We start from the raw sequence: 72089 nt of genomic DNA, 5'->3' as shown, positions 1-72089 counted from the left end.
CTGGTCGAGGTCGTCCTCTGCAGGTGTCACGGGTGGAGGAAGGAGGCGAGCCATCGAGATGGCTCCGGACCATGAAGGCATCCGTTGGTGGAGGTTGCTGCTGATTAACTTCAGTGTTTTTTTTTTTTTGCCTTGGTGGATGTTCGAGAGACCCCAAAACACCCGATTGCGCAAGGATACACTTTCTGATGATGTGCCCTAAATAAGCTTCAGAAAATGTGGGCTATCTATAGCTAAAGATATAACAAAACCGTCCTTCAACAAATATGGTAAATACACAGCAGCGGAAGAAATATGAAGTTCCTTTACTTAAGCAATAGTATTAATTCTACACCGTAAAAAATAAAAAAAATAAAAATCCACTACGAGTTAAAGTCTGACATTCAAAACCTCACTTAAGCAAGTATTGTCAGCAAAATGTTGGTATCAGAAGTATGCTGCAGTAATGGATATTTTTTTCCCCCCCACTGCTATAGATGTTTACTTTGTGCTTATTTGAACTTGTTTATATAGGCTACTGTTAGGTTTTTTTTATTATCTACATTAATGCATCATATTCTATAATATCATCACGTGTTTTCTGTGTTTTGAGAACCACATATCTCTCAAGAGTCAACAAACTTGGAAAAACACTTCTGTTTTCCAGCTGATCCAAGTGTGTGTGTGTGTGGGGGGGGGTTATTTAGTCCTATCTCAAGAAATTGCATTTAAGTTTCACACATAAAGGGACATTTAATCAATTCAAAGTCACCAAATCTGGAGATCCGTGGATTTCACGAGAGAGAAAGGATGTGAAGTTTTGCCATCTTAAAAGTAAGGAAAGCTTTTTGACGAATGTATAATGGAGTAGAAAGTGCAATATTAAAATCTGAGCTACAGTGGAGTGGAAGTACTTCAGTACAAGTACCAGAGCAGTCCAACTCCTATTTGGCACATTGTAGACAAATAAGTCTTTATGAACATCAGACAGGAAGGATTTTTTATTTATTTATTTATTTATTTATTTATTTATTTTACCGCAAATGAAAGGTGAGGTCACGGGATTAGTCGACAGAAATGCGGTTCGGCCATGTTTGTCCCTTCGCGGTCGCCGTAGAGGGAATTTTGTTTGTCTGCAGGCGACCCATGCGATGTTTACAGCAACGGAAATACTCAGTATCCCGAGTTGTTGTGTGCAGTGACAGTTGTTTTCTACTTGGCCCCCTTCGTCACTTAAATCCTCTGCAAAAAAAAAAAAAAAAAAAAAAAAGGTAGGTTTTCACGTCTGTTTTCACGATGTTTAATCGCTCTTAAAGCCAGTCGGCGGGATCAAACTCGCTCACGGTGAGCTAGCCGCTCTCCTAGCTGATTCAAAGCACATGGATTTTTTTTTTTTTATATGTTTATCATTCGTGTATTTACGCATAATGAAAGCTAATATGGAGTTTAAATGATTGTCATTACAGTTATTTTGTTTTGCTAAAAAAAAAAACAACAACAAAGCCCTAATGTAATCAGCTTTTCTATTTATGACAATAATAGTAACATCACATCAGAAGTGTCTCCTCCCACTTAAGAATATAAGTTACAGTGTATTTGATTATCTTGACGGCAACATTTTATAACTGCACGACAAAATTAATAAAAAAAAAAAAAACAAGCAGTTTTAGAAGTCGCAAATTATTTCTTTATTGTCAAAATATAATTTAACTGTTTTAATTGGTTGAGCAAATGCGAACTGCTTCACTGCGGTTAGTTAAATCCATCATCATATTTTAAAGCTTGCGATATGTTTTTTTTTTTTTTTTTTTTTGTATGTCAAATATTCAGTCGAGAAGTAACAGCTGTCAAGATGAATGATGTCCAGTATTTTCCTGAGCTCGAGTACCTCAACATTTTACTGAAGCGCAGCATTTCAATAAAAGTTCTCAGTACATACACTTAAGTACTGTCTTTAAATTCACTTTTAAAGTACTTTACTTCCATCCGATGTTGCTTTTTAAATTCCCACAACATTTTTGAATGGAAATAGCGTACATCGAAATGAATACGAAAGCTTCAGGTACTTTTAAGATGAAGATTTTGACACAATGGATAATATAACAAGCTTTTGAAATAGAGCACATTATTAAACAGCGTTATCTGCTGTCTCTTTATACAACTGGACATAATGGAGTTCAAACCGGCTCCGCCTGCAGCTGCTTCAACAGTAACATGCTGTTTACGCACTGATGCTTCAGTATCATTAATCTGATGTCATGTATGATATTATATCAGTAAAGGAGATCAGACAAGGGATTTTACTTTAGTACTTTAACTTTGCTAATAAATTTGAGACTGTTGAAATTTTAATACATTTGCGGGGGGTAAAAAAAAAATCTAAATGTGTTTCTTCTTTAGTGCCTCGATATGGTTTATTGTGTGTAGACACTTACAGTAAGCTGCTATTTATAAACAAGTGTTTGAGAAAAGCTCTTTCCAACCTGCGGTTGTACAGCAAAATAAGTCTCAGGCTAGAAAAACTGAATGTTCATGGCAGCGTTAGAGTAGGGTTGGGCGATGTCTACCAAACTGGCATATGATCAAAGACAGTTACATTGGCAGGGTGGGTGTGGTGCTTTTTTTTTTTCTTCCTTAAATTCCAGGCGCTATCTTTTCTGTCAGTTCCCATTCACAGTGGTAATTTAACACGTCGTGTTAATGATTCAAACAGAGTCGTGCTTCATTCCTCCATGGCTGAATAGCTCTGAGACACTCCCGGCTCCTACAAATAAATTACAGCTCCGTTCCGTCAATACAGCCAGAAAAAATATTTATCTAAACTGAATTTAGGGTCTCTGATTTGCTTGGAGGGACTGCATCGTTTATTTATATCGTAAAATATGGACCATAATATACATGCGCAGCTACATTCACAGACACACTGCTCACCCAGCTTGGCACCGATAAACACAACAGGTCTCTTGTCGGCCACTCTGCTACTCGCTCGCCCAACCAGCTCTGTGTGTGTGTGTGTGTTTAACCGCGCTGAAGTAAACTAATGATGCTTAAATACCTCAAAACTATGAACTGCCAGGTGATTCACATCAAATCATTCTGCGCTCAAAATATTTTCCAAGCGTTTGTTCGTAGGCCTGGGAGCTTTGCCGTGTGCTTTAGCCCTCAGTGATGGAGTCTACATTCAAGTTTTGTATAATTATATAATTTAGTCATGAAATATGCTAAAATCATAGGAAAAACACAGTTGCCTCGTCACTGTCAGTAAGAGCAGGACTGTTGCCGGGCACAGAAAACTGAAGGGATACCCATTGTTGCTTGATCAAGGCTCGACTGGGCATCCCTAATATGTTCCTTTTTTTTTTTTTTTTTTTTGCAGAAAAGATGGCGGACCACGCCCCTTCGGTTGCCATGGAGGCCGTCCTGAAGCCCAGCTGCGACATCCCCGAAGACATGCCGAAAATCAAAGGCTACGACTTCAACCAGGGGGTCGATCTCCAGGCAGTCCTGAAGTCCTACCTCACCACGGGCTTCCAGGCCAGCAGCTTCGGCCTGGCCGTCCAGGAAATCAACCGCATGGTGAGTTGAATGGCTTTTTTTAAAAAAATTTTATTATCACACAAATGAAACATAGTTTCAGATAATACAACCAATCTGTTCAAACCAGGACACTAAAACCAAAAAAAAAAAAAAAAACCGGTTAAAACGGTGCAGATTTCGTGTCCTGCGGTCGGTCTTGTCGGGGCACGTTCGTAACGTTAACTCCGCGCCCCTCAGATAGAGAAGCGTCTGGAGCCGGTCGAGGCGGATGAGGGAAACGAGTGCGAGGATTCCGGCGAATCCTCCCGCAAGTCCGGCTGCACCATCTTCCTGGGATACACCTCCAACCTCATCAGCTCCGGAGTCAGGGAGAGCATCCGCTACCTGGCGGAGCACGGGATGGTACGACGCCCGTCGCACACGCATTCACGTCCATCCGCTCGAGCGCTGCAAAAAAACCGATCGGTTCCTGCGGCGGCGAGGGTTTGTTGTTGTTGTTGTTGTTGTCAGAGTTGCGTTACTTTTGTCTCAGGTGGACGTGATTGTAACCACGGCCGGAGGCATCGAGGAGGACTTGATCAAGTGTCTGGGTCACACCTACTTGGGAGACTTCAACCTGCTCGGCAAGGAGCTCCGGCAGCGGGGCATCAACAGGTCGGTGACTGCCGGTGCGGTTCAAAATCAGATGGGACGTAAAGCAGACGCAGGCTTTTAATCCTCCGTGGCACCGTACGCCGCAGGACGGGGCGTCGGGGGTTTGTCTTAGACGTCCCTCCTCGTTTATATGTCTTAATTCGTTTACGTATGTGTTCTTGTCCCCCGTTTAAATGTCGTCTCCCTCACTCGTCCCCCCCGCTGGCTGCAGAATAGGGAATCTGCTGGTGCCCAATGACAACTACTGTAAGTTTGAAGACTGGCTGATGCCCATCCTGGACCAGATGCTGTTGGAGCAAAACACAGAGGTCGGTTTCTCCGTGTGGAAAAAAAAAAAAAAAGCAGACGTTTTGAGAAAAAAAAACAGGAAATGTTTGGATTTTGCAAATTTGGCAGTTATATTATTATTATTTGAGCTTTCTTATTTCAGGGCACTCGCTGGACTCCCTCTAAAATGATCCATCGGCTGGGCAAGGAGATAAATAATACTGACTCTGTCTGCTACTGGGCATACAAGGTGAGTCCTGGATGTTATCGATCACGTATTATACAGTGACGGAACAGCTGTCAGGATCAATAGCTTATAGCAAGTCAGTTTATCGGCAAACATGGCCTAAAGTTCACAGTTTGTTATTATAACGTACGCGGTTCATTCATCAGTTGTTCATCAGCAACTTCGTGTACTTTTCGAGGGCTGGGTCAAAAAGTTCAGAAACTGCTCCCGCGGCGGGAGCGCGTCTTATTCAGAGACGAGGTGTGCCGTGTGTCTCTTGTCGTTAAATGCGCCATTAAATTCCCTCTCAGAACAACATCCCAGTGTTCAGTCCTGCTCTGACCGACGGCTCTCTGGGCGACATGATCTACTTCCACTCATACAAGAAGCCCGGCTTGGTGTTGGACATTGTAGAAGGTAAACGCAGCATCCCCGTCAGAGCACGCGGTCGCCACAGCGGCGTTTGTTCGGTCGTGTCATCCGTGTGCGGTCCTTGTTTCAGATATTCGCAGGATGAACAGCCAGGCGGTTTTTGCCAAGAGGACAGGAATGATCATCCTGGGAGGAGGGCTGGTCAAACACCATATAGCCAACGCCAATCTTATGGTAACCACGTGTGATCTTTCGGCGCTCAAAGTCCACCGGGGACGTCAGTGTTGAACGTTAAATAGACAAACCTGATGAAAAGAAGAAAAAAAAAAAGAGTCTCCCGTCTTGACCCCACTGTCCCGCTTCGGTTTCCTTTCCAGAGGAACGGAGCCGACTACGTGGTGTACGTGAACACTGGCCAGGAGTTTGATGGCTCCGACTCCGGGGCCAGACCCGATGAGGCCGTATCCTGGGGCAAGATCAGAATGGACGCCAAGCCTGTCAAGGTACTGATATTCTCACTAATGCAAATGCCAACAATATGGTCTCTTTCTTATAGTTACACCCTCACATAACCTTTTATTATTAATTACAGTTTCAGATGTCTCCCCCCTCCCCGCTTTCATTCGCTTCAGCCTCATGTGTTTATCAGATGACTTCGCCTGACCTGTTTTCAGACGTGTGTTTTTCTGAGTGCCGTTGCAACCAAAAATGTCACCCCGCATCTTAAACAACAACCAGGCATAGAAGAGATGTAATATGTTGCCGTACGCACGAAGCAGGAGAGAAATGAGGTTTTTAGCAGGAGCCGGGAGCTGCGGGCGCCTGCTCTGGCCTCAAGGCGGCAGCGTCTGCACAGCGTTTGTCCTTGAAGCGCAGCGTGGCATCGGAGCGCCTGAACAGAGCCGGGTGGGTGCTGGCCTGGGTTTAGTGCGGCGAGCGTCTGACATCGCAGTCACGTTAATGATGTCAGGGAAGAGTGTTGGACTCTCTGTTCTTGGTTCTCAGGTGTATGCAGACGCCTCCTTGGTCTTCCCTCTGATGGTGGCGGAGACCTTCGCTCTCCACGCCGACAAGCTGACCGCCGGCAAGAAAACAGATTAACTGGTTGCCGTCATCGATGCTCCGATAGAATCAGCGAGCGGCTTTGTACCTCCGGTTGTTCCCCTGTTTGTCTCCTTGAACATTATTATTCTGATCTTCTGAACCCTCCTGTTTGAAAGTACATGTTTAAGTTCAGTCAGTTTGTTGGACCTACAATGCTGTAACTGAATGGCTTATTGAATGGGAAACAATGGTGAGGGTTTCCTGCTTTAATGCTTTCCATACCAATATTTACTTGTTTAAACAAGTGCCGTTTCCCACCCCCTGTTCAGACAGCTGAAACAGCAGGAGTATTATGCTATTGCATGCACCAAAGAGACCGTATAGAATGCATCACGTTTTAGCTGTAGTGTGTGTGCGTGTGCGTGTGCGTGCGTGTGCGTGTGTGTGCGTGTGTGTGTGTGTGTGTGTGTGTGTGAGAGAGCAAGAGTCTAGATACACACTCAGAGGGCAGTGTTATGTAGCCGAGAGTTTTTTTTTTTAAATTTATACGAGTTTACCTGTGGCCTGATATACAGTGCATCACTTTTACCGTACCGCCTCTCTCTTTATGATACCAAGCCTTTATCTTACTTTCTGGGTGGATGTACACCTTACTAAACGATGAGGTAATCATTTTGGTCTGTGTTTAATAGGGCATTCATAGACTCTTACAAATGCCCTTTGTGTAGTAGGTCTGCGTGAGAAGGCCGCAGGTGGTGCGTCACATGACACGTTAACGTCACATGATGATGTTGGGGATAATTTGTTGTATAAAAAGATATAAAAGTTTATATCTAAAAAAAACAAAACGCTGGACGACTAGTAGCCGCAGAAAGAGTTATGATAGAGAGACACACTCAGTGGTCACTTTATTAGGTACCTATACGATAGATAAATACAACAGGTCTTACATAAATTGTACTTTGTAAAGTTTGTAATGTTCAGCTGAGTCAATCAACTATGTTTGAACTACTGAGCTCACGTTTGAAGATGGTGTCGTATTTTCAATTGAAAGGTGTTTCTATTTTTGTTGTTGCCCTGTACTACTCTACACTATAATGCATACTATATAATAGAAATTACAACCTCGTTAGTGTTAAAAACTGTTCATAAATGTAGACTTTATGGCAAAACAGTTGGAATGCGTCAGACTGCACTGGTGTACCTGCTAAAATAAACCTTCAATTCCATAACCTGTTTTTTTTGTAATTGCGGAGCCTCCAACATCCTTCTGTAAACTCTGATTCAGCCTCCAAACAATTGAAATTTCCGTTCCAAATAAACAAGTCCACTGTTTATCCACTCCATTGCGCCAGCCAGTTTTTCCAAGTTTTTGAAAAAGAAGAAGTTGCAAGCATCTCACTCACATGTTACGAGCGGCGGCAAACTTGCGCAGCTGAAAGCCACCGAGTGACGAGCGCCGCTACAGAGCCTGAATCACGTCTGTTCGGCGCCCATTTAACCGCCTTGATGCCTTCGTGAGATTCTTACCTCAAATCCCCGGAGGGGCTCAGAAGGGCATCGCAAACTGCGGTTATTGTGTGGTTATTGGACACATGCATTCGGTTTTCATCCGCCCGGGCTGCAGACGCGCTTGTGTAGGTGGGACCCGCTGCTCCTTCCCTTTTGTGCTGTCAGCAGAATCAACCACATAATCGAGTAACAATGATAAAGACGTTTCCCGTTGCAATACATCAGTCTGCTATTGTGGGCCTGGATATTTCCTGCGGCTAATCAGTTCCTTCAAATCCTTTATTCACAGTTCAGTTGTATTCTGGTGGAAATGTGGAGAGTTAATGGATCAAATGTGTGTGAAGCCCGAGTGTCTTGTTTTTAATGGTGACCTTTTCTTCTTTGGAAACGGAGATGGAGAAGGGAAGTTGGATCTGGGAGAAGGTCAGCTTTCCCAAAAAAAACCTCAGCCCCATGTGCTCACCCACCCACACCCACACACACACACACACACACACACACACTCACAAAAGTTGGGTGTTCCTGTCCTGGTAGAAAACCCTTCTTTTCCATTCAGTCCTTCTATCATTTCCTACGTGTGGCGGCACTGTGTGAGTGTGTGTTTCAGCCCTATAGAAGCGCATGTTTGCTCTGTGCTTAACTGTAAGATTACAGAGAGACAGACGGCTGAAAAAAAAAAAAAAAAAGTGAGGTAGAGACCGACTGTGTGTGTGTGTGGGGGTGGTGGAGGGATGTGGATGAGCTGTAGTCACGCTATGATAATATTGTGTGGCGTCTGCACAGAGCAGACAGTGTGTGTGTGTGTCCCCCCCCCCCCCCCCCCACCACCACCCCACACTCCCTCCTCTGCGGAACAATCAGTACACTGTGATGTGCAGGGCCGCAGCAGTCATAATGGCAATTATGTCTTCTCCAGAATGGCAGCTTTTTTTTTTTTTTGGTGAGAACCAAAGAGGCAGACAGGGAGGGAGAAAGAAGAAGTAAGAGGCAGAGGGAGGGAGGGAGGGAGCGCTGACCTGCTGCACAGCTGCAGGGTGGGGTGGATCTGCGACCAGTGGAGGGAAGAGGAAACACGTACAGATTAATTTCTGCACATTTGCATATTTCTACTGGTTTTATGTGGACCACACATTTCAAATTCCTACTTTTTTCTTCTTTTTTTTTTTTTTTTCACTCCCTTTTACTGTTTCAGGTCATTTATTATCTCGCAACAGTGTCCTCATAATGTCCAGCCTCCCTATTACAGACAATATAGGTGCAGATAAAACGACATACGTGTTCGCCTTACACAGTTTGCCCTGAGTTTTGCCTCTCAGGCAACATACAGCCTTGCTCAACGTCAGGGGTGAATGGCAGCGTCCTAAAAAAAAAAAAAAAAAAAATCCTTACTTCATTCATTGGTCCTTTTAGATGGGTGTCCGGATTAATTAGTCACCATCAACGCAACGGGAAAAGTCAAGTCCTTTTCTTATAGGATAGATTTTAAACGTGCAAAAAGTATTAAAAAAAAAAAAAAAAGTGTGCGTTTCTAATGCTGTGACGGCGCGAAATGATCAAGATGAGTAAGAAGTCCAAAATCTCAATTTGCTGCTCACTACTGCGTGAAACCATAAACTGTATACAACAGTGAATGAGTGAAAAGAGCTTGTTCAGACGTAGCTGCGATTATTGGGTTGATTTAGGAATAGGGGCTCTGCAAACTTGGTAATGCAGACATTGTTTTCAGATAAAGAGGAGTGTCATCCATAGTTCTGTTTATTCCGAGACGCGTAAATGAACATCTGTTGCAGATAAGATAGAAAACCACAGAGCTCCGTCTGGTTAAGACGTAAAAAAAAAAAAAAATAAAAATAAAACCCAGCGTGATTGATTTCACATCGAATTAATATGATCTATTTCGAAATATTGTAGAGAATTAAAAATACATTTGGATTATTTTTACTTTGGTTGTGGGCCCCCCCCCCCCCCTCCTCTCCCCAATTTCTGAAACCAAACAACGCCCTTTTGTGCGCGCGTCCCATTACCTCCACCCTTATTTACCTGTTGTGTTGCCATGGGAACTCTCACCTCTCGGCAGCCTATTGGCCCAACCGGGGAGAGGTAGCGGCAGGTGAGACGGGTGAAGGAGTGCGGGTGCGTGGGCGTAACGAGGGAGGAGGGGAGACAGACATTTGCAGGATGAGGAGTCCCCCCCCCCCCCCCCCGGACTGGGACGGAAAGATAAACACTGCGATATAGGAGGAAAACAATGGCGGAGGGAGGGGGGGGGGGGGCAATAAATGTAGATTTAGATAAATGGTGGACAGTTGGTGACAAAGCAAGGTGGGGTGGTGACGGGGAGGAGGGGCGGTGGCTTTTTTTATTTTTTTTTTTTTTAACCTCCACACCTCACGCGGCTTTCTCAGAAGCAGGAGCGCGTCTGTTGAACCGCCGTCTCCTCTGACGCAGCTGGCTGACACTGACGACGGCCATGTTTGCCTCCGTTACTATAGCAACCACCCGGCCAGGACAAACATCCGGGTGACAGCCGTCACTGTCACCGTTATTATTATTATTATTATTATTTTTTTTTTAAGATCAAATTTGTTGTATCCCAGCAAAATCACTGGTCACAGAATAATGAATAGACTGGCTTCATTTCAATAGTCAATCTTTCCAGACACCAGGTGGCACGAAATCAAAACCTTTACTTATAAATAAAAGCGATACCACAAAAAAAAAAAAAGGTTTACTCCTAGTGTAAAAGGCCTACATTAAAAATAGAATATGTAATTGTCAAAGTAATAGTGTGGAGTACATTTTTAGCCATTGTATCATTAAATTATCATTACCTATTGCATTAATGAATGAGTAATTTACTTCTGTAGCTGGTGGATTGCCTGTCACATTTATATCGACACCTAAACCAACAGTTCCAACTTATTACAGATAATTGGCTAATATATAAATATTTTTCTCAAATTTGTCATATTTGAGAAGATGCAACCATGAAATGTTTTGATGCATATACATATCGAAAACGAATTTGTTACAAATGAATTGACAGTTGACTAATTGCTTCACCTTTCCGGCACACACTGTTGGGTAGTTAATTTATAACAAAGCATTTCATCTTTTGTCTGGTAAAATATTAATTTCTTAGGTAATTAGAATCCAAAGCTGTCAGATGACTGTACAGTGCAGTAAAAAGTTCAATATTTACCTCAGAAATGTTGTGAAATAAAATGAACAAACAAGTAACTCAAATTTGTCCTTAAGCAAGGTACTTGAGTTAATGTACTTTAAAAACCCTCTAAATGGTGTGTTTATGTGTTTTTTTTTCATGTGTACATATATATATTACATATGTGTGAATCTCGTTGTATCTATACGAATATGTAGTTTGGTAAGTCTCGCGAGAGCTTGTGAGGGGTCAGGGGTTGCATTGTCAGGTGGTGAATTTAAATAACACAACTAGCACTGCTTCAGGTATGGGACATCAGCCAGTTCACCAGTTGATGGAGCAAGGCGCCCCATGTTGAAAAAGTACCCGGACACGAACTGCGGACATTAAACGCCTCATGCCATCGCCCATCGTATACGTTTTGCAGAAGTTTTGCTCAGGGAGGCCGACAGGTCCATTTTAAATAACCCGCGCTCAGTGTTCACAGGTTTATGACCTGAATTAAAGCCGCACAGTCCTTCCGTGCACATGATGTGCATGCTGGACACAAATGCGACGTGGGTGAGTGGTAGGAATACAGGTTTAGTAGAAAGTGGCTCAAAAATGAAGCGTGCATTCAAGCGTGGGACGTTCATGGACTATATGTAAATCAGGGAATCTATGTCCTCCTCATCGCGTCGTAGATGCGTTTGCTGTGAAACGAAAACAGCAGACTCATCATCCTGCTTTTGAATGGGACTATTGGTGAGTAGACTCCCTCCTTCACTCTGGCGTGTGTCTGTGTGTGCTGTGTGTGCTGCGCTGTTACGAAATTAAATGTCACAACATAACTGGTTGAGAAATGCAGACAATCGTCATTGTGTTCGTGTAGAGTGGGCTGTATTTAGGCTAGATGTGTTGTGTTTGTGACTGCAGCTACTACTGCAGTGGAAACAATCCTGGCCTCTCTGTCAGTGCATCATAAAGACTCTCAGCTCTGCAAGTTGGAAAGAGTGACTGAACATGCAAGCGCTTAAAGGAAGTAAGAGGTTGATGTTGTGCAAGCAAGCTTGTTAGATTTTGGCTCTATAATTTTAATGTGACTCAACAGTAGAAACACATTGTAAAAATGGAGTTTACCACAATAAACCCAGTATGGAGGCTTTTATTACAGTGTGAAGGAAAGTCATCTTATTTCACTGGTGAACTCACACTGAGGGGAATAACTATTGAAGTAAAATCATTTTTACATTTTTACCTGAAGATTGTGTGGTATCTTTATTTTCTGTTTTTCACCTCAACACAGATAAATTGACATAGAAGGTGTTTGAGAGAGAGAGAGAGAGTTAAAAGGTAAACATTGTATATGTGAGATTTCTTCTATAAGTGAATGAATGATTGACAGAACACATGACACATTGATGTTTTTTTAAAGAAATGTATTTTTAATTCAAATCTTCCTGAAATCACATTCGATTATTCAATCTGACAGAAAATAGAATCAACCAGCCGAATTCATACATTTTACTTTGAAAAAATGTATGATGAAGCTGCAACTCTGTCTCTCTTGGGTTTCAGTTTTTACAAACAAGATGCCAGAAAAGACACAGAGCATACAAACAAACAAACATGAATATATCAATGAATAAATTGCTTTAAACAAAATAACTAAACTAACTAACTAAAAAAAAATACAAATACATTTATTAAATACATATTTTATACCAGGTGTGTATTTGAAAATATTTTTTCCATTTTCACATTTATTTATAGCTTACATGGTTTTATAAAATGGGTAGATTTGAATTTAAAAAAAAAAAAAATGCAATAAAAGAGCATTCACAAAAAAAACAAAAAAAACACATTCATCCACACATCTCGGCTCCAACATAATGCTGTCATGATGTTGGTATTAAAGTGTGCGAGTGTGTTTGTGTGGAGACGGGAACAGTCCCCTGTTCCTGCTGAACTGAGCCAGCTGACGTCACACACTGATTATCAGCACAGCAGGCACAGGAGACCGACCCAGCAGGAGGGGAGGAGGAGTTGGTGGTGGACAGAGGTGATTACACATGTGTACGTACACACACACACACACACACACACACACACACACACACACACACACACACACACACACACACACACACACACACACACCAGTCAAACAAATAGACACGGATGCTCATGCAGAAATCAACAGGTGGAGATGTAAACAAAATATGAATATGAACACAGAATTACAAACACACACACACACACACACACACACACACACACACACACACACACACACACACACACACACACACACACACACACACACACACACACACACACACACACACACACACACACACACACACACACACACACACACTACCCCGGAGAGGCTCTGGCAGCCAACGACACGACTGACGACATAAGATGACATATTGCTCGCCCTACAGGAACACGGGCAGTCGGGGACGCTAATGAGACGGCTGACATTTAGCAGACACACCGAAGCTGCACAATTTCAGCTAATTCAACAGATTAGCAGTTATTATCAGAACTGTGATACCTGTTCATGTGCACCGCCCTCAGTCACAGTACGACTCTGTAGTGAGTCATCCGTGAACCGCACATGCACTCAATCACACATGTCGTCAACCTCCAACACATGCTGTGGATTTAGAAGTGATTCAGTGTGAATCTAAGTTCAGTACACCCATAAAATGACACTCAAACAATCTATCCAGCAACTGAGAGACAGCACTATTTTTTTTCTCCTCTTTATTGACAACTTTACTGTTTTATTGGATAAATTCCATCCTGACACATCGTTTTTACGTGTTGACTGGTGGTGAGCTACACTACAAGTTTTTTTTTCCCCCCAAATTTCCAGAAAATCCGCAACAATTTTTTTTTTTTTTAAGTAATTTGCGTTTCCATCCAGTACTTTTCAGCAAAAATATTAGGCACATTAAAATAATCAACACTTTCAGTCAAACACCTTTAAACCACTGCCAGAAAGAAAAGATGCAGCTATTTCACAGTATTAGTAAAACCTCACAGCAATGCTGATAATTTGTTGATTTTGTGCATTTCTATTTGTTTCATGTATTTAAGGAAGGCCAGATCTCCTCGCGGATAAAACCAGGTGGACACAAATGCATTTTATGTTGTGGAAAAAAAAATTTTTATATATTTTGGAGGATACAAAATGGCAGCTGTTTGCAGTAGATGCGGCCCTGCTTGTCTGAGGTCTGGTGTTGATGTGAGGAGCAATGATTTGATGCGGTGCGGCCCCTCCCTGACCTTTACTCTCCCCTCGGCGGGCTGCAGCCCTGTGGCGGCAGAACTTAACCACTGTGAACACGGCAAACACTCACTGTTCACATGTGGGTTAAGTCCTGCTGCCGCACAGCCAGGCTTTATACCAGCATCTGTTGGTGACACCGAGTGAGATGGGTGTGTTTGTGAATATGCAAACGAGAGACGCACAAGGTGTAGCTGCGGCTGACTTAGCAAATTAGTGTTTTGTTGAGAAAAGGGCTGCTTTCTTCATGTGAGCCATTGGAAATCCCTGGCAATGTGATTCAGTCCTGTAGTCTCAAAAATCACTCTGCCAGGAATTCCCCTGGCCGACAGACACAACCTCGTGGTGAAAGGAAGACTTCAAAGCACGCCAAAATACTAACACCAAAGTAGACCTCCATAGATTGGCTCCTTTCTTGTTGTCGCCAGATTACCTTTATATCCCCCCCCCACCCTCTGACTGTACATCCGAGTGAACTATCACAGCAGCCTGATGTGCTACATGTTTGTCATTCACAGGTCACAGCCACATAGTCTCGTCCCTGTGTGTACTGTACGTGTGTGTGTGTGGTTCTCGTCCACTCCCAGACTTCCCGTGGCCTCTTATAAAAATAGCTTTTCAATGACAGAATGGAGAATTGGTTTAGAAGGAAGTGGCCAGTCAAGTGGCACTCCCTTTAAAGTTTGCCCTGTTCTTGTTCTGCCCCTTCATCTGTGCCCCTTGTGTGGAAAGAAAGAAAGAAAAAAAAAAAGAGAGGCCGGAGAGCAGTGGGCCGTGTTTCCTCCGCTGCTAAGCTACTGCTAAATCTCTTAAGATATTGTCAGGAATTCTCGTGTTGTGTAAAGAAACTGATGCTTTGTTTATGCGTTTGTTATTACTCCTTGTTAGTGCATGTAAAATGATAATCTGATCCAAAAACTCTTTAGTCTATTCCTAAAAGGGACAAGCACTTACACTCATTACCCTTGGAGCACAAAATATTACTCTGAATTCCTTTTTGTTGACATTTACTTGTCTGGACAGGACACATTTGAACATTTGAATGCCGTTCAAAGCTCCATATCCACACCGAATGCTATTTAGCCGTTGCCTTCAAGTCATTTTTATTTTCGGCAGCATGAATATTCCACCGCGTACAAAGGTATGAGTCAGTGGGACACATTTGGGGAACTCCGGGCTCTAAATATGTTTTCGACGGCTGTCTGTTGTCACCGTGGGCCCGCTGGAGGAGCCGTGCCAGGCACTATCGCTAACGCTGCACCATTGTCGTCACTAATCTGCTGCGGCGAGGTCTGAGAGACTTCTTAAAACCCAGTTCTGAACATCATCTGGAGTAAAAGCTGCATCCCGTACAGATGCCTTCCAGTTTTCTCCAGGCCAATGTTCTTTCTCTCAGACTGCGGTCCAATCAACCAATAGCACCAAATTATAAGTGTTCAGAACACACTGTGATTCTGGCGTGTCTGGGGAGAAATTAGAAAATCACTGTTTCTTTCTCTTTATACCTTGTGAGTGTTTCTGTTTACAGTTTAACGCGGATCAAAGGACGAAAAGCATTTTTTTTTTCTTTCCGGGCCGTGCTTCGGGCCTTGGTACGGCGCAAACGATTCTTTTTGCCACTCGCTTCGTGCGAAACTAAAATATCTACATTAAAATGAACTTCAAACATGATCGCGTTGAACGTGGGCCCTCCTCCACATGGTCGCAATCAGACTTGCCGTCTCAAGAACCGAGGTCATTTAAGGTCCGCGCAACCATCAAAGACAGCACGCTAACTCTCCTTAAACTCCTCCTCCATCAACCTAAAACCCTCCATCCCGCCATCCTTTCATCTGGCAGTGGCTCATCTCGTGTTATTTTCTCTGCTTTTTCATCTTTTCCATCGGTTTCTCTCTACCCCTTTGCGTTCCCCCCGTCGAACCCGCAGCCGTTAATGTCTATGAGCTCATTCCTTCCCTTCCCCTGTAATGACGGCATTCTGGTTGACGCACACTGTCCAACACCTCAAACACTCGCTGTGGGGAACTCGACGCTTGTGTCTCTGGGAGACAGGCAATCCTGTTGTTACACTCTTCTCAAAGTGGATGTTTATTATGGTTAGAAATAATCATAAGGTTCTGGCATGTGGGCCGCGACTCATTGGTAGCTCACGACTCTGCCAACATGTTGCATCCTGACGGAGGCGTAGAGTAGGAAAATTATTCTCTCCGAGTGAAGATCACAGCAGATGTAGTCTAGTAAAGTCAAAGTGTTTTCAGAGAGTCTTTTCATGGGCTGTGGCCTTGTGTGTGTGTGTGTCTGTTCTTTGATGTTTTTTGTTTTAGGGTGTGTACAGTAGTTTACACTATGTGTGTGTTCTGCTACGTATATGCTCATAAACGTGACGTATGGAGGTCCGAGTGTAGACGTGGCCAACGGCTTTTTTTTTTTTTTCCCGCAGACCGTCTCTCCCCTTCAGCTCGAGTTCAGAATTGACATTGCCATTTATACAAGGGCACACAGTTAAGTGGAAAAGCCTCTGTTGAGACAGCTGGATCTCAACCTCTTGTTGTTTCAACACATATCTGCTCCCCTCCTATGGCACTGTGTGCACACGCACGCGCACACGCGCACGCACACACACACACACACACACGAAATGCACGCGCACTCGCGGGCGAGACGCGGTGTAGCTCTCCACACACACACAACGCTCTCACTATCAATAAACAAACACATTGATGTCAGCAGCTGCCGGAAAAACACGGCATGCGAGTTAGCTGGGTTTTCACTCTGTGTCATAAAACAGAAATAGTACAAATACAGTACATACCAATCTGACATCATTCGCAACTCCGGGCTGTGGGCCGCTTCACCCGGCGAACAGCGAGCGAGACGATTCACGGCTGCTGTTGTGCGTTTTGGTAAGAATTCGGATCGAAGTGAAACCCGTGTCCATTTCGGTATCTTTCCCCTGCATCACAGATCACTTTGTCTCCAACCTCCCCACCCCCCCGGCCTCGCCGATGTGGCTCGGTCTCAGTTCAAGACGTTATGTCAACACCGGAGCGGCGGGGTTACAACAATGTCTGAATTCCCTTCTTAAAGTGTAAATATGCCACGTTTGCTTTTCATAATTGCTGTCGTATCCATTACGGCCCTTAAACACGCTCGCCCTGTGTGGGCTCACACAGGACAAAAATGTGATAATGTAACCGTAGTAACCAGATCACCAGAGACCAAAAGGGTTCGGTGATGAGCGTTCAGAGGAAGCACACCTGACGGAGCAGGAAATGTGGGTTTTCACTGCGTTGAATGAACATTTTCTAGAACGAGGACCATATCTCTGGTATTCACTCTGACCAATTATAAACTCCGAAGTGACAACCTCCTTAAAAAAAAAAGGCGTAGCTCTCCAAAATGTATTGGATGATTGCTAATTCAGCCTTTTTCAACCTCCAACCGCAGAATCAACAAAACGGCTGAGAAACTGCAGTGAAATGACAAAAACACGCTCCCGCCGACTTAAACCTATAACTTTGAACCTACTAACCTCGCACAGTACCACACCTTGGCTCACTTGCCACCAGACTGAGTGTGTGTGTGTGTGTGTGTGTGTGTCTGGGTATGTGTGGACATTGTTTTGTGTTGCGTGTGAGGGTGTAATTATTGCCGAGGCCTTGACATTCAGTGACATTCAAACGAGAACTGGGGGTGCTACTATGGGCCTTCTCTGTTGCAGTTTGCCTGAATTAAAGGCGAACGTTCATTGGCTGGAATCAATGGAACGCGCCACATGTGGGACATTAGTCTGAGAATAAAAAGTATTTCCAGCTCCAGATCAAAAAAAAAAAAAAAAAAAAAAAGGAAAAAGAAAGAAAAAAAAAAGAAAAAAGAGAAAAGCTCAAAGACTCGTCGGGCTGTAAAGCTAGCCTCAGCAGTGAAGAGCCCAGCCCAAGCCCAAGCCAAGGTCCACTCCCTGTAGCCCAATGCGTGTAACCCTATCCTCAGCCGGATCCGTTGCCAAACACCCTTACCACCACCAGCCCTGTACTTAGTGTACAGCTGCCCTGCTGCCACTGAACCACACATGCACACATGGATGCAGAAACTGCACACACACAGTTTTATTCCACTACGCCACGGTTTCCTGAGCTGAGGCCCATTTGTACAGATTGCTGCCGGGCACACCCACCCACCCAACCGCTCCGCCAAAGCCCAGGCTTGAGTGCTCGATCTCCCCACCTTTCTCTCCTCCTTTCTTCCATCCTCTCCCCATCCATCCATCCATCCATCCATCCATCCATCCATTTGGACTTTCCCAGTAGGTTTTCCGGCCTTATGATTCCTCAACGTCAAAGGCAAAATAACAACACCTCTGACCTCTGTCTCCTCTTTCCCATGTCCTTTTGGCACGGCGGTTATCTAAAGTCGCAGTCAGCCGCATACAGAGCAAAGCAACAGATTTTGCTGCTGGGGCAAAATGAACTCATTCTTATCTTGTCTCTCCTCTCTGCGTGTCCGCCTCCTGTTAATCCCCCTCAGCTCCATTTCTGCCTTCCACTGCCCAATTTGGTCTAAAGCAGCAGCCCCCGGGAGGGAAACCAGCAGACGGGACAGGCGAACAGGAAGGCAGAGGCAGCAGGCCCTGAACTGCAGCTGAAACTGGGTTAGCTACAGTAGCCGCTGGATTCCCTTCCTTTCATGGAGGTTTGGGGAGCTCGCAGACTTACAGGGCCTCTGAACAATGAGAGGAATGTTTGAGCGGCTCCGGCCTCGCTTCAGCACTACCATTACGCCTCTCCGGCTGCTTTTCTAGAACTTTTTATGACCCCTGTTCGCACTATGTGCTGCCAGCAAACACCCCGCAGAGAGAGAAGCAAACACCCCGTCGGACGAGTAGACAGACAGATGACACACACACACACACACACACACACACACACACACACACACACACACACGCACACGGGTAGACGGCGGCTGACATTTGTACTGTAAGCAGACAATTGCAAAGGAAAGCAGACAAACGGGTAGAGGCGAGACAATTAGGCAGTAAATCCTTCAGATGGGTGTTCATATAATCTCTAAATCAACCGGGGAGACAAGAGAGGCAGGCAGTAATTAAGCCATCCCCATTCAAAGGAACTATTTACATCTGACCTTTGTAATGGAGCCAGTCCACAGTGGCAGACCTCACAACAGGGCGATATTCCAGTGCCAATATCACAGTACATTTGAACAGCAGGCGGACTTTACTCTCGCTCCGTGTGAACCGTCTGTCCCGATCAACAGGTTGCAGGAGCTGCAGTAAAGTGCGTCTCTGTGGGAGACCAGAGCTTCAAGACACAAAAAGAAAAAAGTCAAAGAAAAGGCACACAGTTTTACCGCATCATAAAGTCCTAAAACAGTATAGGGGGGGGAAAAAAAAAACACCCCCCCCCAAAAAAAAAAAAAAAAAAAATAAAATAAAAACCCAACAAAAAAACAATCATCTTCTGAGAGGAGGAAGACGCTGATGCTGTACCTACCTGAGACATCCGATTTTTACTCCTTTCCCCCTGTCTCGCGGTCTCTTCCCACTCCGATGTCACTCTGAAGTTGAACTTTAGTTTTCGTCCGCTCGCTCCGTTTCTGTGCGTCTCCCACCCTTTTTTTGCCTTTCTTGTCAGCCTTGTTTCTCCGTCAGTGCGTGCAGACGGGAGTGTGTGTGTGAACGCGAGTGTGTCTGGGAGCCAGACAGGGTAAGAGTAAGCGAGTGGGCGGGCCCAGCCCCGTGGAGGGGATTCCTTTATGACGATGTCAGAGGAGAGGAACCCTCCCCTTGCCTCCCTCTGCCTCCCTCCCCCCACACACCCCTCTGCCTCCCCCTCCTCCGTGCATGGCCGCTGCTCGAACACAGGAAAGGGGGCAGGGAGATAATTGGCCGCACAGCTGCTAATAAACGAGCAGAGGCTGTTTGAGTCAATAGCGGGCAGGAAGAGCACCGAGCTCGATATGCAAAAAGTAAATAGTTATGCAATTTTATGCAAAAAAAAAAAAATAAAAAAAAAAATAGTTTGTTACCTGTAGAAAAGATCGAAACGGTTTCCTGCTTTTAATTCCATCTTCGGGCAGATCAGATCTCTCCTCAGCGAACTCGATCGTCGTGGAGACTCTTCAAAAACGATAAAATGCTGTTACAACAAAGCAAGTCTTTAAACTGAGCGTTAACATGTGGATCTCGTTTTGAGTCTAAATTAGAGTGCAGCCAGTGAGAAAATGTGGGTTTTAGTAGAGATATATTAACGTCCGTCACAGTGATAAACAATGTTACTGCTTTAGTTGGTGTGAAGAGGTCTTGTCTATTGTTTTGGTGCAACTTCAAGCAGCTTTTTTTTTTTCCTTTTTTTTTTTATACCGAGAGGCACTTAAACTGGGACAGGAATGCAGGACAACAGAAATCGAGGGGAAAAGTGAATAAACATGGTGTATTTATTTCCAGATCTCTTAAAGCTGGACATCGTTTCAGGTTGAAAATAGTCATCAAAGTCATGGAGATCTTTACTTAACTACTGCGATGACGTTAATGTCCCTTTCATAGGTTCAAGCTCCCACTGCCTGACTCGTCTTCTCTTCATTTAACGAGCATGAGTGATCAATAATGCATCAAGAAATGATTGACATCGTGGTGTAGTAATGGTGCTTTCTCACAGTATCATCTTCTTGGTGAGGTAGTTGTATTTGTGTGTGCATGTGAGGTGTTCGTGTCCAGGCTTAGTTTGACCTACACCTGTCAACCACAGGACCCCCCCTCGACCCTCACTGCCCCTCCACCCCCGTCCCTCCACAGAGAGACAGTAACATGAGCTTCTGAGAGGGTTTATTAGGAGCTTTACAACTTCCCCTTCTTCCCCTGAAGCCTCTGAGTGTGTGTGTGTGTGTGTGTGTGTGTGTGTGTGTGTGTGTGTGTGTGTGTGTGTGTGTGTGTGTGTGTGTGTGTGTGTGTGTGTGTGTGTGTGTGTGTGAGTGGCAAAGTCCTGCACATACGGCCACGCCCCTGCGAGGGAGCAGACGTCACACATTCCACACACAACACTCACACACATACGCACACACAGATACGCGTCTCTTAGCAACACATACACTCAAGCTTAGTGAAATGACTTTGCCAGGAAGACACATGACCGCGGGGGGGGGGGGGGGGGGGGGGGGGGGGGGGGGGGGGGGGGGGGGGGGGGGGGGGGGGGGGGGGGGGGGGGGGGGGGGGGGGGGGGGACATCGTTTATCTTCAGATGGGATAATGTTTTGTTTGTGGACTTCAGTTTCTATGTAGTCTTCACCGGGGATTTACAACCTTGCATAACGGCTGAAGTGAAATGAACACCGTGACTTTTTGATTGTTATTTAGCAAAGATCACATGTGGTTTGCATGAACCTGGCTATGACAAGAGCTTTTTTTTTATTTTTTATAAAAGTCTATTTACTTCTATTTACATTTGTGTCACTGCATTAATACTCATCATCTTTTCACGTCAAGTAAATGACTTCGTCGTCAGAAGAGCTGAATATGATATGCAATAAATCCGTCGCTGTAAAAAAAAACCCAACAACATAAACCTTCCTCCATTCTGTGGTCTAAACAGAAATGCATGTCGTGCACACGGCCCTCTCACTTTGGCTCACAGACATGATAATTAGCATAGCCACACGCAAACCTAATACTGTAATGACTGAGATGATACAGATCTGAAACGGAGATGCATCGACACATCACAAGAACTGCTGAGACAACTGTCAGTTCATACTGATAGCGGTGTACCAAATGAAGTACGGTATGAGACGAAGATGCTGCCATATCTTCTAACTTTTCCACCCGTGCCAATTTATTGCGAGCAAACTCTGATGCGTACTGTTCTGCAATTTTTTTTTTTTTGTGCTGATGGCATTGAGGGTCGTGGTATTTGGAAAATGGTACTAAAAGAGACCTCTGTGCTTCTCCCTCCCCTCAGGCCAAACGCTTGTCTTTTGTGGTTGTGTAAAATATGATCAGCTCTGTGCAACATATAGTGAGATGTGTTGTGAAAGTTCCCACTGCGTGACTGTCGTGTGCGTGCATTTTCAAAAGATAACAGTGACAGGTGTTGCGTGCATCTGTACACGAAGGACATTGTACGTTATTTTTCTGCATTCGTTGTGGGCTGAAGAACTTACGGTGAGGCTTGTGGGTGATTTTGTGGAGTCACGGTGGAGTGGTGTCATCTTTGCTTATAGTAGTTCATTCAGGTAATGGTCCATTGAGAAATATTCTCAATAGTACTTACTGCTTTGTTGAATGAGGTCAGAGTACAGACCTGTGTGTGTGTGTGTGTGTGTGTGTGTGTGTGCGCGCATCTGTGCGCATGCACAAATTTAAAACTTTGTTTGAAAATGCACGCACACGACAGTCACGCAGTGGGAACTTTCACAACACATCTCACTATATGTTGTTGTTCTTACACTTGCACGATCCTTTTCATGTTTCTCAGTGCTTTCACGTCTGTAAGAATTGGCCTTTACATAGTGGATTTACTGCACATGTGGATGTGTGTGCGCACGTCTGTACTCTCTCTGTGTGTGTGTGTGTGTGTGCGCGTGCGTGCGCGTGTGTCAGCCGGTCACAGGGGACATTTGGCTGAGTGAGTCAGACGACAGTAACTGACTCTAATCTGGGCCGCAGGGTCTGGGAAAAAAAAAAAAAAAAATCAACTTCCATTTGGTTGTCATGGTGAGTCGGATCCAATTATGCAACAAGCAGTGGAAAAATGGTTTCGGAAAGAGAATGAAATTTAGGAGGCTGAGAGAAAGAGCTGCTTGCGGTGGCGGCTGATCTGAAAGGTATCGGTGTCACGCCGATATAACCGGGCGCTCTAGTTGAGAGCACAACTACAGTTTCTGCAGGGAAGGAGACAACTCACCTGTTAGACAGTATTGTTCTGCTCCTGAGAAGCCCTGCCAATGCCTTGCCCGAGGGTACTTTGACAGAAAGTTCTTAGGCCTTGTTCAGACTGCCATAATCCTTTCTTTTTGTTTTGTTTGTCATATCCAGATTGATTTTTGAAAGTCCAGACAGAAAAAAAAAACCCAAATGAAATCCGATTTTGGAAAACCACAAGAAAGTGATTGGAAAGCTGATCCCAATCAGATTTTCTACGTCTCAGTCGGGACGCTCAGATCCGATTTAGTGCCTCAACCCGGAAAGCGACACACAATGATGACATCATTTTCAGAGTCACTGAGTGAGCGGAATCCACGCTACCAATAGCAGAGCGCTATCAGAAAACAACGAGAACAACAGTCCGTGGAAAGATGCCAAAATAAAATGTCTGCTGGCATTTTGTCTCAGAGTTGGAAAGCCGCGTCACCAGTGTACACTGGAGACACCAAATCCGATCCAGTCACTTGCAAATAACAGTGCGGGACAGTCTGTCTAAAGATCTAATTTGAGAAACAAATCTGATTTGCCTGCAGTCTGAACAAACGTCGCCCACCGTCTGGGCATTTTCACAGTTAGTCCGGGGATTTGAAACAATCCAGCCTCCATTCAATACATGCTGACGATACTTTGAGTCCTTTTGTTGACCCGCCTGGACATCGCTACAGTACCACAGGTGGAAGACACAGAGACATCGCTGGACTTTCTGTCCATTGATTGTTCCGATTTATTTTAATTTTTTTTTTTTTTTTTACCTCAAAACATGATACCCCATTCAATTTTGTACGGACACTCACTCGTCCCAGGGGACGATTCCTACAGATGTTTTACCTGCGAGGCAGCTGGATTTGCGAGATAACAAAGCAAATGTGTGAATCCGTCTTGTCAGGCCACATGTTATGCGTTTGTGTCCAAACCACAGCAGTTCGTGTCTATTAGTGTGCTATGAGGACCTACCAAAAAAAACCCACAAAAAAAAAACCCACAGGTGTGGTTTAGGTGTGTCTAGATCAACAAGCAAACATTCATTTGAAAACGACAATTGCATGATTGGTTGAAGTGAGCTGGTAGCGGATTGGTTGGTAGCAGAGATAGTCAGACGGTGGATGCAATCAGCTGCCAAGTATTTCTGGAAAGTGCCCATACCTTTTCCAAACAGTTTCCGACGTCAACTTCTGCACAACATCTGCAGCGTCGGATTAACAGATTTGGGAAATCAGCAGCAGCAGCAGGTAAAAGTTCAAAGTTTACCCAGCGTTTGGTTTGTGTGGAAACACTTCTAAAAACTAAGGCCACTCATCAGCCTCAACTGCACTTTGTTTGTGGTGCTAATTAGTGAATTTTAGCACGCTGAGCTAAAATTGAATGGCTCAGTTAAACATTATACCTGCTACACGTCAGCACAGCGGCATTGCGAGCGTGGCGGCGTACGAGCACTTAGTCGAAGCGCTGCAGTGATTTAGAGTCTGTGATCGTATAAAGTACAGCTGATGCCGTGCTCAATAATGGTGTCCATTCGTTCCGAGAAAAAGCTGCTCACTGTAAAAAGCTTCCCTTCGCTTCCGCCTGATTCTTTTTTCTGTCCGCGGCGCATGACGCGCTCAACACCTTGTTTAAAACGTTCGTGCAACTCGGCGAAGCGGACAGGCAGCCTATGTAATGTATATAAATAGATGCATTGCTTGGGTCTCCAGCTGTGTTGGTTCGGTTGCTAGAGAGGACAGAACCAGCAACCCGGGCAGCTAAAAGACGGCCTTCCCAACCAAGCTGTCTACTCTTCATCCCTCTCCTCATCCTCATCCTCATCCCCACCCTGAATTAGCACTCTGGCATTTTCCTCCCATCCCCGGCCTCTTTCTTGTTCCCCAACCACCCCCTGACCAAGTCCCGGGGACGTTTGAGGTCATAACTTTTCTACACCTCATCCATGCTGGACCGCGTCCCCTGGAAACCGGTCCAGAACTCGGGTCATAAAGTCCACGAAAAGACCTGCGCGTCTCAGCCCAGTTCAAAACACCCAGTTAAGATCCCGAACGGATCCACTTGACTTTGACTGGTTTGTCTTTATTTTCTCTTTCCTTTGCTCTCCCCCCTCCCTCCCTCCCTCCTCTCCTGACTCTCTGGTATTTATGTGTTGGCAGTTGCCGTGGAGACAGGACACACAAACACTGTGGCGGTAGACAGGAAGTGCTGTGGAACCACAGTGGCGTCACTGCGGCTGTGCGCTCGCTCTCCCCCCCCCCTCCCCTCCCTCCCTCCCTCTCTCTCTCTCTCCGTCTGCCTGCCCCAGCCAGCGCGCATGCTATTACCCTTAGCGAGCTGTATGGAGACCACACTGCTCTCTCTTTCTCTCTCTTGTCTCTCTCATTATTATTAGCAGTGCTTTTTCAGCTGTCTCTCTCCTCCTCCTCCTCCTCCCCCCCCCCCCTTTTCTCTCTTCAAACTTTATACCACATTAGCTCGTTTCAGTGTTTGGAAAAAAAAAAAAAAAAAAAAAAATCGCCGTCTGATTTGCGGTGTCTGGATGCCTTGGTGTTGGGTCGACGTGCTGAAAAGCAGTCGGGCATCAAACGTTTTCGTCGTCCGACCTGTGCGCGCAGGGCGTTGACTGTCGAGAAATGACTCCCCCTGCTCCGAAAACTGGGTCAAGAATGTGCGCGCGCGCGCGCGCGCTTGTGTGTGTGTGTGTTTTTGGGAGTTTTGTGAAAAGGCCCCGAGATCGTGAGTGGAAGCGTATATCGTCCCCGTGCGTGTTTGATTTGCTTTTTTGTTGTTGTTTTGTTCAGAAATACATAACACGTGCGAGCAGGGCCGCGTGCGTGATTGTGCGTGATGTGCGCGCGCGCGCCCGCCCGCGCGCTTCGTATGCGATGAAGTTGAGTCAGCAAGTGAATTGAGTAAGAAGCCGATGTAGCGGGGCAGAGCCGGCGGAGGCAATACAAAGAACGCGTGTGGTCCTGTTGCGGACTCTTACATCAGACTGGCATTAGTGCACCGTGCACATCCCTCCTGTTCTCCCTCTTGTCTTTTTTTTTTTTTTTTTTTTTTTTTTTTTACACATCCCGCCTCTAAATATACTTCTCTGGAAAAACCCCTTGAGAAGACACCGCCCTCTTCCACTCAACATGCTAAAAATATCCTGCCAAGACCACCTTTACCAACCCCACCCACCCACCCACCCACCCACTCTCCATCCCTTTCAGTCCTCACTCCCCTGTTTGACTGCTGCCCCCCCCCCCCCTTTCTCACTTGTTCACTTCTTGCACTCAACACCTCTTCATTATCTGACACAGTCCCTAACTCTCTTGGGGGTTTGGGGTGGGGGTGGGGGGGGGGGATTTATTTTCTCCGCCTTTAACTCCCCTCTCTGCTCCCCTGTGTGTCCGCCCCTGTCCCAAAAGGCTGCCTGGCATTTCTGCCGACACATCCATCCATCCATCCATCCATCCATCCATCCATCCATCCATCCACTCTGTTGACCTCCCAGCTGGTCGGACGAAGGGCAGTCCAGCTTATCGGGGTTGGACCCTTAGTGAAACCCGTTGAGCGGATGAATTTTCAGGACACACAAACACAGAATAAACAGAGGTGGATTTTCTTGAAGTGAGCTCATCGCATGAGTGAGCGGGAGAGCAAACCAAGGGGAGAGAAGGGAAGATTAAAAGCAGATATGCTCCACATTACACTGGTCCCTATCATCCTTATTTATCATTGAGGGCCTTAAGAGACTCCAAACAATGTCGGCGATTACCAAGAGCGTAGGTCTGCTTTCAGATGTGGGGGCAGATAGCATGGATTAAAAACAAAAACAAAAACAAAAACAAAAAAATGCTGTTTTTTTTTTTACATTTATATACTTTCAAATCAATCCAGCAAATAATTACATAACTGCAATTGGTTTATTTTAGATAATCATGGTAGTGTAACAGAAAATAAACGTTTTAACCTAATGTCATGTTAATGCACGAACTCTGCTTTTTCATTCATTTATAGTTATAGGATGTAGTACTTTCTGGTTGATAATGTTATATTTTCATCTTTACTTTAAAGAGCTCTGTCTCAAATCAGTTGAATTTTATTTATATAGCCCAATGTCACACATTTGCCTGAAGGGGCTTTACAATCTGTACATCATACGAGTTATAGCCACACTATCCTCTAATATCTCATTCAATCTGAGCATCTTGGTAGGAGAATATTAACTGTTACCAAACATATCGAAACGTAAATTAAACTTTTCTTACTCTGTGGAACCAAGTTGGCAGGAATGTTTCCTTTTTTTTTTTTTTTTTTTTTTTTCCAGCCTTGAGTCGCATCTGCAGTTTTTCTCAATCGCTACTGCTCTTCAGCTCATTGATGCGAATAAGATCAAGTTTTTTTTTTTTTTATCAGCTCAGATCTTCTCCCATGTGGACAGAGTGGCAGGACAGTAAGAGGACGGTGCTCCCAGAAACATTACGAAGGCTCTTTTGGGTGTGAAAAGAGGAAGAAGAAACGGACCCATCAGGAATAATTATGAACGATAAAATGAAGTTGTGCAAGGGGCTGACAGGTATTTTGATCTTCGGTTTGAGGAAGTGAAGGAGAGTGGCGTACTGTACATGTAAGACGGTAGTTTTCTGTTTGTTTGTGGAGGCCAACGAGAGAGGAAGCCTATCTGCGGCCACATGGTGTTTCTGTTCCTCTGCTCAACTGCTGACATCATCTGGAGTGACACACGGCCGAGCGACTTCCTCCGTCTCATTAATCACTTGTGTGTTAACAGGCGCGCACACACTCCCTCCACAATTCCTGTACCCTTTACAGCTCTCTAACACATTCTGCCCTCGCTTGTTTGCTTCCCCGGCTCCAACACCAACGCTCTTTCCCCAGCTGGCCTGCCCACTTAGCGGTGACCTCTGACCTTCCCCATCGTCCTGGCCATAAATCTTTGAAAGTCCACGCTGCGCTTTCCCCACCTGCTGCTCACCCGCCGTACGAGAGCGGGGTCGGGGGTTTGAAACCTAGACGAGAGGCGATCCGTTTTAAACGCACAAGGAAATGCAAGTTGCTTTTAACCGGTGCTTCGTTCAGCATGCACTTTGGCTGTCCTGTAGACGTGTTACGAAACAAACCTGAAACAACCCACGGCCGTTGGAGGACAGGTGACATTTTTACTGTGTTATCTTAGCTTAGATAAACCTGACAAGAAGGATCATCAACACCGGGCTCTGATTGGCCGCTTTGAGCTGAACTTCAGCCACTGTAGAGGAACAGAGAGTGAAAGTAGGGTAAAGTTGCATATTTGTAGGTTTTGTTTTAAATTTTATATTGCTACATTTCACATATTGATGATCGCAAGTATGTTGCATCTTAAATAACACTAAATAGGGCTGTTATTCGCTGCATTAATACCAAAAGCTTCTTGATTAAGTCATGCTGTTAATTCGTTAACGAACGAAAGGGAGGAATGTCTTAAAGCCACCGTGTGGAAGTTGGTCAGGTTTGCGAAGCGGCGAGAACTTGCAGTTTGTCAAAAAATTTTATGATACCGTAAAAACCCACGGACACATATTTGAAAGGAGAACAAAGGGTCCGTGTGGTGATATATTTTCTGACGCTCAGTCGGGGGTCAACAGTAGAATAAAAAAAAAACACACACATTTAGTGTGGGATGGGCCGTGGCCTGTAACTCCTATGTAAGACGCAGCCTTCACAAACCTGAAGAGTCATTCGTGTAAATAAAATTAGTCATCTCCACCACCTAAAGGACTCCTCCGCTGGAACGGCAAGGCCGTGGGAACGTTAAACCGGTCACAAGGGACAGAGACATTGAGCATAAGAATAATCTCTCCCTACTGCTTATATATTTTTTTTTTACATTGCAAAAGCACTACGTGGCCACTTCTGAAGTTTAAAAAGTCTCGCCTGTCACACTGTTAAAATTTCTTTCAACGCTAAACCTTGTCGGGGCCGGCAGGAAACTGCAAAGTTTGCTGTGCACGACCAGGTGGCCTTCAGCAAATGTGTAGGCGTCAGACAATAAATGGGTGGTTTAGCGAGTTAAGCCAAGGTGTGCACAAACTGGGTGTGTCCGCGTGTGCGTTTCCGCTCCCCCCCACCCCACCCACGTGAAGGGTGCTCTTGGGAGAGGGTATGTGCCCGCACTTGTGCCCTTTGGCTCTTCCGGCTCCTCTCCCAATTTTTCCTGCGTGCACTCTCCTAACCCCAATCTCTCTCTCTTCTTCTTCTGTCTCTTCTATTGCCTTTGCTGCTCCCTCCTTTTGTACTTTTCGTTTTTGTTTCTTTCCTGATTATTTCTGGATTTGAACAAATTATCCGACTCGTCCCCCCCCCCCCCCCACCCCTCTCTCTCTCTCCTTTTCTTTTCTCAGCTCTCCTTCTCTCCGTGCATGTAGCTGTCCTTATTTGGCTTCTCTTTGACTTGAGTGGGAGAGTGAGCATGAATGTGACCGTGTGTGTGTGTGCGCTTCCTCCTGACTGTGACTCACCCGCTCGTCTGACTCACGAGCGCTAACAAAAACACACCGTTGCCACGGAGACGCACCCCTCCATCTCCCTCCCCTCCCCTCCCCCACCACCTCCATCCCCCTCCCCTCCCTGTCAGTCTCTGGTTTCTCTCTCTCTCTCTCTCCTTGCAGGCATCCCAGGCAGCCCTGGCACTGTTAAAATGGGTGGCACGCTTTGGGTGGGATGGTGGTGGTGAGGTGCAGGCGGGTTACCGGAGCTGGATCAAAGGGCACGAGGAAAGATCCAGGGACACAAAAACAGAATACAAGTGAGGTTGAAAAAAAAACAACAACAAAAAAAAAGAAGCACAGGAACCCCCCCCCCCAAAAAAAAACCAAACAAAAACAAAAACAAAACCAAAACTGGTGAAAACAATTGTTTATACTGCAAACTTGTAAATTAAAAGTCCAGGCGGTTGCAGGAGAACAGAAACAGCCAGGGTGCAAGACAAGCAATCATCTATCATCAGTAGTAAGTAGAAATGCCTGCATTGGCTGAGATAGGCTAAACAGAAAGCGCCCACCTGTGGCTCTATTCTCTGCTTCTGTTCTCCTGCTTTTACTGCTCTGAAATTGCAGTCTGCTTTGAACTACGCCTTGTCCTTTGATGTGCTGGCGTCACTACTCGGCCTTGCTGTAACCTCCAGGGAGCTTGATAATGTGCCCACGTGTGACATTGCATTTCGACAAAGATCAGGTAAGGGCACTGGATGTACCCACAGCCCAACGCCACTAAGGTTTGGCCCACTTCCTGGTTGCTAAATGCTGGTGGTATGCCCCCTAGTGGACTGACAGGATTTGGTTTATTATTATTATTTTTTTTTTTCTCGTCGGCCTCGTCGGCAACTTTTGGATGAATGTCAGAGATGAGTCTGACTAAACCACACGTTTCAGACATGTGTATGAGATGTTAGCAGCAGTTTCACCAACGTGCGATTTCCTCTCTGTACATCTTGAATGACTTCATTCAAAGAAGTCAAATGATTCAATATTTCACATACAAAACTAAGATTACAGAAATATTTATCAAGTTTGCTTGTTATTTCTTGGTTTTTTCCCCCTATACTATTAACTCTTTCTACACTGGAGATCCCTGTAGCAGAATCAGGATGTATGTTATTAAATCTCTGCCATTTTCTAAATTCTCCCAAGTGTTTTTTATTCATGGATCCCAAGGTTGTTCATTTCAGCCTTCCAGTTTTGCATCTGTTATTCATTATATCAGGGTTTTTTTTTTAAGCTGGGAATTAAAAAAAAAAAAAAAGCCTCTGGTTTAAAGGACCAGTTTCTAGGATCTAGGAGGATCTATTGGCAGAGATGGAGTGTGTAATTATACTATCATTTGTGACATTAGAGTGAACCCTTATATCTACATGATGCATGGTAGGTCTCAACTCAACTTCAGCTCCACTCGCCTTTTGGTTTTTCATCGGGCAAAAGCTGCGCATACTTGTTCCTTTTTTCTTATCACCTCTGAGGTTCTAAGTGAGCTGATCCAATACTAAAAAGTGATGTGAAAACTTTGCAGACCACTGGTTGGTCAGAGAGAACAGTCCCAATTAACAACACAGGACATCTTTCACACATCTGCAGCCTCACAGCTCAATGCCACTAAATCCTGCACGCTACTCATTTAATGGGTTAATCATGTCTTGGCCCCCAAATTATTCTTTTGACCCTAAGGTTGGGCCGGAGCCCCACAGGTTGGACAGCACTGGACTAAACTATCCTGAAAATAAACTACACCGCCACCAACAGTGACATGCTGCTTACACACTGAATCACCTGTATAAAAACATGCAGTCCGGCCATGCATGTTACAGTAAGCACCATTTTTCTTCGCCTGGCTGAGCCGACTGTGCCTCACAGTCTGAGCACTCGTATCGGTGTCGGTGGTTAACCGCGTTTGTCCCACCCCTTCTCACTGTGATTGGATAGCTGGTGACAGCGATCAGCGCAGCTTGCGTTCATTAAAAAACAATTTTAAAAATATGATGTACTGAGGAAGAAACGCTGTGGTGGACAATAGCCAAAGGTAGTTGCAGCGGTGGCGGTGTGGCGGCCAGTTTCGGCGCATGCTGATTGGTTGAAATTAACCAGAGGGGTACGACAAGCAGGACAGAACAACTGCAAACGATTCCCTATGGAGGGTCCCCAGACCCGTATATTCAAGGAGTGAAATTGGATTCTGGTTTCCACCAGGCTACATTTTTCTACCCAATGAGTACTCTTACTTCTGAAGCTTTAAGTACTTTTTGCTTATACAAATTCTGAATCTTTACATACGTTGTAAGGCAGTAGTAAAAGCATCTGACTACTTCTTCCACCATCTGTCTAAAATACACAGACTTAATGAAAACAAAATACAGCCACATGTACACCTCACCACACACACACACACACACACACACACACACACACACACACACACACACACACACACACACACACACACACACACACACACACACACACACACACACACACACACACAAAAGAATAGACTCTCGTCTCCCACAAACCCACCACACAGACTTATACATGCACACAAACACACTTTTGACCTCCGCTTCACCTTCTGTGTCCCGAAAGCTCACAGCAGCTGGCTGGTGGAGAATTCTGAGAACAGGCTGAAACCGAAACTGTACGCCGACATAATCCTCGGCGTGAGAGAGAACGGGGGTCGAGAGGGGAAGACAGGAAACGGGAGCGAATGACAGACACTGTAACTGTAACACGTCCAATAAAAAAGGAGGAATGTAAGGCGAAGGGAGAGTTTCAGTTGCACAAAGTGGGTCAAAACAAAGTGCAGCGATCCACCCGAGAGACAAGAGAGTGACGGAAAACAAACGACAGGACAGAGAAGACCGGAAACATGACGAAAATGTAATGTATATTCAAAAACACCATGGTCACACTTTATTGAAAAAAAATGCAACTTGCCGTATAGGCCGCATCAGCCACAGCAACAGGTTGTTTAGCTGTGACTGTGAGAACATACAGAGTCCTGCTGTTGGTTTATAAAGCACTGAACGGTTTAGGGCCAAAATACATTTGTGATCTGCTGCGACCTGATGAACCATCCCGACCCCTCAGGTCGTCTAGGACGAGTCTCCTTTCCGTCCCCGGAGTCAGAACTAAACATGGAGAAGCAACGGTTCAGGTTTTCTGCTCCACATATCTGGAACAAACTCCCAGAAAGCTGCAGGTCTGCTGACACTCTCAGCTGCTTCAAATCAAGATTGAAGACTTTTCTGTTTGCTGCTGCCTTTAATTGAACCAGACTCAAGGATGTTGATCAATTTCCTGCATTTCTGGATTTTATTACTGTATTTTATTTCTTAAACTGCACTGCGACTTTCATTCTATTTTTAGCTTGTTTAATGTTTTAATGACCGTTTTTAATGTTTCAATCAATGTTCTTGTTTTTAAATTTGCTTTTCCTTCGCCCGATGTTTTGATGCTTTTAATGGTTTTATGTGAAGCACTTTGAATTGCCCTTTTGAAATGTGCCATGCAAATAAACTTGCCTTGCCTTGCTGCGCACGGACCTGATGATCAAAGATGAATCAGGGCACTGTGTGGAAAGACTGAGGGGGTGACGGTACAAAAAAAAAAAAACAAGTAGACAAAGCTCCGATCCGCTTACTGTAATGCTTTATATCAACATTAGATTGAGGCATGTATACCTTCTCTGCACACACTGGGCACCAAACGTGTCTGTATCTGTATATGTCTGTATCTGTATGTGACAGCTGTCCCCGTATGTGCAATAATCCCCAGTAAGCTCCGTGGCTCCCACAGTCTCTCACTGGATCCTCCAGAGCATCTCTGACCTCACTGTGTGCTTCTCCCTCCACCAAGTTTGTAGATTAAACAAGAAGCAACCAAGCATGAAAAGTTTTCATTTCAATTAATACCGTATTGCATTTTAATCGAGAGGTGGAATTTGTTTACTTTGGAACGCAGCCGTGCTAGTCTTTTGTTTTTCTTTCTGTTTTCCAGCATTTGTACACAGCTGAGCTCACCTGCTGCCAGCTTTAGGTTCCTATTTACTTTGCAGCCACAAGTGGCAGCCATCTTTATTTTTCTTTCCATTTCCAAAGGCACGCATCCATTCCTTCCTCCGGGACAGTTTCATCCACCAATGGAACTCATTTTTATCTCTGTACATTTGACCTCTCGTGAATGTGAGACGTCACTCTGACTAGACTTAAGAAAACTTACCTTCAAATTTCTTCCAGTTCTTCACTGATGAAGTGTTTACTGATTAGTCTTTAAAGTCTTCTTAGCGCCTTCGTGAACTTAATGTGACAGAGAAGACGATCATTAATACTGACTTGTTAATAGTCGATTACTTGGCCAGCAGTTAAATTTTTCTTCCACAGCTGCTTATGAAGTCATTACGTACTCGCTTGCCTTCAAATTTAACAACTTGCTTTCAAATCAAACATGCAAATATAACAAAATAAGCACATAAACTGTCCTTCGTGTTATATCGTTTGCCTCATAAGTGCTTCCCTGATACCCTCGCAAATAAATCTTGAAATCATCACGAGTTTCTTTCCTCGACTTCAGCTGTGTATGAATTTTTTTTGTTTCTGGGACATTGCGAGACGATGAATGAAGTCTCGATAAGAATCTGCTGTTTAGTGCCAAAAGGGGCTCTCTATATTCATGGTCTGAGTTTGCCCTCTGCTGTACACGGAGAGCCTTCAGCGATGACAAACTCGAACGACCTTCATTCCTTCTTGCACCCGTGTCTATCGTTTTGCCTTCATGTAACAGTTAATGTTAGTGGTGCCTCCCTTTGTTATGCATGTTTTCACTGGAGCACTTTGTGAAAGGAGGTTAGTGGTGACGTTTGTTATGATTTAGTCTTAAATAACAAGAAATGTCTGAGTGAAACAAGGGTGATCTGAGGCAGTTCAGCTTTTGCGTACGGGCTTACATTCTTGATCTTGGTTAACTCAATGTAAAGGTACAAACACATGGAGCATACACTTTTCACACCCATCCTTTTCAAACATCTGCGCGGGTGTCAAGGTGGCGAGTCTCAGCTCTTTCACAGTGATCTTCTGCCAACTTTAGGCTGCTTCTGACTGTTGGGCCAAAACTCCCACAAAGTCCAAAATCTTTAAAGTCACAGTGTCCATAAAACTCTTTAAAATGCAGTCTATGGTGATGGGATACTGTTTATTAATAGCTGTTTATACTTTTAAAATATAAAAATAGCTGTGGAAACGAGACTCCAGGAGAAGGGAGAACACGGCCATTAAGGTAGAGAAAACGTGACGCAATCCTCCCGTCTGATAGCGGTACATGTATGAGAAGGTTTTTAAGATGTACTTTCTTCTGAGTAGTGTGAAATGAAACAGTCATTCAGCACTTTCTGTATGTTGTTCTTTAAGGAAGAGTCTCCAAAGTGGTTTAAAAAGTAAGATCCTTTGGACAACTTTATCCTTTTGTCACATTTGATTCCAAGAGCAAAGGATCTCCTCTCGTACGGGTCATCTTGGGGTCTTTCTCTAAGACAAAAATACATGATCTGTGTAATAAGAGGGACATTCTCCCATAACACAAACTCAGAGGGGCTGCCGAGAGCTCTGTCCTTTGGTCTTTGAAGTGTCCTTGGAGGGGAATGTCCTCAGAAATTACTGAAGAGCTCGTATTTCTTCATCCAGTCCATCTGTGGCGCCTTCTTCTTCTCTTTGGCGTGGACCTTTATCTTTTCTTCTGCTGCCGTGGCGCTCAGACTCAGGCCGATCTCGGTGAACGGGTCCGCCAGCCGGCCGCCTTCATCGTCTGCCAGCTAGACGGAAGATATTATATAAAAAAAAGAAAAAGAAAAAAAAAGGGAGGACAGACAGACAGACACAAGGGTTGATGGTGCTGACTTTCATGTGGAGGACCAAAGACCAAACAGAGCAGCATGCACGAATGCCCACACCCACCTGCGTGCTGTTGCCCTGGCTGCTGAGGTCGGAGTGCGTGGACCTGATGGACTGCGTGGTGGAGCTGCCATTGATCTGAGGGCTGGGGGAGCCATTGGATATGGACGGACCATCATAGTCTGTGAAAACAAACGCATGAAAAAAAATACTTTCCGAACTCAGACTGTTTTACACGCTAGTAATGTTTTTTTTTTTACAATCTCTTTCCTTTGCCAAAGGAATGGGATCTCAGCCTTATCCTTTACATAAGCAGCAGAAACTAATTTTGGTAACCCTTTACTTTACAAGTTTCCCACTTATTTTTTGCTACTAATTAAAGGGAAAAAATAAGACAGTGTTGCACTTGTTAACCCCAAATGAATTGTTAATTAAAAAAAAAAAAAAAAAAAAAAAAAAAATTGTTCTAATCTTTTTTGCCAGTGTGCTGCAGATGAGCTGAAGGGGAATTTACGTTGAAATAGTAAATGAGTGATGAATAAATATCTTGGAATTTAATATAGCTCCTGCTTCAAGGTAATTTATTTGGAAATCGATCACTTCTATGAGCTCTTCTTGAAATCTGTCTACAAAAGTATGGACCTCCACTGTGACCCGCATTTCTTTTTTTTTGACAGCTCATCCTTTGCAATAAAATACCTGCAGTGGTTTGGTAATGTGACAGAACCACAACCTGCTTGACAATGTCGTGTCCTAAAGGTCAAATTCATGCCCAGCACATGAATACAGGAGCGCAGTCCCACCTTTGAGATGGCCAACTGTTGGGATCACTCCTCTCCTCTTGAAGTGTTCGTCCGTATCGGGATCCACCACCAGCAGCCACGTCTCGACTCCACCTTTCTTTATGAAGGCCACCACCTCTGCATGCCGCATGCCCTCGATGTTCACACCGTTTACCTGCAGAAACGCACAAGAATTAATTTTTTAGTTTTTCTGGAATAAACGGACTCTTTAATTGTTTTGTAAGTTGACTGTGCTCGTCATGAAGCAGCTGACTGGACACTGGTGTGTTCAGATAATATCAGCTTGTTATCATAGTATCTGGGCATGTAACAGTTTCCGAGTCATTGTTAGGGATATATATTGTATTCAAATTAGTAGTAAGAGCGTAGGAACGTTTTGATCTGGGTGTGTATGAAGTTGTTCGTAGAGGATGGTTTATTTGCAGCCGTAAACATAGATCTTTAGGTATATTTCTTAAATACTGGAAGCCAAACTAAATCTCAATGCTAGCACCCTGTATCCTTCACATTAAATGTCCAAAAGGCTGGATATATGTCTATTATATGTGGCAAGGTTGACTAGTGCTGATCTACACTCACTGTTCTGGGTCTTGGTCAAGTTGAATTTTTGCTTAGTTGATATAAAACAAACGACAAATAAAAAATGTCTGTAGGTTTTAAAATATAAAGAAAACCAAAATGTTGTTCACTTTTGTTTTTATTTTTTTATCTCCCACCTGACCTTCTTTGGTATAGTATTATACATTGCCTGTGTTACCTCATCCACCCAGCTGGGGGCAACACAGGACCATATACTGATTACACACTGTTGGCTTGCACTAATCTACACACACTTACTCCAACTATTGTTATCAATCTGGAATTCGTTGAAGAGTGACTGAAGGAAAGTGTTTAGGACAGCTGTACATGCAGCTACAATGGGAAATGTACACCGGCGCGTAATGAAAATGTGTGCATATGGCTGCCATCTACGTGACAACATCGCTCTTGCCTCTACACCCATCTAGTAAAACACAACGGGCCTGTTATTACCTGGTCTTATCTCGATGCTGTGTTTCAACAACTTTGTCTAGACCTTGGCTTCTGGGCAGGCAGCCTCGCACCACGGCAAGTCAGTGTTGGTACACAATCAATTATTGATGGCTCTCCTGGGCTCGGGCTATAGCGAGGGTTTCAGGTGTCAGTGTCCTGATGGGGGAATTTGTTTAAAATTCACTGCTTATGATAAGACGGGTCATAGTGAGCAGACAGAGGAAGAGAGCGGAAAATGTAAACTCTTCCAAGTCAGCTTTGGATTTCATTTGTGGGTGAGGATGATGGGGGAGAGACGAAGGTAGAAAATAAGACTGCAGACTTTATGGGTCCTTCAGGAAAGAAATGAAAGGGGAACAAGAGAGAGTGGAAGGAATACGGTACTGTAAATGAGATGAAAGGAACATGAAGAAAGTGGGATCGACTGATGGAAAATGTGAACTTCATCAAAAGTATTTGATACATCCTTTTTTTAATCTCCGGACAGATGACGGACAGATCATCAGTCAGCCGGTGAGGCAGACAGATGGTTTGATACGGAGAGAACAAACATCTTTGTATTTGGCCGAACAGCAGGTGTTGTGTCATGTTTCACAGACTTCATTAACAGTCCTTCCCACACAAGACAATACACTCTGTTCTCTGCCCACTGGGATAATTAGTACATGCTGTCGGAACCGTGCGGAAGCTTATTTCTCATGAGACGAGTCCTCAGGGAGCCTCTCATAAAGAGTGTGTGTGTGTGTGTGTTCGAGTAAAAGTCATGAACAGTCCAGCCACCTGAAGATAACATCTTTGATATGGTTTATGTGTGCACACGTTTCTGATCTTGGACCGATCAAAACAAGGTGAAGGTGATGAAACTTTATCTGTCTCCAATTAAGCTTTGCAAAGACAGATGAAATCTTACAAACTCAGTTGTTACTTTGAGGTGTTTGCCAACCATGGAGAGCCCTATGAGAAGGGATTTAGATGGTGACATGATGATGACCTGTTAAAACTCCAGGACCGTGTTAAACAAGCTCTTCTGCAGTCGAACACACGATTCAGCAGCCGTGTGGGCCATTTTTTTTTGTGCCTCAGATTAATTCAGAAACTGATGTTTGGTTGACTTTTGGAAATGTATTGTGACCAGAACAGTTTTTTTTTTTTTTTTTTCCATTGGAGAGAGTGAGTGGCACATTTTCAAATCAAGTGTATGAAGGTTTTATGAAGTTTTCTCTGACAGCTGTTTTGTTGAATGCATAAAGGCTCCTCTTGCAAAAAATAATTTTGATCTTTCTTCATCGTCAACATCCCTAAACCCAATGCTTGTTGATCCCTGCCTACGCTCAATCAATTAAGTAGACATCATATTTACAATGACAGAACTTGAAAACTTGATTTTCTAGAACATAATGCACACAAATATGCTTGGATCCATTTGGAAGTGGTGTCACGGCATACTTTGTCTGACTGTTTACAATAGTCTACAGTATGTGAGCCGATGTTGGCTCGGACTCTGAGTCAAGCAGTGTCTTCAGGGTAAGCTGCTCACTAGTTTGTGAAACGATGACATCATTTTCCCTTTCACTACAACTCTAACATGCCATCTTCTTGAAAGCTGTGATGTCCCTCATATTTACATATGTGTAAATAACATCAGCCTTTTTTTATTTTTTTTATGAATTTTCCTGAATGTCAGTAACCCAAAAACCCAATATTGGTTCTTATTCTAACATCTTGGCACGCTAACTTTTGCTCTACTTAAGCATCAAGTGATTACAATTCATCCTGATCCGGGGAATGAAAAATAATGGCATTCCTTAAACAACTAACAACTAAAACTCTGGCTTGGATTTGTAACAAAAGGAACCCTTTTTTTTTTACACGGCCTAGTACGATTGAATGTGTCACTTTTGTGATATGCGTGGGAGAGAGTGAGCTGACCACCATGCTGGTGTGCTTGTGTGTGATGCTGTAATGTAGGTTATCGTGAAATCGAGCCCAAGTGTGTTAGCTGGGTCCACCTGGACAAGCGGTGCGTGTTTGTGTGATCTTTTCATGTCACACTGAAGTTTGTGAGAGACTCGGCGTACGCGCCGTTGAATGCAGTCCAAGCCGAGACTAATGAGGCGTTCACTGGTGTCAGTGCTTCTGCCAAACATCGTCAGAAAGCAGGGCTCTTATCATAGCCTTTAGAGCGCTCCCTGCTGACACACCTCCAGTGTAATGGGGCGTGGTGAGAGAAAAAGATGGCGACAGACCAGAGAGAGAGATCTGTCATGGTTGTTCACCTCTCTAACAAGCTGCTGACAGATAACTCAAGCGCTATCTTGATGCATGGTCAGAGACGGATGTAATTATCAGCACACGCACACGGGCACACACAGCAGCCAACTAACCTCACAAGAGCGCCGCGTTTTGGTACAAACACGATTAACGCACTGAGATGAAGTCATGGCGTGTTATTTAGAAACCACAGATTGATCAGAATCAATCAAGTCACATCAAATTTACCTCGGAGCATCTGACAGGAAATTACACATAGTTACAATCCAACAACAGTCTAAAACCTGCAAACTGCAAACATACGTCTCCCATATCACACTTTCAAAACAAGAAGGAAAATACATGACTAGATGCTGTGAATTAACACTTAGTATTTATGTGTTAAGAAAGAAGAGCTCATACTTTTTTTTTTTAACTCCCACATTATATGTTTCAGGGACAATTATACTAGTACTACAACTATTATTTTTTGTTATAGATTAGGCATTTTCTTTCAAATGCTTTTCAAAATAGCTGGAGATTAATTTTCTATTGGTTAACTTTCAGCTATAAACACATATTCCTATACACAATAAAACTCCTTTAATTTGTTTGGCCAGCCTCTTTTAAGAACGATCCACCTTCATTTATGTGCCCATGTACATGTATGAGAGCGTGTCTCTCAGTCTCTGTCTCCATTGACAGATGTCTGTGAGGTCACAAGACAGTTACTGCCATCGGTGACCTGCTACAGGATGTTCCCACACACTGCAGCCATCTAATGTTCCAATATTTTTCTAATGCCAAATCTGTCTCTAAAATATTATTAACGGCATGACGCCACGGACAGACTTTTACTTTAGCAACTGAAGCTCTTCTTCAGAAGACCATACTGATGGTTTTCCTTATTTTGGTCCAGGATCACACTTTGTCTTCAGTTTATTTTACTCGCAACCAATAGCTTTTAGATTTTCTACCTACCAGGCAGGCACAGACTTCCATTTAGTGAGTTTACTACAATATGACAATCCAAAATTATATCAATTATAACAAGTAGTTTATGATTTAAACAATCACCTTCATAATGAGTCTCTGTCTCTGGCAGCTCCAAGACTGACTCCTCAGTGTAGCTGCTGAACAGCAATAAAGTAACAGTTGTTTATTTTTGGAAATACTGTACTTAAACATGTTAGGATTTTAACGTGTATTGAACGGTGATGGTGCCAATTAAAAGGCATTCTCAAAACAGATCCTTAACTTCAATAAGATGTTTGATTCAAGGAAAAAAAAAAAGCTGTTAAGGATTTCCTATGCATGTGTGCTTTAAAGATCTGCAAGCTTTAATGTCATTAACTACCATGAATTCCTGTCTAATGGAACCAACACGACTTTCAAGACAGAAAATGTATCAAAAAACGAAAAGTAAAATAGCATAAAACATGCAAAACCATCAGTATGTTCCTTTAAAATTTGGGGATCCCAAATGGTCATTGTCCAGCCTTTCTATCAGACTCTGTTGGAGTCCTGTTTGTCGTGCTCTGCAGTCTGGTGCTGACCTCGATGCACGGCCAGGGAGTTCAAAGGTCATGGGAATGTAGGGTGAAGGCTGTGTGTACACTGCTTATAATGATGAAGATGATGCTGTAACGGCAGCATATATTTTTATAACCAGGGGAAAGTTCACTGGACACCCATGATCTTTGTTAACTTCTTCGTCCCTTTGGAGATTTGAATCAATGATCTTTTCACCTTTGTGTGACGGACTGGAGAATCTCTTTTCCTCTTCCTCCCTGCAACATCACTCTCTGCTGCTTTCTCTCCTTCTTACCCAACACACTCTGTCTCTTTTTTATCTCCGTGTTTTATAGACAGAAGAAGAGACCTACATATAAACAGACTTTTCCCTTTCTCCCCCACGTGTCTCCTCCATCAGCCCCTGATCAGACTGATTTATAGCTGACCCTCCTCTCCCCTGAGACCAGCCTCCTGTCCTTCATCAGTCTGACACACAGTACAGACTGAGTCCAGGCTCCGGGTCCTGTTATCCTTAGAAACACACAAGTCTGACCCCTGTCACTTTAACTACAGCTGTGATGGTGGCTCTACACAGGGTCACATCTGTATTTGATCAGATGTGGGTGACTGCATGAATTGTTGGCAAATTCTCTGAATAGTTCAGTCTCAACTCTCGTGGTAGCTTTATTTCAAAATGGCTGTGAATCTAAGAATATTTTAGCCCATCAAAAAACCCACAAATGCTTCATCTTTACTTGTACTTTTGTTGAATTCAGTTAGTTTACAGTAAGGTGATGCACTTTGTGTAGATATGCACAATCAAAACAGATTAGATATGCAACATTTTTTGCCAATGTTCAAAATGACAATATTTTCCAACTCGTTTGGCCGATTGCTGATACAATATGTGGACACATATTCGTCCACCTACAGTAATTGCAGCAAACATCAAGTTGCTCCTGTAGTTGAATTGACATTATCATGACCTAGTCTCATAGTGACAACCCACTGGTAGAGGCAGACCAAATAAAATGTACGCAATCCTCATCAAAAAAGGAAAACTGCTTCATCATGTAAAACATGCCATATTTACTGTCATGTGACATTTTTTTTTTTTTTCCAAACAATCCTGGAAGATTGATCCTGGCATTGGATGATACTCTCCCTCAGACAATCAGTGTGAACAGCAAAACTGCTATCTGGTTTGGACACTCGGAAAAACCTCCACTCCATCGACATGCTGTTGCTCCTTCTTACATTCTTAACGGAAGAGGCATTATGACGTTGCGTTGCTTGTGTCAGGGGCACATGCGAGGGTGAAGCATCGAGCATTTAGGCATAATTAAAGCATCATTTTTTATCAGCCTTCCATATCGGTAGAAATGCTCATTTCGGGCCGATGCAAATTTTTTTTTACTTTAAAACCGATGCTACCGATGATCCTTTATCAATAGCCACCTCATTAGTCTGTGTACATTGTTCATGATATTCTCATTCCTCTGTCTGGCCTGTTGAGGCCTACCAGCTGAGTGCATATAAGCACAAAAACACTCCCACAGTTCTCACTTAATATCTTGTGCTTGTCGTTCTCTGACCTAGATTCCTTTCAACTTATCAACACTGATGTGGAGGATTCCCGTCACCACCGTAACTTGTCATTAAGCACACGCATAAAAACACGGATTACTGCAAAACAAAATGTTTTTATGTATTTGTTGATGTTTCAAAAATAATCTATATTCAGAGTCGTACCTTAAATATGCATGGCCTACACAGGAAGTTATTTTTTGTGTTAAACATTTTACAACTGAAATTGATACTCATATACAGTATATCAAAAAGTTGTACTGCTGTCAAAATATATAAAATAAAATTCACTATTATTTAATGGTTGGCAATAATATTTTCACGATTTACCCCAATTAATAATAAATGATTTGTCCTGGCCGCTTTGAAAACGTTTCGAAATACAAGAAAAGGACAACTATGACCACAATACTGTAATACCGTATATCTAAATTATGTATTTGTATTTTACATCCCTAATACACACAACTGCATAGAATTAAAAAAAAACAGAACAAAACTCACCGGCAGTGTGAACAAAAACTGAACTTTAGCAGCTTTAAAGAGATAGAATTTACTGCAGAATATTGTACTGGATTGCATTATATTGTCATAAAAAAAAAGCAATCACACAGACTCCATCAGAGACTTAATTTACACTCCTCCTTCCTACCTCGATGAGCCTGTCTTGTGGCCGGAGCCCTGCGTGGTCTGCAGCTGATCCTGGGTCCAGAGACCGGATGTACTGTCCGGGCCGCGACCGATCGCTGTGGAGGTTGAAGCCGTAGCCCATCTCAGACCGCACCAGGTGGCACAGACGTGGAACGAGCTCGGACGGGTCGACCGGGGGTGGCGGCTGGGACTGGGACTGGGACTGGGTGTGAGCTTCAGCCTGCGCAAGAGCTTCCTAGAACAGAGTGAAGGAAGTATGAATACACAGTATTTGTCTTTGTGTGCCGTGCAGGCATCCTAATCGTTTTGCTTGTTCCTCGTCGTTAACAGAAGGGCCCCATAGGGAATTTTTTAAAAAGGACGTAGACTCTGCATCTAAAAAGTGCAACCGATGCAGAAGTGCCTTAGATTGCAACACCACTGAGGGCCACAAGGGGCACGCTCCAGAAATCCTCTGGCTGACTACTACAGATACAACTGAAGGTGAAATGACTCCAGCTGTGGTCACAACTGGAGTTAAAAAGCTGTAGTTTAAAACTGAAAAGCTGATATGTGATTAGATTATTGGTCAAATGTAATATATTCAATATAAATGGCCATTCGCTACTAGTTCATAATGCCATTAAACTGTAAGCAATGAACCACAGAGTGACTGGGCCATCGCTCAGCTGGGAATTGGTTAATAGAGAAGATACAGGACGACACTGATATAAAAAAATGCTTCAAAGCTTATAATGTATAATAAATGGTTATACCACATTGTTGAGTCATATGGTCAAACATCACCTTTTAAGTCTGCAGGGTAAGTATTTTATACAATTAAATGTGGGCGGAGCTTCAGTTCACTATAGATCACTGAGTTGTAAAGTAGTACAATCTGACCTCGTCATATTCATTGCATTATATTGTGAACAGTTTTGTATTATTCCTTTAGGTTATAGGTTTTCTCCTTTCTTATCTTTCTCTGTCATTCAGTCGTAGAATAAACGTCATTGTGGAGTGAAACTGTCCACTTTCGGCACCTCTCTGACAGCTCCAACCACCTGGATGAAGACATTTATAGAACCTGGATAATTATGCCTTGAGCTCCACAGTGTGATCACACTGATTTACCACCTACACACCCGCTAAGAAATGTGCTGAGAGGGGTTTTAGTTTGGTGCGCAGCTCTAACCTCAGCTGCTATTAGCAGTGAGGCAACAGACAGGTAGAGTGGGTGTTACGTGACCCACAAGTGTCCACATACACAGTGCAGTACACATGTTGTGTGCACAGGACAGATCTCCCATGATATTACGCAACTTGAGAGGACGACTGTTTCCACGGCATGTGAAGCGAGCGCCACAGTCCAGCTTGTGCCTGCTAAAAATACATATGGAGCATGTGGGCAGGGTGAGAGAGGAAGACAAAGGTGCTGTAGTGTGTTAACAGGAGATGAAGGTTGGTGACAGGTTTTTTTTGTTTTTTTTCACCAATTAATTTCTCCTCTTTGATTTTCTGTACATTTATTGCGAATGCATCTAAGAATTGATGACTGAGGCTCAGTCGTGACAACAGCTCCACTTAGTCCTTTAAATAAACAACACAGATGGCAACATATAATTTGATTTCAGGCACCAAATTCTTTAGGGTAGCAGTGATGTGGGCAGCTCGCCCGGAGATGGAGGGAGGGAGAGAGAGAGAGAGAGAGCATCGACTGACAACGGAATAATTCAGAAACATTCAGCTCTCATAAATCCCTCCTGATCATATTTTTCCTGGCTGGAGAGGAAGTGCCTGGGTTGGGCAGCGGGCGTGGGTCTTCTAAGGGAGAGAAAAATTAATCCAAAATCAAATGTGATTAGAATCCCGAGATCTGGGCAGAGGAAGAAAACAATGTCAGAAAGAAGGAGAGGAAGAAGGGAATAAGCAAGGAGGGAGAGAGTGTGTGGGAGGGATAGAAAATTAGATGCGGCGAGAGGGTTGAGTTCAGGAAAAGACAAGAGGCACGGTCAGGATACGCCGAGCCCCCGAGAAGTACAGCAGACAGATGCAGAGATAAACGGAGGGGCAGAGCGCGCGAAGAAAAATCAAGACGACAGAAGTTTCCAGTAAGAGACGGTGGGGAGGAAAAGAGTTCGCAGTGGAGCTCCTCTAACATAAACAGAGAGAGCAGCACAGCTGGGAGTCATTATGTGGGGGAGACGCAAATGTCTGCCAATCTAACCTCCAACTGCCTCTCAATGCCTGTCCGCACCACACTAATAACCCCCTGAGGCCTGGGCCATCTCTTAAACTCTGTCCTTGACGCACTGTGCATTAGGACACTTTTTTTTAATTAATTTTTTTTATCTGTATAAGTTTAATTGCTTAGATTTCCTGCAGGCCTGAGTGTCTCTACGAGAGGGTGACAACATGACCCTAGCTACGTTCTGAATCACAAACCTTTCCTTCTTACTCTTAGTGTGTACTGCAGCTGCCATTACAAAGTATGTGCTGTTGCGTGTAGTGTGCACACAATTGTGACATACTACTTCATAAAAATGCACCTTGAACTTTGACCAAGTTTGGAACAAGTACGGTTCCTTTTAATGCCTTTTCTTCTTTTACGTCTTCCTTTTTGTGGGCGGAGCATTAGCGTCACCAAGTCTCTCGGCGGCTCAGTCGATACGTATCTTCCGCTGCGCAGAGGATTGTTGGTCAAAACAGCCAGCGAAGCGTGCTGGCCTGCATACTGCAAAATACGACCGGATGTAGAGGGACATCCTGGTATTTTGACATTTCACATTTTATGTGTTAGGATATACTAAATGTTTTTCTGGCATAATGAATAGTGTGGTAGTATGGACCCTGGAACGCATTGTGTGTGTTGTCTGCTCCATTTCAATGGACAATAATCTGTACTGATGGTCTACAAAAGTGTAAAAGACACAGGCTCTTATATGAAAGACTTTAAGAGTGTCAGCCGAAGAGATTTGGACAGCCTGTTAAGTTACGATATAACCTCGGCAAACCAAAAGGCAAAGGCCATCAAATGAAATGTGGCCGCCGTGTTTGTCTGAACTGTGGGGTGTTGAAAACCTCAAGGTTTTTGGGAAAAAATATTTTGATGGTAAGAGAGAGCGGAATGAGAAGTAATGTTTTCCCCTCCTTTGTCAGTAAACTAGCTTGTCATCAGGACAGTTTTCGGTTATCAGCATTGGATGTGTTTTCAAAACAGAGTCCCACATGGAAGGAGAAGCAGCAGGAACTGCTGGGAAAAACACGGGATCCATGTTGAAAGCACTGCAGCACTGTTTAAAACAAGCTCATATGGAAAACTCTGCTTTTCTATAGTATGGAATATTTTACGCTCACTACAGATCATTGTGAAGTTTTATTTCCCACAACACACACACACACACACACACACACACACACACACACACACACACACACACACACACACACACACACACACACACACACACACACACACACACACACACACACACACACACACACACACACACACACACACGTTCTGACCCCGGCATCCTGACTGTCAAAGGGACAAGTGCCATCCCTTGAATACCATTAGTTTCCTGCTACAATCAGCTTTTGTTTGGGTCAGTCTCTGTGAGGACATGTGGGGGAGAGGATACAACACACACACACACACACACACACACACACACACACACACACACACACACACACACACACACACACACACACACACACACACACACACACACACACACACACACACACACACACACACACACACACACACACACACTTCTGTTTGAAAATGTGAACATTTAGATTACACCAAAAAAATAGACTGTAGATTTTTCTTATACTTTATCTGACATAATTTGCCACATAAGTTTAACTTCTTTTACTCGATTTAAAGGAACAGTTCCACATTTTGGAAAATACATTTATTCCCCTGGTGGAGAGTCTTTATAATCTTTTTTGTACCTTTTTTACCTTGTAAATTTTCACCTTTGAGCCCATGCTTCTCTAAGTTAAGATATTTCTTAGCTGGGAGCAGTAACTTCTGGGATTCTGGCTGAATGCCTGTCATCAGATCCAGGCTGAAACACATGCTGCCCCTTGTTAAACTGTAAATGGTCTTTTTTAAATTATTATGAACATTATTATGTCAATTAATAAGCCTTAGAGGTGCTGGTAAGTGGATTTTTTTTTTTTTTGCTTTTGGATAGCGCTAGTCTAGCTGTTTGCCTGTTTCCAGACTTTTATGTCCACAACTGCTGTCACACGTTTCTATTGGTCACAGATTGTACCTTTAATGTGGTGGCATGGTACAGTTGAACAGGTGCAATCATTAATGTATAAAAATGAAGTTGATTGGATTAAATAATTCTTTTCCAGTGTTGTTATACATGCAGCGGCAGTTGTGTGACTACATGTGTTTGTGTCTGTCTCTCTTGATGGGAGCAGTTTTGAGGTTTACGTGACGTATGACTGAGAATGAACATGTACCAGTTTTCATGTTTAATTTGTTTGTAACTGTGCAGACAGACACATATGTATATTTCCCTCCCCGCGAGCAGCTATACTGGAAGTGGCATTGGCAGGTGATGAAACTAGATCGCAGCTTGTTGAATAATTGAGCGGTGGCCTACTGCGATGGATGGATCATGACTGCTGTTAACCCTTTCACAGCTAGGGATCACTGGCTCTCTGTGCGATGCTGTTATACATGCCTTGATTAGCTCCAAAGAACTTTAAATCCAGTCTATGTGCGTGCGTGTAAGCATTTTCAGAACAATGCTCTCACTTATATGCTTCACATAGCAGATTATTTTAAACTTAATATCCCCATTCTAATAAACCAGCCTAGTTTCCTTTGAGCCCCGTGTAAAAAAAAACAACACAGTTTTTCCTGCTGAATTTGGTTTGCTAAAAGCAGATGTGGCCACATATAAAATCTATTTTCATTTAAACGTCTTCTTCCTGCAAACACACCCTCCTTCGTTGATAAATGACCATCTATTGACCAAAGATAACAAATTACAGAATGCAAGTAAAAGGTGAAATAAAAGATAAGTTGTAGAAGTCAGTCAGTCAACGGATGGCACTTTCACAAACAAGAAAGCGTTGTGAGTTAAAATCCAACCTGCAATTCAGCTAAAGTGCATTCGTCAGTTTTTGTTCCATGGCCCTGGCATAATTTTTTATGACTTTCCAGAACTCGACCAGAGTCCTTCCATGACCTAAAAACTGTATCCCAGTTTGCCATTATAATGTCGCAGCTTGGAAAAATTAATTTGGAGTTGACAGCCTGTTTTCCAGTTGGGCCTGTTGTGCAGAAATGATCATAAGCCTACAGTGTTCAAAACAACTGAAAACACTGATTTCTGCTGCATTAAAATATCAATTAAGTTGGAGAATACCGTCCCGTGTATGCCATTAGCAGCTGACAATTTCTTCACTTTCTGACAAGTGATCTTTCCCTGTAGTAAACATCCAAGTGATGGAAGCATAATGTTGCATCGGATAACATGTTAATTGCATTATTATAAGTATTACTTATGGAGGGTGAAATGATTGATACAGTATAGTATTGTACAATTTTGTGTGGCAATATAGCAATTGCCAGATGCATGCAACGTTTCATATATATTTTTCTGACAGTGTTTCTGACTGTCTGAACAGTATGTCTGCTTCATTATCCCATTTTTCTACAATAAAAATGACTGAAGTGAGATAAACAGACTGAAAACATTATCAGATAGATAGATAGATAGATAGATAGATAGATAGATAGATAGATAGATAGATAGATAGATAGATAGATAGATAGATAGATAGATAGATAGATAGATAGATAGATAGATAGATAGATAGATAGATAGATAGATATGTTTTCGAGTGACGGCGGTTGAAGTTGTCTTTAGTTAAATTGTGAATGTTAGTTTTGAACTCTCCATGGTGATACGTTTTGAGGGGTCATCAGATATGTCATTATCTTGATTTACCTTCGTCAGGTTTAACAGAAAATAAACAAATACATTACAGCTGATTGAAACTCCCTCGAGCGCACACTTCCTGGCTGCAGCGAGTTTATCTGCGATACCTGAAATCTAATTAAAAATGGAGCTCTGAATGGAAATGTTGCTGATGTTGCGTGACAGTACAAACAAACAGCAGCACATGGGACTTTTGCTGATGTCATGGTTGAGAACGAGTTGCCATGGAGACAGCAGAGGAGCCAGTGCTGTCTGTCAGAGGCCGTAAAACATGTCGGGTAACTCTTGAGTAGGTAAAAGAAACATATGGACATACATACTGCATATTATCTATGGTTATGCAGATTTAAATCGTTTGTTGACATTGCGTGACAGTGTAATGCAACGACTTCACGTTTTCAGATGATTTAGCAGAACCCATGTGAGGATCATTTAAATGGTCTTTAACAAATTAAGAAAATTGCTGCGTCTCAGCTTTTCTGGCCATGACAGCCCTGCCCTTAAACTGTGTGTGTGTGTGTGTGTGTGTGTCTGTGTGTGTGTGTGTGTGTGCGTATGTGTGCGTGTGCGTGTCCGTAAGTCTCACATGCAGCTGCTTCAAGTGTTGCTCAATCAGAGAAGAGAAGATCTGGCCGATCCACAGTGGGCGAGAAAGAAAGACAGGAGGGGAACCAGAAAAAGCCCCAGAATTGACAGGCAACTGGAGAGAAGCAGAGAGGGATTTGGAGCCTGTAAAAATGAAAATAAAAGGGGGGGGGGGGGTTTAGGAAAATAAGCGACAGGAATGAGCACCGGAAAAGAGAAAGAGGGCAGGCAGAGAAGGAGAGGAAGAAAAGCAGAGCTAGAGAGAACATGAGAACGTGAAGACTGGCCAGAGATCTCGATAACTAACAGTTTTTCCCCCACTGGTGTTGTGCTGCATTGCGTAAGAGCTCTGTGATACGAGGGGAAGCTGTGTGTGTGTGTGTGTGTGTGTGTGTGTGTGTGTGTGTGTGTGTGTGTGTGTGTGTGTGTGTGTGTGTGTGTGTGTGTGTGTGTGTTTGGTTTGTGTGTCCAGTGCTGTTCTAGCAGGACAGGCCTGCTGAGATCTGTTTACAAAGTCCCCTGCTCAGCTGCAGTGCAGTGTGTGTGTGTGTGTGTGTGTGTGTGTGTGTGTGTGTGTGTGTGTGTGTGTGTGTGTGTGTGTGTGTGTGTGTGTGTGTGTGTGTGACGTGCTGTACCTGCTGTTTTAGTGTTTCCTGAGATCATAATTCACCAGCCAGTGAAAGAGAGACAGGAGTGTCGAAGGTAGAATGTGTACAAATGTGAGTGAAACTACTGGAACAAAATATGGAAAGAGAAAGTTGGAGCCAAGCAGCAACATGATCAGATTGGAAAACTGATATACTGTCACGGATCAAATTTTTTAAACTCTCCTCTCCTCACAGATCTACAAAGTTTGTCATAGTAACTTGGACTCAATGCACAAATTCAGGCTTGTCGGCCACTATCAGATTTTTAAAGTTGAACTTCTGCTTTTTAACGCAAATTTAGCTTGACTGTTGAACAACTATGGTTTGCTCTCATCTTTAGAGTACAATAAATAGATTGACCCCCCCTCCCATCCCCCCCTCATGTTATGCACAGCAAGCCAGGCTCTGTCCCAAAAAACTGAACCTGCATGCCAGCAGGTCCAAAGCTCATGAATGAACACATTAACATGTTGTTTGTTTACTGTACATAATCAGGCTTGAAAAAGGTTAATTTGCCATTTTACAGGGGGGTTATGTATTTTATTATTTATTTGTTGGGGCGGAGGGGGGGGTGGGGTGGGGGGAGTGGGGGCGATTTATCAAGTCTCCGGTCTCAGACAAGGAATTGTTGCCCTGTAAAACAGTGAACTGACATATTTACACTTTTTTTTTAGTTTTTCATTGCGATTAAAATAAATAGGATTAACATGTTCCTTAGTGAGCATTAGAGGTGCTGGTGGGCAGGTTTTGTTACAGTTGGACGGAGCCAGGCGAGCAGCTTCCCTCTGTTTTCAGGCTTCATGCTAAGCTAACTGGCAGCGAGACCAGCTCCATTTAGTGGTATGGATTTTGTCATCTAACTCTTGGCAAGAAAGCAAAGCATATTTCCAACAATGTAGAACTATTTGTTCTAAAAACAAACTTTAGAGCATAACACTCTGATTTGGTTGTAATGTCAAAATAAACTAGTGAGAGCATAAGTAGATGATATGCTGTAAAAAAAATAACAATAAAAATCAAAGCCAGACTTGTGCCAGTTATTCCTCTGTTTGTGACTCTGCATGTGCTGTTGTCACATGGCCCTGCAGTCAGATAAGTCAATAGCACCAATAAAAATCATGTCTAAATGACCATTTGAAATTCGAGTAAGAAACTCAAGTCAACTTGTTCATGCCTTCCTTCCTCTGAGGGAGGCTGCCATTGTGTTTTGCTTTCCAACTCCTCATATCAATTTCTCCATTATGTTGCTTCTTATAACTTGTAAAGGACTCTGCTGAGCCTTGAATTCGCTGACATAATCTTCAAGAAAGTGCTGCAGGGGTATATAATTCGTTGTAAAAGAAGCTGCTGCCCTAATTATCCGATGAAGCGTGCATGGACGTTGATATTTTGTGTCATTTAACACCTGCTGAAGATGTTTGCAGCTCGACTGTCAGGCTATCTGCGAAGCTGCGGGGCTGAAGCCTCACTTTATTTAGCCCCTGTGTTTGTACTGCGAACTTAACCGGCTGGGTGTCGGTGGTAACGTTCCCGAGAAAAATCACAAGCAGCGCACATTTGGTGATGCGTTTCCAATCACCCAGCAGGCGACAGGCAACAAGGTCGCTCTTCAACCATCAACTGACTGACGTCACACAGACGACACTGTTTGGATGTCTGGGAGGTGAAGTCCAAAAATACAGCTGCAATTACCTTTTTATTGCCATAGGTGCCGCCAAAGAGAAAAGAAGCTGTACTTTTACTACCAGATAGAAAAGCTTTTTATTTTGTACAATTAAAAAAATACAGTAATTGTAGGTCATTTTACATTAAGGACATGCGTGTGTATTTCACTGTCTTTCTTGACGACAGGTTGTCTTTTGAAACAAATGTACATGTGCTGCGAGCCGCGGGGCACAGCTTCCTCCTGTAAGAAGTTAATTGGATTTTGATTGACCGGTTTTACCAAAATCAAGCTCAGTGTCAGTTTCCAGAGGCGTTCTGTACAATCACGGTGAGACCATCATTCCCTTCTGCGTCTGTTTCATTTTCACGCTCCGAGCACATCATGAGATTCGTGAAACTATGCAAAGAAAGAGAGACAGGGGACAAGGCTTCTCAACAGGTGGTTTAAACCCCCCTTATATCTTTTCTCCATCTGTCTCTCGCTATTTTTCTACACTTCATTCTTCCTTAACCTCCCGTTTGTTTTGCCTTTCATCCCTCCGCCCTCCATGCCATGCCATTCCACGTCTTCTTTCTGCTCGGATGCTTTAACTCTTTTACTCTCGTATTTTCTCTCCACATCTCACGCTTCAGTCTTTTCAGCATGAAATAATATTTCTACCTCTTTGCATTTAAATGTCAGTTTCAACTGTGTGGGCTGCTGGCATGCTGATATGTTGAGCAGTCATGTGCCGGAGGAGGTAGCGACTTTATTAATGTTAACATAGCTTGTTTCTCCTATTGTACTCCTCCCATTCTCTGATTATTTCAATCTATATTCAGATTTGAAAAATATTTTTTTTCCTCCTGTCAAAATCGCGCGAGTGTCTCTCACTGTCTGTTTTTCGTATGTGACAGGATGTCAGTTGGTGACGTTGGTGATGTAATGTTTGTGTGTGTGTCCGCGCCCCCGTTATCAGTGCGTGGCAGATATCCCTCATCCCTTGGAGGTGGTGGATTTGCTGTGTTTTTTCTCAACTCGGTGTGCAAAAAATGTTTGAATGTGAGTTAAGCTCAACAAGTTAGTTGATTCATTGATTTATCTGTGGGTTTAACATTTATGGGCAACGATTTTCCTGTTTTCTCCAGTTTCGTAAATGTTTTTTTTTTTAACTAAAATGTACCAGATCTCTGGTTCCAACGTCTTGTTAGTTTTACAAAACCTTTAATGAGGTCCCATTTCAATCAGGTAAAAGGAGATGGACATTTATTTTTCAGACATTTTTATAAATATAAATTATCCAAAAATAGAAAAATAATCTGTAAGTCACTTTATAGAGTAAATAATCATTAGTTTGAAGCCTATATGTGAGTGTATTTAGACAAGGCGGGCCCCAGAGGGGTAAAGATACGGTCTGGGGTCGGGGGCCTCATCGCTTAGACCGAAACAAAGATTTACATAAACATTCAGAGAGCAGATACATTTGTCATTCCCACTGTCCAATGCATAATGAATCAATTAGAGGGGATTCCTGTCTGCTGCCACGCCACACACATCCCTGCTCATATCTGAACGAATACTAACCTCACCTCAAACACATTTAAACTACACCTCCTCCCGTCATTTGTCAAGTGTTACTCAAACATCTTCAGAATTCCCGGTTGATCCACAGGGATGTGAAGCCCCTCTCCCATTACATCTAGTCGACCCCCACAGACACAGCAAAGGACGGCTGCAATTAAACTGATCCAAGATGTGTGAGTCGAGCAAAACGGAGCAGGGTCAGAGGGACACCAGAAACAAACGGCTGAGTGTGTTTTTTTTTTTTTTTATAAATGTGTGAACACTGCATGGATCAATGTGTGGGAATGTGTGTTGGCTCGCAGCTGTGAGTGCAGCAGCTACTAACGAAATATGTGATGGGACTGAACATAATGACTGGTCAGGAGAAGGAACGAATTTGTGAAACAGCACAAGTTTTGACAGTGAGGCTGAAGTGGAGTGTGCCTCTGCTCGCCACATCATCATCAGCATCACAACACACTGGGTGCAAAGCTCTCGTCACTATTTTCAAAGACCTCTCGATCAGCAGTGATGTGCTACAGCAAAGAAGAATTTCTTGTTTTCTGCCTTTTGAGTTTTCTGTGTTTACAGTGTTTCTGTCTCTTTTTCTGTCTCTCCTATTTGTTGGCAGTGCTTTTGTGTGGGCAGCACATTGATCGATCTTCACCATGGCTGCAGCCGACCTACACTGCTCTAATATTCCCACATCCAACAACTGATATTTAAAAGATGAGATTAAGAAAATGGAGATAGAGAAGCAGAATGCAGTGTATGACTCCCAAACAGACGTTATTTAGTGGAATAGACCTTTAAAATCCTAAATAAAAAACGAGCGTTGATGATTGATGGCAGGCCTGTTTTCCTGACCCAGTAAGAGCTCTACAAAAGTAGTGCAAACTATAAATGATGTTGAGGATTTGGGTCAAGCATCTTAATTGCATCGCATTTTTAGATAGGAAGGATTCAGTTAAGATATGTTACAGCTTCCTAATCCATATACTTATGACTTGGATGATAACAATGACAAATCATTAAAGAAATAATGAACTTCTTTATAACCATTACATTTGTTTACAAAATGCTCTGAGCAAAGGCACAGAACATTACAAAGCACATTAATACAGAAAACATTATAAACATTACTTTTAAGTGGAGAATTCAAGAAAGTAGTTTGGGGGCCCTGAAAGCAAACGCACAGTCTCCATTAGATTCAAGTCTAAGTCAGGAGACTGATGCAGAGCTTTGCTGCAGGATCTGAAGTTCAGTGGTATTAAATACATGTATAGGTTGAAACTATCAACATCCACTATTAAATCGATCACTGGTATGCTGAAGCCAGACCATGGAGCACTTTAAAAGTTAGATAGTTTAAAAAATAAACAGAATATTACAAAAAGGATTTTGTTTGCTGCCCCGCCTCCCCCCAACCCTCTATACCCCCCCTCCCCCAAAAAAAGAAATCCGCTGATTTAGCTGTGTACTCCTTTAACATTGTCAGACTGTTTAATTTCATGCAGCAACACCATAGTTTTTTTTTAATTTTTTTACTTCAGACAATATTTGTTGTTACCTAAACTTAGGGCCTACTTTACCCACAATGAAACTCAAGATGTAGATGTGTTATGTAAGCAGCGGCTATTAAAGCCTCAAGCAGGTTACTCCTGATTTTAGAGAAAAATACAGCTACATGTTCGAGAAATGGTACTACTCGAGCAGTAGGAATCATGTAGAAACAAAACAGAAGGGGGCCGAGGACAGAGCCTTCAGGTACGTCACAATTGAGAGGGGAAAGGTGAACGATAGGAGATAAACCAATCAAGATCTGTGTCTGCAACTCTTACAATGTCGACGTGATGACATTAGACCATGTGCGGGGGATCAGGCCTTATCTCATGAAAACACAACCATCATTTTTCGAAACGTTGCCAAACGTGGCAGGTTCACTGAACAGGCTGCCTCGTTCTCCTACGACTGAAATGGAAGTAGTTTTGTTTTGCTTCATTTCTGTTGCTTCATATTTGGTAGAGTTGCAATTAAGAACAGGTTCAATTACAAAAGTGTTTCCTGACTCATTTTCACGAGGCTGTTAATGACAGCGTTGATTAGGCTGATGTAGAAATGTTTATTTTTTTATAATTTTTTCTTGAGTTTATCAAATCTCACTCTGGCCTTCTGATAAGAATAACACTTACCATAGTTAAACATTTTCCCAAGTGTCTCTTACACATAGAACCTGAGGTAGTTCATTTTGGCTTTACAGTTTTGCAGCTGTTACTGAATAAATTTGGGGACCTTTTTTTTCTCAATCAGAGCTTTACCTGCATATCTTAACCTTTAAGGGTTAAAGATATGCAGATCTACCATCAAACGCTGAATGGGCTTGTTTTTATTAAACTAATGTAACGATTCCCCCCTCCCCCCTGTAATTTAAACAATAACACACTTACAAAATGTGTTATTTTTGTACGTCTGCAGACAAACAGTCAGGTCAGCATCCTCTGGATTAACATGGGAAACATTTGAATATGTTATCAACTCTGCATGTGAGATAATACATAGAAACACACAACTGTGTTCACTCTCACACGCCAACCCACACACTTTTAACACAATACACTCAGTTGTTCACGTCTCTCAGACAATACCCTCCTTACTAACTCCACTCGCCTTTCTGTCTTTTTAATTCCCCCGACATGCGAACATACACCATCGTTCCCCACTCGTAACTCTTCCATATCCTACACACACACACACACACACACACACACACACACACACACACACACACACACACACACACACACACACACACACACACACACACACACACACACACACACACACACACACACACACACACACACACACACACACACACACACACACGCACTGGATCAGGACCCCTGATGTAACAACATTGGTATTCAAAGCAGGGGGTGGGGGTCTTGTACCCCAGCTCCAGATGTTCGTAACATGATTGCACACTCACTCACTCTAACCAACGTGTGCACAGTAACATTCTTTATTTCAGTATCACACATGACCTCAAATGCCTTGTTTAATCAGAGCAACAAGTACCCACCCCTCACTTCTTCTTATTTGTTGTTGTCCCACATGGCTTACAATCTCCAGACTACTCCTGTGCTATGTGCTGTTACATTGGAGCTGACAGGCATCTTTTTTCTGTTATCAACGGCAAAATGACAAATTCCGCCAGGGAACTGGACGAGGAAGAGATAGGAATCCTACAGAGTCGGGGCTGAGCGTCATCTCATTTTCTGTTGTTAAAAAGTAATAGCCCGAGGTGATAATTTTTTTTAGCGAGCAGAGACGAAGACCAAAAACCCAAAAGGGCATTTAAAGAGTACCAAACAAGGAATAATGATTTTCTCACGCAGATCTCTCTCACTCAAACCACTTCCACAATTTGTATTTTCCAAAAAAGGACTGAGTCTTAACACGTTGGACATGCGTATGTATTTTTCTTGAAGTTTTCTTCAGGAGGTTTCTGTGTAAACTGTTAGGATTCTCTCGTGTACGTCTGCCTCATGTTTGTCTTGTTTAGTCTTGGCTGATGTTTAGATGGAAATCAGAATCTGTTAGGTTTCACCACCTGTGATGCACGTGTGTCCTCTCGTAGCTGTGCACAAATATGCACATAAACCTGCATGTGTCAGCGCAGACACGCATACTGAATAAAAAAATACAACATGTTGAATCTTCACGCATTAAACAAAGCTGTATTACATTATTGACCGTGCAAACGTTTAAACTCATGCACACATGCAGCCCACCTCCACAAACACCCCCCCCTCCTCTCTAACTGTTTTAACAGATGTGTGTGTGTGTGTGTGTGTGTGTGTGTGTGTGTGTGTGTGTGTGTGTGTGTGTGTGTGTGTGTGTGTGTGTGTGTGTGTGTGTGTGTGTGTGCGCGCGCTCGCTTTATCGAGAGCAGATGATCTTTAGAAGGCCCCTCAAAATCCTTAACATGATGTAGTGACGTTTATTAAAACACAAAGTGCTGTTCTCGTGGAGCCTTGTATGTTAGCAGCAGGGTCAATCATCTGGGCGACAGCAGCTGGTTCATATTAATTTCTGTCTGACTGCGCCGTGTTGGCAAGTTCTTGAAAATAGGTGCAACAGACATTACGTCTTGTGCTGCAGATCAGTTGCACGTTTCTGCAAAAGCTCTTTCTCCTCCCGCCTCTCTTTTCATATTTTCTACATCGATCCTTTTATTTTGCAGAATCTTTTCCACGTGTATCTTTCCTGCACACTACGCAGTCGGGTAGCTCGGATGCCCACCGTCGCCATAGCAATGCCTTTCTGTGTACTTCCCAACAAGCCCGGTGCTAAACCAGCCAGGAGTGCGGCAGGACTGGAAAGAAGAACAAAAGACCACAATATGTTTATGTGTGCGGTGGAGGTCTCACCACCAACAGAGGGAACATTCAGGCCATGAAGAGGTGGGAGAGGAGGTCATTAGAAACAATATCTTCTCCAAAACGCAGTCATTTCCTACACACGAGGCCGGACCATGTCTCTCTCTGTATTTCACTACTTTTCAGCTGCTTTCGACCCACTCGCAACAATTGAATTAGTCTCTCTTACTTTTAAATCTGCTCGACAAACCCCTTTAGTTTAGTGCAACGTCGAATAATCTCGGTTTTGTACAATGAATGTGAAATATGAACTTTCACTGAACATAATTTTGTGTATAAATAATATATGATACACTTTAAAGTCATATAAAGTTAGATAGTTAACTAGATTTAGATGGAAACAAAAAAAAACCATTCTATGTTGGGTGTCCACTTACTAACTGTTCACACATGTGGCTGATGAGATTACATCTGCCGGTTGAGTTCAGGACGGCCCATATTTGTGTTAGATTGATTTCTTGTTTTGATATTCTGTTATCATTACCAGATGATGAGCTAATGCTAATTACAGATGATTACAAAGTTCAGTTTATGCAATTAGGAGCACAGTAAAGACGGAAAGACACAAATTCTGCTGGAAATGTGGGTGAAACTATTTAGCCAGGTTGACACAGATTAAAGCAACGTGTGTGTATATGTGTGTGTGTGTGAGAGCATACATGTTTGTGTGTGCGCCTGTAAAAAAAGGTTCTGGGGAGAAAGTGACACCTAACACGTTATCTCAGGCTTTTGTGTGTGTGTGTGTGTGTGTGTGTGTGTGTGTGTGTGTGTGTGTGTGTGTGTGTGTGTGTGTGTGTGTGTCAGAGCACTGACACCTGAGGTGTGCCTCGTGGTAAGGTGATACATCTCCGACTCATATTGTTCCTGTCCTTGAAGTTCTCTTTAAAACAGGTTCAGGCAGATTCAATAATCGTGTCTCTTAAATGTATTCGATGCAGTCCGCTGGGTGCCATTGTGCCTAAAAGCAAATGATTGAGCAAGAAAGTGGACAGAAAATAACTTGAAAGACTAAGCTAAGAAAATGACTGTGCTGAGCTTATGCCTCAATTGAAAACAATTTTCTCTGGTCCTGTCAGAGAGAGCAGCAAGACGAGATGTCTTTAAAGTGATTTCATTGTATTCTGTGGTTCATGTCAGTTTATGGAGCCCACTTTAATTTACTTGAAAAATGAACATGATGCTCGATGACATTTCTCTCTGATGTCGACCTTCAGATCTTCAGGCCCCCCCAATAACAACAAAACAGCCCTTATGTTTACCGGGCTTGTATAAGGTTGTATAATTAAGCATTGTGGTGGTTGATGTCAACAGTAATGAACTGTTAAGGCCTGAACATCGGCTTGGAGACCGACAATGACTGAACTGATGGAAATGTTCAAGGAAAATAGAGAAAATGATCTTCGTTCATTTGTTTGTCTTGTTTGCGTGTGATGTTAAAACTGCAGTGTACGCACACATAGAGAAACAGCAAGTCGACGTCTCGACTCTCACTGCTGCATCACAAATCAAGAAGGAAGTAAACATGAGAGGAATGCAACAAAAAAGAAACCGGGGGGGGATGAGAGGCCGTAAAACAGAGGAAAAAATACAGGCAGTGTCATGTAACGAAGGGAACACGCGCACAAACACACAAAACCTCTGGTGGGGATATTTATTGGGAAACATGCAAGTGATTATAATTGTAGAAATGTTCATGTTTAACAATGTTTCTTCTGCCTGGTTGTGTGTGTACAGTCCATGTGCTCATCTCAGGGCATTTGTATCTGTAGTTGCAGAAATGTAAGAAGAGGAGAAAGAAAACACGCTGTAAGGCTTCTGACATAAAATCTTGGTATTTGAGCCAAATGACATATTTTCCATATTGTAAGACTGTCACAGTCCTGATATTCCCTTTACAGCAGCGGTTTTCAAAGTCTGACACTGTGGGACCTCCCTTTCCTCTCGCCTCTCTCCTCACCCCTCAACATCCAATAACTTGGGATTTTGGGGGACGTAAACAGGAAGTATAGTGTTGTCATGGAGTTAGTTAGCTGTCAACAGTTTTTTGTTGTTGTTTTGGCTTGCATTTGTTCACATATTGGCAAAATGTTACATTTGAAATTGTGCATATTAGCTATTAGCAGTTCCTGGTTTCCTGATTACGCTAATACTGAAGAGAACTTAAAGTAACGCCCCCTGACTTTCTCCTTCCACATTCGCTCATGTGTCGCTCTGCATCACCCCCTCAACTCTCCGGCGACCACCTCACAGTCTGAAAACCTGAGTTACTTATATATTTTGTTATTTATTTACAGTTATACTATATTTATATATAGTTATATATATGCAAATCTGCTTAAAGTCAAATAAAATGGAATCGAAAGCACGGTAAAATAAAACAGTGGGAGCATGTTGTGCAGCCAAGTTCTTTGTCAGCTTGGTATTCAGATGTACAATATGGAATTCTCAGCAGGGTGGGGGAAGGTGTTGAAAACATACAGATAAGTTAATATACAGTTATCCACGTATGTGCACACACCTTCATACCATCACTGACATACTGGCACAGGAAAAGGCAGTGCCAAGCATCTATCTACCACAGGGGTGTCAAACATACGGCCCGCGGGCCGGATCCGGCCCGCCAGGGGGTCCAACTCGGCCCGCCGGATGACTTTGCTAAGTGTGAAAATTACAGAAAGACATACATTGCATTTCTATGAGAATATGGAGGTTTATGAGTACAAACGTTTTGTAATTTTTTTTAAATTTTTTTTTAATCGATCCAGTAATTGCTTCAGAAACAGTCAATTGACTATTGACGTCAACAGTGTGACGTCAAACGCGTCACAAAGCGAGGGAATCTGCAGAGAGCCCAGGCAGATAAACAGTGGGCTGATGTCTTGAGTTTTTGGTCTTTATGTTTCTAGTTTATTGTAGAAAGACCTTTAAAATAGGGTTTATCATCCAAAAACCTTCACCAATGATTTAGACATAGAGAAATGTTGTCGTTATGTATGTGCTATTATGCTATGATTTTACTGGTCTGGCAGTATGTGGCCCCTTAACTAAAGTGAGTTTGACACCCCTGATCTACCATATCATCGGCCCTCGCTGTGTGACGCCACTACTTTGCAAAGTTTTTCATTTCCAACTCTCCTTTTCCCTTGTCTCCTTCCTTCCCTAAACAAATACAACATGATGAGAAATTGACTGCTGTCAGCAGTTTGGCAGAGTGAGCAAAGTGAAATTGAGCAAAGTGAATTGACTTCTACAGCTGTCAAATCTAGACAAATAATAAATTGTCTTTAGCTAGTTTTTTTTTTTATTTATTTATTTTTTCTCTCGGGGATTCATGGTTTGATTGCCGATCAATCCGTTTCCCCCCTCCCCCTCTGCGTTTGTTGTGGTAAATACTCTGCATTGATTGCCAAAGCTTGTTGCGAACCACATGGACGATTGACCACTACACCAGACAAAACATGCTGTTTCAGCATGCTGTGCCAATACTGAGTGTGCCTATCTAATGGAGCAGCTCCTTTGAGATGGGACAGGAAACAGAGATGTCCAACACTTTACAGACAAGTGCAGTTGCCACGGCATGATATCTGTCTCAGAGAATATAAGTGTACAGTGAACCCTCGTTTATCGCGGGGGTTACGTTCCAAATAGAGACCGTGATAGGTGAAATCCGTGAAGTAGTAACCTTTTTTTTTTTTTTACAATTATTATACAATGAAATACTCCATAATACATTGAAACCAAAGAACAAAACCTTTTTACAGGCCCAAGCATTTGTTTAACAAATAAAAGTACTGTATAAATGTTTTTTTTTACAAATAACTACTGTACTGTAAAATAATAATTTTAATCATCAATACGAACTGAAGGCTTCAAATTGCTGAGATCGGCACCGCCCCACTGCGACCCGAGTCATTGGATTAGAACGGGAGGAAATGAAAAATGATTATGAAAACAAATACAAAGTACAGTAGGACAAATAGTGACTCGTGTATTTCACTGCTCTTCTGACTGAGCTGCTGCATCCTGACTCCGCTCTGCAGCGGTTCTTTCTTCTAAAGCCGGCGGTGCAGGTGTGGTTTTTCGAGAGAAGAACATAGTTATCGGTAGTTGTTGTCGCTCTTTTTTCTTCTGGGCAAAAAGATTCTTATAAACCGACATGCCACCATCGATTATTTTTAATTTGGCAAGCTGTTTTACGTACGTGTACATATTAAACCGCAACGTTATTGACAAACAGGTAGAGAAGAAGCGGAGAGACTGTTTAGCCAATCAGAATGCAGAACACAATGCACAATGCAAATCCGTGAAGCAGCGAGACCGTGAAAGGTGAACCGCGTTATAGCGAGGGTTCACTGTATTTCACAATTTGTTTTGTAATTAGTTACAGTTAAAGGAATAAAATCTTTTTTTTTTTTTTTTGGTGGAACAAAGATATAGGCCAAGTTGAAACTTTCCAGCCAGAATGCTGCTGTCTATAAAGGACCTCAAAGTCTCACACACACACACACACACACACACACACACACACACACACACACACACACACACACACACACACACACACACACACACACACACACACACACACACACACACACACACACACACACACACACATGTCAGCCCCCCTGAGCCAAGGAAGATGTCGAAGAGAGCCAAGACATTTTTTTTTTCTATTTTAAAATTGATGTTTAAACATTCACCCATTATTTTCGTTATGCATTAACATTACAAACGGGACACATCCTTTTACCATCAGAGGGATACTCAAAGATGTTGAATGCGTTTCCTCCTTTGGAAACCACTTTGCATCCACATTTTTTTTCAAACTGGATATCCATCCTTTAAGATAACCCCACATTTTTTGAATATCCAAAGTTACCCCACGCTGATTTTTGATCACTTTTTCTCTTTTTTTTTTTCTCCACTGTATGTTTGTGTGTGGCACCAGTTGCTGAGTCTGATCTCCATTGGTTGCATTTTTTTTTTTTTTCCCAATTCCGGGAATAAACATTTGCGTGTGGCTTGATAACCATCAGTCTTTATAGGTCTGTACGCCGTGATACAGACATACCTCTGCAACCCTACGCACATCAATCGAGTGACAGTTGAGCCCGAGCCGGAGGTGGCTGATGTTCAGTCACAGTCCCTGTGTAAATGAAGTTGTTTCATCCGTCCTCACTCTCTAATCAGCACAAGTGTGACCTCAAACAGCAGCTCTTACATTGTCCTCCAATTTTCTTGCTTCTTATTTTGCTGCTGCTGCCTCTTGGCTCGCCTTCTTTCCACTCTTTCATTAGAGTCATTAAGACCAAGAGAGAAACAAGAGACCTCTAAACATTTCCTGAACCTAGCTGGGCCGATCCGACCCCGCAATGCACTGGGATTTCTCCACACAGGTCACAAAGCCAGAACAGAACAAAGACACGCACACATTTAAGATTTAACTGATTGGCCCTGTCACTGCTCTAGTAGAAATAGTGCCTGAGAGCTGCTCATATATTGGCAGGGCAAACCTAAGTGAAAACACATGTGTAAATGCAGAAAGCAGAATTTGAACTGCCTCGTCTCCCTGATAGGGACCATGTGAAACCAAATCCGATCAGATCTTTGTGTTCCACGAGAGACAGAGCGTCCGGAAACACATCCTGCTTTCCATGTCAACACGGAATAATAATAAACAGTGATTCCCAAAAAAATGAAAACATAGATATATCAAATGCTTACTAAGTGTTACACAACCATAAATAAACAGAGAAAGAAGGTAATACATTTGTCCTGTAAAGACTCACTCTGAAACGTCATTTCACAATAAATGGGATACCGACAAAATACAGGCATTCAGAAAATCTCTATATTCATCTTTTTTTTTTTTTAACAATTTCTGTGAATTTCTTTTCCTGAAGAGTCACTACATTCTCCATTGACAGATTCCTAACACGTGCCAGGTCCCACCCTCTTGACCTTTCACATCCTCTTCGACCTCTAGCACAACATCTGGAATGCTCTCGGGTAGCTTTGTTATCCCCTCTGGATGCCCACATCCATAAGCAGGCGCACAACTCACGTGCACGCATTAAAGGCTGCATAACTCCACTAATCTAATCTTAAACTGGCAAAACAACTAGAAGTCTGGCGTGAAAGCATGTCTGAGCTGAGGAGAATCTGTTCAAAGACGTGACTCACAACCTGCAATCTGCTTGCTAATGCGTTAAGTATTTTTACCTCTTGTGTATGGGAGTAGACAAATCTCCAGTGCCTGAGAAAGCTGGTGTTTGTAGGCTAGGCGATGGGTATTTGTTGGTTTACTTAGGAAGAAGAGGAGGAAGTTTACGTTGACAAAAATAAACCATATTGCTGTAACTGCGGGACAGATATCAGTGACAGTTTATAGACTTTATGCTACATCCACTCAACACAATGATGAGACCAATTTAAATGACACAAGAGAACTTCACGTTGCAAAGAATAGTTTGATGCCACAGATTGATGCCACTCTTGTGTACGCATGATAAATATGAAGCTATAATTTACAGGAAACAGAAGCCTAGCCTAGCTTCTGTTTAAACTTTTTTTTTTTTTTTTTTTTTTTTAAATCAGACGTACCAGCATTTCTACAGCTTACAAATGAATTGGATATATCTCAAACAAAACATTTCCTTAAGTCTTGCCAGGCAACCGAGTCCAGGAAATTACTGCACCACAGCCTGTTGTTTTTCCGCTTTGGTTTTTGAATTGATGGTAATATCTTAAGATACAACATGTCTGTTAATGATCCTTAAGAGGTGCTGGTAGGTGGATTTTGTTACCATTGGATGGAGCAAAGCCAGCTGCTTCCCCCTGTTTTCCGTCTTAGTTTGTTACCCCGATTGATGCCAGCGTGGAGCATGTATGTTAATGTGACGCTACAATTTACAGGCGCTTAGCTCTGCACAAAGACTGACGACAGGGAGAGCAGCTAGCCTAGTCTCTGAAAAGTTTTTTTTTTTTTTTTTTAAACATGCATACCAGCATTTTAAAAGTTCACAAAGTAATATGACGCATCTCCAACGAGTCATTTTCTGGAATCTTATCTTCAGCCTTAGGTTGCCAGGCAACCGACTCCAATAAGTTCCTGCACCACAACATGTTTTCCCACTTTGGTTTTTAAATAGAGTGTAAAAACCAATATAAAATAAATAAGATTCAACATACATTAGCTAAGAGGTGCCTGGCTGACATGAGAGTGGCTTCAATCTCTCTGCTAACTCCAATCAAGAAAGGCCAGTGAGAGGATTTCCAAAATGTCAAAATGAGTGCAGTGCTGATGATGAGGTGAAAACGTTTAAAGATGACGACCATGACTGTAACAATGTCGACCATCACTCTTTAATCCCACATGTCCTGCAGTGGTGGAGGGCTTACCTTCTTGGCAGCCTTTGACGGTGACCTCCTGGTCGGCTTCTGCACCTGGCCGCTCCGCGTGATGGGCTGCTTGGACACCGAGCCGTTCTCCCGCTTCTTGGTGGGGGACGATGGAGTCGAGGACGGTGCCGGGGAGGGGGAGGCTGGTGGAGAGGAAGAGGAGGAAGGAAGCCCCGTCCCGAGAACGGCCATCTCCTCTGTGGCTGTGAGGCGCAGGCTGCGCAGGCTTTCGTGCGTCTCTTGGTCGACCACCAGCAACCTGGTCTCATCGTCCACCGCTTTGATCCGCTGAACCACCTGAGGGACGAAATAAGAGGTGTGACACTTCCAGTCACGTCAAACATTATTTGGTTAACAACTCTTTTTAGAAGCAGCCAGTCAACACTATGACGTGGTTCTAAAGTATGTAATACATTCACACTCTCCTTAGACACGTAGATGAGCAGACCATGTCAAAGTGTGCGTAGAAATATATAAACACTGACCAAAATATTATACTGCTTCTACTTAGGACGGCACTTAGTGGTGCACAGAAAAAAAAAAGCCATTTTTCTAGTCAAAATACCAAACATTTGATGGACATTAGTTTCCTTTTTTTAGTCTCAATGTTACAGAATCTTTTATTCTGACTGTCTAACAGAACAAAGCCTTTGAGGAAATTATGAGTTGTTGGAAAAAAAATAGATAAGGAAGAGTTCAAAACATGCTCTTAATCAATCCCTCACATAATTTAACATGACAACAATTTTGGAGCAACATCTCTCAAATACTCAGCAGAGAAGAGATGTTTGCAGAAGTGGTCTATTACTATTAAGATGTCCTCAAACCACATTATCTGAAAACACAAGTATTAGAGCAGGAATATCATACTCCATCTTCCTGTCTGTTTTCAAAAGCAGCAAGTTCAAACTCGATGATCAACAGGTTTGTTTTAATCTCCACTGCAACAAGGTTACAGAGAAACCTAATACACTGTACACAGAGGTGCCTCATGTCCCTCTGCTTCTGTGAGCTTGGGAAAAGAAAGATCTGAGCCTGCTGTTTCTTTCTGATCACCAACCAGGACTCAGAGTGAAACTCCACCACATGCAAACAGAGGTGTACAAAGTCTGTTAATGATGTAATTTATGGAGACGGTTCAACAGTCATATTTACAGATATTTTTAGGCATATACAGTGCATCCGGAAAGGATTCACAGCGCTTCACTTTTTCCACATTTTGTTATGTTACAGCCTTATTCCAAAATGGATTAAATTCATTTTTTTCCTCAAAATTTTACACGCAATACCCCATAATGACAAAGTGAAAATAGTTTGTTTAAATTTTTTTTGCAAATGTATTAAAAATAAAGAACGAAAATATAACACGTACATAAGTATTCACAGCCTTTGCTCAATACTTTGTTGAAGCACCTTTGGCAGAAATTACAGCCTCAAGTCTTTTTGAGTATGATGCTATAAGCTTGGCACACCTATTTTTGGACAGTTTCTCCCATTCTTCTTTGCAAGACCTCTCAAGCTCCATCAGGTTGGATGGGGAGCGTCGGTGCACAGCCATTTTCAGATCTCTCCAGAGATGTTCAATCGGGTTCAAGTCTGGGCTCTGCTTGGGCCTCTCAAAGACATTCACAGAGTTGTCCCGAAGCCATTCCTTTGTTATCTTGGCTGTGTGCTTCGGGTCGTTGTCCTGTTGGAAGATGAACCTTCGCCCCAGTCGGAGGTCCAGAGCGCTCTGGAGAAGGTTTTTATCAAGGATGTCTCTGTACATTGCTGCATTCATCTTTCCCTCCATCCTGACTAGTCTCCCAGTTCCTGCCGCTGAAAAACATCCCCACAGCATGATGCTGCCACCACCATGCTTCACCGTAGAGATGGTATTGGCCAGGTGATGAGCGGTGCCTGGTTTCCTCCAAACATGACGCTTGGCATTCAGGCCAAAGAGTTCAATCTTTGTTTCATCAGACCAGAGAATTTAGTTTCTCATGGTCTGACAGTCCTTCAGGTGCCTTTTGGTAAACTCCAGGTGGGCTGTCATGTGCCTTTTACTGAGGAGTGGCTTCCGTCTGGCCACTCTACCATACAGGCCTGGCGGCCAACTCTAGGAAGAGTCCTGGTGGTTCTAAACTTCTTCCATTTACGGATGATGGAGGCCACTGTGCTCATTGGGACCTTCAATGCTGCAGACCTTTTTCTGTACCCTTTCCCAGATCTGTGCCTCGATACAATCCTGTCTCGGAGGTCTACAGACAATTCTTTGGACTTCATAGCTTGGTTTGTGCTCTGACATGCACTGTCAACTGTGGGACCTTATATAGACGGTGTGTGTCTTTCCAAATCATGTCCAATCAACTGAATTTACCACGGGTGGACTCCAATCAAGTTGTAGAAACATCTCAAGGATGATCAGTGGAAATAGGATGCACCTGAGCTCAATTTTGAGTGTAATGGCAGAGGCTGTGAATACTTATGTACATGTGATTTTTTCGTTTTTGATTTTTAATAGATTTGCAAAAATGTCAACATTTGTATTTCACGTTGTCATTATGGGGTATTGTGTGTAGAATTTTGAGGGAAAAAATGAATTTAATCCATTTTGGAATAAGGCTGTAATATAACAAAATGTGGAAAAAGTGAAGCGCTGTGAATACTTTCCGGATGCACTGTACATGACACTACATGCAAATATTCCTCAGAGGCTTGCTCATTTGTACCATAGATACACCAGAAAGTAAAGTGCACATCTTGAACAATATCATAGTACCGTCTTTCCAAAGAAAGGATTTGCACATGCTCGTCAGTTAAATGAAGTGGATCACGTGACTGGAAAGTGCAACCATATGGCAAAAAAAAAAAAAAAAAAAAAAAGGGTTTTAACAAAAGTGCTGCACAAACTATCACGAATTGAACAAGAAGTTTGAAGAGTTTCACAGCAATAACTTGCAGACAGCTGGTTTATCACGCCAGGAGAAGGAGGAGGGTACGTGAGAGCCAGGCTGGTCTGATCGTCACTGTCCCGTGCAACACGATGTCAGGATGCACACATCAGCCTGTGTGACCTGTTGATGCAGACACCCTTTGCGCAGCCATCTGTCGCTCGTCCTGTAACATAAGTCTTAAATGCACATGCTCAAAATCATGAAATGCACATCTACTCGCCTGGTGGTGCGTTTCTTTCTCCACGTTAACTCCATTCACCGCAACAACTCTGTCCCCGGCACGTAGTCCGGACGCTTCTGCGGGGGAGCCAGGTTCCACTTTGCGGATGAACTGTCCGCTCTTCCCCTTCTCGCCATGCAAGTGAAATCCATACCCGTTGTCCCCTTTTGCCATGATACAAAGCCGCGGCTTCCGCTCGTTGGCCATTTCCTTCTGTCGTTTTAAACCTGGTCTCTTTAAAGTATACTAATCTAAATGCAAAGACGGGAGTCTAGGAAAGCGGGTACAAGGCTAAAGTTCCACGGTGCGAAAACATACCTGCCCGATACGCACGCTTTCCCCCATATCAGAGCTCCAAATGCGCTTCAAAAGAAGAACGGCCAGTGTTAAAAAAAAAAAAAAAAAAAAAAAGTGCATGCAACAAAACAAACAACAACAGCAAAATGAAAACGTAAGGAAATGATGCTGTCAGTCCAACAGACCGTGTGTCTCCGTGTCCAAGATGAAGCGCACTGCTGCTGGCCACTCCAAAACTGATCCGTCGCAGCGCGCAAAGACTACGAGCCTCCAACAGAGCATCAATAATGTTGCTGCAGGCGTCGTTTAAGTGCTAAGAGATCACCGGGCGTTCACTTCTCCCTTCGACATTTATCCACGACAACCGATCGGAGCACATACGTTCAGTTAGTTTGCGCAGGATTAGCGCCTCTCTCCAGACCGTCTACCTGTTTGTGCACCGAAACATTCAGAGCAGTGACACAGGATTTAAAATGATACCATATCGCCCCCTGGGTGGCAGAACGTGGTTTGTGTCCTTCTGGGTTTGTGAGGGGAAGACGTCGGTGCATCTCAGAGTAAGCAAAATAGTCAGTGAAAATGAAATCTTTTGATGAAAACAGTCTATACAACTTTATTTATGCATATTATATATTTATAAAATATTCAACAGAAACATGAATTTGAATCAATTTAAACTTATTAATACCTTTAGCTTTTTTAACAGACTACATTAAATAGCTTTTATTTTTTTTTGACATGGTTGTAATTTTTTCAGCAAAATCTAAATTCAGTGTAAATATCGAATTTAGGTTATTAGAGTAGAATACATTAAGTTGATTAGCCTACACTAGTGTACAATCTTTGGGTTAGTCAGCACTCGCAAACTCACTACTGTGAAAGCTATCAGGTGAAGAAAAAACTCCACATTGTTTTCCCAAGTACATTCAACTTTCGGATTATTGCTTTTTATTTGTATTCTGATTATTTCCATCCATTTATGCTTATTTATTTATTTTGTGGGACAAACTGGTAATGTTACCCGTGAATGGTGACATTACCCGTTTCCACCAGGCGCCTACTAAGCACTGGTGTTGCCTAATAGCAACAGGTCCGTTTGCCTAGCCTAGCCCTAAACAGTTCTATTTTTACATATTACATCAGAATTACAAAACACAAAACATAGCACATTATCCTTCATGATTTACTTACTTACATTTGCATGCATGTCAATTTCGAGGAATATTACTTCACCTAAACGGTGGAAACGAAGAGGCAGAAAAGTTTAGCTTGTGCACAGCTGGACTGTAGTTTTTTTTTTTTTCTCTGCTGCACGTCCCTTTAAATCAGGGGTGTCAAACTCATTTTAGTTAAGGGGCCACATACTGCCCACTTTGATCTCAAGTGGGCCAGACCAGTAAAAATCATAGCATAATAACGCATACATAACGACAATATTTCTCTCTGTTTAAATCATTGGTGAAGGTTTTTGGATGATAAACCCTATTTTAAGGTCTTTGTACAATAAACTAGAAAAATAAAGACCAAAAACTCAAGACATCAGCCCACTGTTTATCTGCCCGGGCTCTCCTCTGCAGATTCCCTCGCTTTGTGAAGCGCTTCTGGCTCCGGAGCAGACGTCGCATTTACGCTGTTTTTGAAGCAATTACTGTGTTTTGGCAGAAATGTTTGTTGGTTTAGCGGCTGGTTGTGTAAAAAAAAAAAAAAAAAAAGTGCAAGTCGAATGCACTAAAGCGTGAGGAGCAAGAGCAGAGGTTCAGTTTTGTGACCTCGTGTGTTGCGCTCACAAACCTCCTTTGAACTCAAATGACTTTGACGGTGTGTTTTATAAGATAAACCGGAGCACCCGGAGAAAATCTAAATGAATCATATTGTTTACATGCTAATATTACCTGTTTCCACCAGACGCAAGTTGATGGAAAATGTTTGAAAGGGGAGTGTTGTTTTTTTTTTTTTGTGGTAGTCATGTGTTTTGGTTTAGCTGTCGGCTGTGTAGCTGCTATTCTACGTGGCTAATGTGCAAGACTGTCCTTAAGACGACATGTCTTCGGTGGACTTGTATTTACTATTGGTTTAGCTGCATCTAACTTTTTTTTTTTTTTTAGGTCTAACCTTAATATCATGTGAAACTTAATTATTTTTCTGCGGCACACCTTCACATGCAGGAGGTGACGGGGGTTTCAGATGCCTGAGGCCGCTTCTCCGGGGAAACGAGTGGAACGATGGCTTTCTTCGCCCGTGCAAGATTTTCCTGACGTTTGTATGCGAATGGTGGACTCGTGTCCACTACTTTTTTAACTGCATTCAGCTTTTCAAGGTGTTTATCGTATGAGATCAAATCCATTTTATAGTCTACACTTTTGCATGCAGCAGGATACAGGCCATGAGATGCCCGAAGCTGCTTCATTAGGGAAACGGGGGCAACGATCGGTCGTTTCACCCGTGGAACGCTGTCTTGAAGATGACATGCCTCCGATGGACTCCTGTCCACTTCTTTAACTGCATTCAAGTTTTTTAGGTACATATCACGTGAATCTATGTCCATGTTTTGCTGTACATTTTTACATGCAGCAGGTGACGGGGGTCGAGATGCCTGAGGCCGCTTCATTGGAGAAACGGGGCTAACAATTGGTTGTTTCACTTGTGAAATACTGTCTTTAAGATGACATGTCTTTGGTGGTGTCGCGTCCACTATTGTTTTACCTGCATTAATCTTTTTAAGGTGTTTGTCACATGAGACCATATCCGTTTTATGCTTTACATTTTTACATGCAGCAGGAGTGGTTGGAACCATGTTTTGTTTCAGAAGTGCAGTCCTGTCCTTTACATAATATAACTTTGATGGTCTCCTGTCCACTCTTGGTTGAACTGCATTCAACTTTTTGCCTATTTTCTGCCAATTAGGTGGGGTGATAGATATTTCCATCTTTTGTATGCTTAGAAATATGTGTACCTGGTGTGTTGTTGTTTCCAAGTGTATCTCTGTTGATATTCCTTGTGGGCACAGTGGAAATTAAGCCTGATGTTCTTAAGCTGAATGTACTATTCCAAACTGGAACTTTGATGACATCACAATGGCTTTGTTCTTGGCCCCGCCCCCCGTTCCACTCCCCCCGCCCCCTCCACACACACTCGATTGGCTCCGCCCCCACTGGCCCCACCCTCTTAGTTAGTCCTAGTTAGGTT

At 43.1% G+C, this 72089-nt stretch overlaps 2 protein-coding genes across 3 annotated transcripts; one reads left to right on the top strand and one right to left on the bottom strand.

The window, feature by feature from the left end:
* Positions 1 to 1882: 1882 nt before the first annotated feature.
* dhps (deoxyhypusine synthase) lies at positions 1883 to 7425 on the top strand. Of its 2 annotated transcripts, XM_069713536.1 has the most exons (10): positions 1883 to 1903; positions 3356 to 3555; positions 3754 to 3918; positions 4049 to 4170; positions 4382 to 4478; positions 4601 to 4687; positions 4975 to 5080; positions 5166 to 5269; positions 5413 to 5538; positions 6041 to 7425. In XM_069713536.1, the coding sequence occupies exons 2-10, from the start codon at positions 3361 to 3363 to the stop codon at positions 6134 to 6136; spliced, it is 1098 nt and encodes a 365-aa protein (XP_069569637.1). In that variant the 5' UTR covers positions 1883 to 1903; positions 3356 to 3360; the 3' UTR covers positions 6137 to 7425. The 2 variants fall into 2 exon arrangements, with proteins under 2 accessions (XP_069569637.1, XP_069569638.1); XM_069713537.1 differs by lacking the exon at positions 1883 to 1903 and having other exon boundaries at positions 3352 to 3555.
* A 27227-nt stretch (positions 7426 to 34652) lies between these two features.
* LOC138629635 (Na(+)/H(+) exchange regulatory cofactor NHE-RF2) lies at positions 34653 to 69326 on the bottom strand. Its single transcript, XM_069713467.1, has 6 exons — positions 68607 to 69326; positions 65451 to 65747; positions 43206 to 43439; positions 36170 to 36323; positions 35430 to 35548; positions 34653 to 35287 (listed from the first exon to the last, which is right to left on the bottom strand). Exons 1-6 carry the CDS (start codon positions 68811 to 68813, stop codon positions 35123 to 35125), a joined length of 1176 nt encoding a protein of 391 aa, XP_069569568.1. The 5' UTR covers positions 68814 to 69326; the 3' UTR covers positions 34653 to 35122.
* Positions 69327 to 72089: the final 2763 nt, after the last annotated feature.

This window comes from Brachyistius frenatus, unplaced genomic scaffold (genome assembly GCF_029030835.1).
Source record: "Brachyistius frenatus isolate BFR_SWC_R1_liver_20210118 unplaced genomic scaffold, ASM2903083v1 Contig_119, whole genome shotgun sequence".
NCBI lineage: Eukaryota > Metazoa > Chordata > Actinopteri > Embiotocidae > Brachyistius > Brachyistius frenatus.
Note: the sequence above shows the minus strand (reverse complement) of the source record. Positions and strands in the feature narration are given on the sequence as shown.

Excerpts from the sequence above, each read along its gene's own strand:
- dhps (XM_069713536.1), top strand. The coding sequence starts at position 3,361 with ATGGCGGACCACGCCCCTTCGGTTGCCATGGAGGCCGTCCTGAAGCCC. Across the intron at positions 3,556-3,753 it reads TCCAGGAAATCAACCGCATG|ATAGAGAAGCGTCTGGAGCC; the intron begins GTGAGTTGAATG and ends CGCGCCCCTCAG. Across the intron at positions 5,270-5,412 it reads TAGCCAACGCCAATCTTATG|AGGAACGGAGCCGACTACGT; the intron begins GTAACCACGTGT and ends TTTCCTTTCCAG.
- LOC138629635 (XM_069713467.1), bottom strand. The coding sequence starts at position 68,813 with ATGGCCAACGAGCGGAAGCCGCGGCTTTGTATCATGGCAAAAGGGGAC. Across the intron at positions 65,748-68,606 it reads AGAAAGAAACGCACCACCAG|GTGGTTCAGCGGATCAAAGC; the intron begins GCGAGTAGATGT and ends TTCGTCCCTCAG. Across the intron at positions 35,549-36,169 it reads AACAGTTGGCCATCTCAAAG|ACTATGATGGTCCGTCCATA; the intron begins GTGGGACTGCGC and ends TTGTTTTCACAG.